At 43.0% G+C, this 72089-nt stretch overlaps 1 long non-coding RNA gene across 3 annotated transcripts; it reads left to right on the forward strand.

The window, feature by feature from the left end:
* Positions 1-1852: 1852 nt before the first annotated feature.
* LOC137332129 (uncharacterized) lies at positions 1853-57982 on the forward strand. 3 transcript variants are annotated; one of them, XR_010965594.1, is made up of 4 exons: positions 1853-2068; positions 43292-43414; positions 54898-54947; positions 57907-57982. It is a non-coding gene; the product is annotated as an uncharacterized lncRNA (long non-coding RNA). The 3 variants fall into 3 exon arrangements; XR_010965596.1 differs by lacking the exon at positions 57907-57982 and adding an exon at positions 56300-56920; XR_010965595.1 differs by lacking the exons at positions 54898-54947; positions 57907-57982 and adding an exon at positions 53217-53669.
* Positions 57983-72089: the final 14107 nt, after the last annotated feature.

Raw genomic sequence — 72089 nt, forward strand, 5'->3', positions numbered from 1 at the left:
TTGTCCAGTTAATATGATAGTTAAAATTCCCCAGAATTATAGCTGTTCCCTTATTACATGCCCCGACTATTTCCTGATTAATACTTCTTCCAGCAGAGTTGCAACTATCAGGAGGCCTATATACTACGCCCACTAGTGTTTTTTCCCCTTATTATTCCTTATCTCTACCCAAACTGTTTCATTATCCTGATCCTTTGTCCCAATATCATTTCTCTGTATTACAGTGATTCCTTCCTTTATTAACATAGCCACCCCATAGCGGTCATGTGACCACACAAGCCTCTACTGCAAACCTACACCTTTATTTCAACAGAAAGGGATTTCATTAGTGTGAGACTACAGGCACAGTTTTCTGAACATCAATGGCAGTATGCAGGGAGCTGCCATAATTCATTCATCCTTTGAAAATCTAGTGTCCTTTGACACTTTCAGAATCAAACGCAATTAGCAGTCTGGCTTCTAAAACTACCGAGATGGATCACCAGCAAAGTGGAGGATTGTTGCAACAAAGCTCACATTCACTATAAAGTAAAATTGAACAGGTTATTGGTGGGGAAGATTGAGGTGCCTAGATAGGTTATGGGCTCCCCTCCCCCCAGTAAGCTCCCAATGTTATCTCACAAATTAAGTTGGCCTGCCTCCTCCACACTAGGCCCCAGAGGCACATCTCCCCAATTACGAGCGACTTTTTTCTGCCCAGCAATATTAAAATGAATTGACTTCATGATCTCTGGTGAGGTCAGCATCAGGGTTATTGGGCTGATGGAAGTTCTGTCCTGCCACACTTTTGGTAGCGGATTCAGGTATCCAAATTTTAGTTTTCAATGCAAAAGTGAACAAAATACAATCTACTAATCATTTAAATTAGTCAAGAGACATGGTATGACTCAATAATTATTTGGTTAGAATGATTCTTCATTTGATTGTAATTCACATACCATGAGTGAAGCAAGCAAGCTGTGCAACTGAGAAACTGTGAAGAAAGTTTGTGGCTTTAAGAGTTTTTTCAGGCAAGGATCCGAGAACCTTCCCTTAATGAGCCCTGTTCAGTTTTTTGCTATCATCAGCACTAACGGTAATGTGAGCTTGTCAATAGCATTTGGAAGGTAGACATTACAAAAACAGAAAGTGTTTGCTTTTGGGAGCTGTTTTCTCCAAGTGTTTATGTTGTTATCTGCTATCAAACTGTGCAGAGACTGCAGATAAGCATGTAGAGGTACCTTTATTGTTTCTTGTTAAGTCCTAATTTTGTGGTCTACAAATTCCAATTGCTTTCGATATGAAAAGCTTCCTCCTGAGATTTAAAATTATAATTCAATTAAACATGCCCAATTGTGCCTGTGAGCAGATGGACCCTCCATAGATAGTGAAATTCTGGAATTCTAAACCCAGATGCTCTGCGCTAGTTCAGAAAGCACAAAGCAACACTGATAACCTAGTATCTGATGAGTACATGAAACACAGTGGCAGACCTCTTAAACAGGATCATCAATCAACAGAACAAGTAAACTCGCCACAGGGCAATGATGTTTGACAAATTGAGCACTCTACGATGTTAGTGATCCCCTTAAGAATACTTGGTTACAGCAGGTATAATTTAGAATCTCAATATCTTAGCAAACAATGGATTGTTCCTTCCAAATTCATGCAGGATATCTGCATCATAGGGCATGATATTAATATGGAGGCAGGAAGGGAGCGGGGGTGGGGGGAGGAAGATAATCGGATGCGAAAACCGGAAGTTAGGTTGGCAGGTCACAATCTGCACTCCCAACCTTAATGAGGGCAATACATTTAACTTCCGGGCTTCGCACGCAGCAGCCACCCTGATTGACAGGCTGGTTGGCTGCCGGGTCGGAAGGCCGGGGATAGGAGAAGAGGGAGGATGGGCTCGTGGGCTGTGGAAGTCTGAGGACTGGAAGAGATTGGCAGTCGGGCCTGGATAAAGCACTCCTGCTTCTCCGGGCCCACAAGCAGTGCAATAAAGGCACTCACCTCATAGATCTAGCCCTTCTCGCCTGCTTTCACCTGATGTGAATCAGAAGTGATGGGAACAGGTACCGGACAGGTAAGGTTAAATTCATTCTATATTTGTAATACACAAAAAATTAAGTGACTCAACTTATTTCAATGAGGTACATTGCCCCTTTAAGTATCGGCCCACTGGCTTTAAATAGGGATGGGACTTCCAGGCATCTGTTGTGTGCTCGCAACCAAACATGCTTGGGTGAAGCCTGGAAGTGGGCCCACCTGTCCCAACCCATCCGTTCTTCGGGGTTAAAATTATCCCCGTAGTATCAGGTAGTGATCTATATCTAACCATAGTTGTGGTATCAATAATATCACACTGTGTACAGTACCAGACTTATTAAATAAAGAATATGAACAGTTTAATTTCAGTCATGCTCTATATATTCCCATTTCAGAGTGCGAGAGCAACATGGATGAGTCCGACAGCTGTTTGTTACACTGGCAGTAGGGATCAGTAAGAAGTAGGCCACAAGTCCCTCTTAAAGAAAGTGTTTGTTCAACCAGACAAAGGGATGTCACTGATTTACTGTGGTGTTTTACCATCTCCAGAATTCATCTTCAACTTAAATCGTATTGCACTTCTTATTCACTAGTAATGCTTTAGAGGTGGTTACTTACAGCCAGAGGCAGGTTGTGGAGACAATAAGCAGAAATTCAAGTTGCACAAATTCAAAATCATGACGACTCCTTACTTTTCCCTGCATTACTTTGACTTTCAGCTGATAATATCCTCTTTTCCTTCAGGACCCTTCAGGTGAGGCATTTAAAAAGTTGCCTGTAACACCAAGGACACAAATTACAGTCACAATAAGAAAACTATAACTAATTTTGTAAAATTCTAAAATAGCTATGAACATAAGCTAATGCCAACTGCAAAAAACAGTTTATGACTATGAAAGTAATTGAGGCATGAACTTAGTCAACCCTACAATCGCAATAAGAAACAACTGTTCAATCCATTTAAAGACACAACCAATTCACAACACAAGATACATTCTTAGCCTGTTACAATATGGCTTTATCAGACTGAATGCACTCACCATTGTGTTTCTTCATGCAACTGCATTTTAGAATTCCTATGGGGAAACCCTTAGGATTTCCAGCTTCATAAAAGGAGTCTGGAAAATGCAACCACCTGCAGCCAAGCAGGTGAATTTAATCTACAGCTACGTTTTACCTCAATACCTCCGACTGAGGCCAGCCTGTCAGGGATTCCAGCCCCCGCCCCCCCCTGATAAAATCTTGCCCCTTATGTTTGTTCTTCACCATTTAGTGTCCCATACAATTTTCCAGCAGCATTTCCTTCTACCATTCAAATGTTGGCAGTCTCAGTATGAGCTGAATGATGTATTAATCCTCTTCATGTAACTTCCCAGTGATCCTGATCCTGCAGACTCTTGCTGATTCATCCACCCAATCTTATAAATAAGGAGTCTAGGATTGCTGGGGCCTGGCCTGTTGACAGAAGTGCTTTTAAAGAGTCCTGTTGAAGTCTACAAGAAGTTGTTACACTACATTTGTAATGGTTTTACCTTTTTTTTCCTCTTATCTGTTGAGATATCTCTCTGGCAACTGTTGTGCCAATATCATTGTTTCATACTCAGCACTTGTGTTCTTTGGAGAAAGAAGAGAAGGACGAAAGCAGGTCAGGCAGCACCACAGGCACTTTACAACCACCAACTGATACTCTCATACCCACATTTACAGATCAAGGCATTACCCCATTATGTTAGAGGAACAATACTTGCAGAGGCTAAGAGTCACAGCTTCCTTTGTGAATGAGTTATATCACAAGGTGAAAAGCGACCTGCTGCCAAACTCATCCACAGGTCAGTGATGACGAAAGTTACAGCAAGCCTTAATTTATTCAAATTTGCTGGTGATATCGGCCACATAAGTCAATCATTTTTAAAAATTATTTCTTGGGATGTGGTCATTGCTGGCAAGGCCAGCATTTATTACTCATCCCTAGTTGCCCTCCATAAGGTGGTGACGAGCCTTTACTTGAACCACCGCAGTCCATGTGGTGAAGGTGCTCCCGCAATACTCTTCGTTAGGGCATTCCAGGAATGTGAACCAGCAACCATTAAGGAACGGCGATATTTTTCCAAGTCAGGATGGCGTATGACTTGGAGGGAAACTTGGAGATGATGGTATTCCCATGCACCTGCTGCCCTTGTCCTTCTAGGTATGACTTGGAGGGAAACTTGGAGATGATGGTATTCCCATGCACCTGCTGCCCTTGTCCTTCTAGGTGTTGGAGGTCGCAGTTTAGAAAATGCTGTTGAAAAAGCCTTGATGAGTTGCTGCAGTGCAGCCTGTGGATAGAACACACTGCAGCCATTGTGTGCCAGCGGTGAAGGGAGTTAATGTTTAAGGTGGTGGGTGGACTGCTGTTCAAGCGAGCTGCTTTGTCTTGGATTATGACGAGCTTCTTGAGTGTTGTTGGAGCTGCCTCCATCCAGGCAAGTAGAGAGTATTCCATCACACTCCTGACTTGTGCCTTGTAGGTGGTGGAGAGGCTTTGGGGAGTCAAGAGGTGAGTCACTCACTGCAGAATACCCAGCCTCTGACTTATTCTAGTAGCCATGGCATTTGTTGGCTGGTCCAGTTGAGTTTCTGGTCAATCGCAACCCCCAGGATGTTGATGGTGGGGGATTCGGCACTGGTAGTTCCATTGAATGTCATAGGGAGGTGGTTGGGCTCTCTTGTTGGAGATGGTCATTGCCTGGCACTTATGTGGTATGAATGTTACTTGCCATTTATCAACCCAAGCCTGGATGTTGTCCAGGGCTTGTTGCAAGCGGGCACGGACTGCTTCATTATCTGAGGAATTGCGAATGGAGCTGAACATTGTGCAATCGTCAGTGAACATCCCCAATTCTGACCTTATGATGGAGAGAAGGTCATTCTTAAAGCAGCTGAAGATAGTTGGGCCTAGGATGCTGCCCTGAGGAATTCCTACAGCGATGTCCTGGGGCTGAGATAATTGCTCTTCATCAACCACTACCATCTTCCTTTGTGCTAGGTATGACTCCAGCCACTGGAGAGTTTTCCCCCTGATTCCCATTGATTTCCATTTTACTAGGGCTCCTTAGTGCCACACTTGGTCAAATGCTGCCTTGACGTTAAGGGCAGTTACTCTGACCTCACCTCTGGAATTCAGCTCTTTTGTCCATGTTTGGACCAAGGCTGTAATGAGGTCTGGAGCCGAGTGGTCCTGGCGGAACCCAAACTGAGCATCGGTGAGCAGGTTATTGGTGAGTAAGTGCTGCTTGATAGCACTGTCGACGACACCTTCCATCACTTTGCTGATGTTTGAGAGTAGACTGACAGGACGGTAATTGGCTGAATTGGATTTATCTGTGATATGTAAATGCATAAAACAAGTGATGGATGCCTTGATTGATCAAGCAAGAATTTCATCTCCTTCTGCATGGTCACCCTACAGCAGAATTAGAGGGTTGTGCCATTCCGGTTTGACAAGTTTGTTGAAAATTCAAGTGGTAATAGATCCATTGGCCCTATGTGCTCCACTGAACAATGCCACTACCTACATGAAATGGAAATAATTCCACCCCCCTGAACGTTCAGCATATTTTCAATCATTGTCATAGGATTATGCAAGTCAATACTCTCTTCGCAGGCAGTTAGGAACATAGGAACTGGAGTAGGCCATTCAGCCCCTCGAGCCTGTTCCGCCATTCAATTAGATCATGTATTTTAAGTCCATCCACCCGCCTTGGTTCTGTAACCTTTAATACACCTGATTATCAAAAATCTTGTCATAATGAGGTAGAATTTAACCCCGAGCAGGTTTCAAGCAGGCTTGTAGTGGGCAAATGCAAAACACACTCATTGGCCTAAGTTTGTGGCCCAGGGTAGCAGGACAGTGATGGAATACTCAACACTCGTCTAGATGGGTGCACCTACAACATTGTAGAGCTAGATACCATCCAGGACAGGGCAGTTCGCCTGATCGGCACCCCAGTTACTGGACTCAATATCTAACCCTTCCATTACCAGTGCATTGTGGCTGCAGTATGTACTGTCTGCAGAATGCACTGCAGTACCTCACCAATGTCACTTTGACAGCACCTTCCAGCCCTGTCACTGAGAAAACAAGAGCTGCAATGTCATAGAAAAAGCAACCTGACTTGGATATATACCGCCATTCCTTCATCATTGCTGAGTCAAAATAATGGAAATCCCTACCAACACCAGAAGGACTTCAGAAGTTCAAGGAGGTTCACCAAAATCTTCTCATGGCAACATGGGATGGGTAGCAAAGGCAACCTTAACAGGATTGCCCACATCCCAAGAATGAAGCTTAAGAGGGTTCTCTTCCCACACCACCTGTTCAAAAAAATCTAGATGAGGAAGAGAGCCAATGATTGAAACCTGAATAACTCTTAAAAGGATAAACATGTCTTTGAGCTTCCCTGCTCCACGTCATAATACGAAAAATGTAAAGTCTAACCTTCATGGAGAGTAATAACCACAACACTAAAAGGTGGATAATTCACTTTCTCAATATTTTATTAAAACGGCAAACGATTTGTTGCAGCAACGGATTCGTTATCACTCAGGTCTGCTCACTGCCTTCAGGACTTTTTATGCAAAATTGCAATAGTCAGGCAGCAAATTGCATTATACATAGTGAGTGTACAAATTTACAGGATATTCTATAGGTTAATGCTCTGCACCAACTCACTGGCCCTATTTATCAGTTAGTACATTTCAAATGATGTACTGATTCTAGATGGTGCAATATCTTGTTTCCGTAAGAAATAACACAAATGATAACTAAGTGATAATTGCATTCTGAACAGCAGGTCTGCTAAATATAGAACTCTGTTAAATCAGTGCCCGTTGAGTCTTTGTTACCCAATATATATGTGTAAATTTGATTTTGATTAGCTGTCCCAAAGATCTAGATCAGCAAATAATAAGCCTGGAATTTATGTTATTAGTTTTGAATGTGGTTTCAAATACCTAGGAAATCCAATGACTATCTTAAGGTGCGAACAATTTAGACATAAGGGGAGTAATTTTAACCCCCAAGAACGGGTGGGTTGGCGGCGGGTGGGAGTTGAAAATAGTTGTTTTTTTGGGTCGCAACTGCAAAATTTTCTGACTTTGCATTCCCAGTGGGAAGTCTGTACATTAAACCCAAAAGTGAAGCCAGGTTGCGGTCGCAACCCAAAAAACAACTATTTTCAACTCCCACCCGCCCTCAGCCCACCCCGTTCTTGGGGGTTAAAATCACTCCCAAGGAACATGTTAAGAAAAAGTAAAAGAATAAAAATATTTTACCTAAACAGAATGTAAAAACCAACTATATTCCAGTTTCTGAGTATAAAAGAAATTCAGAAGTAAAATATAATTACTGAAAAAATACATTGGGACTGTCTTTCCTTGGGTTTCTCCTGCTCCACCGCTGCCACTTTGACAGAAGTTCAGTAGAAACCCCATTTACATGTATAAATGGACTTTCCACTGAACTCAAGGACATTCCCCCCCAATAAGGTCATAATGTAGATATTATTTTCATGCCATTCATGTTTGAAACAAACAACCCTCCTCTTTGCAACTCTGAAATTAGCTTTTCACAGAAAGCTCGTTCTAGGAATTTGTTCATGCATCCCTGCACTTGAACGGGTAGGCCCAAGGCACACCTGATACTGGGCCTTGGGCTTCATATAAATTAGACTGGCCAGCTGCGGAGACATGCTGGGCGTCCCCAGGCAGTTCACCGACAAAGAGGCGTCAATTTACTCTAGTGTTGTATTGATGTTATGCGGTCAGCCCACTACTGAATAATAAAATGAGCTGACATCACAAATTCTGGCAGGGACAGTGGCCCAATTCATTGGCTATTGTAGGTGCTGCCCTGCCGACAGACAGGAGCACAAACTGCAAAGTGGATTTTTGAGCCTGGTTCTTTTTAAGTGGCAGGGAAAGATCAACATTAAGAGATTTCATCCATGGCAGAAAGAACTTTAATTATCAAGGTAATTGTAATCCCTTCGCTACTTTATCTTGATGGCATATTTCCCGCCCACTGCCATTTCTTCTGTCCTAGATCATTCAACAATGCCGGCATTTAATAAGTTGGTTTTATAGTTTCCACAGGGACAGAAAACAGAGCAGTAGGAGCTTAGGGTCCTGGACACATTATTGGTAATAACAGATACATTTTGTTATGAAATTATTAAAAGATGTAAGAAGGTGATCTCTGAAAAGTTTATTTGGTTCAGGCAGATCCTACACTAAGAAGATGGGGTTATCTTTGCATTCCAGGATGATACTGGAGTAGTGAGCAGTTTTGGCAGAGGAGAGCATGGCCCAATAATGCTTGATGTGGCCCAACCAGATCTGGTGATGGATGGCTGAACCATCCATCTATAGAATGGAATTGGATCATCGATGTTTTCCATGCAATTATTTCCACTTCAAAATGCAATTTTATCCTGGGAGGGGTATTCTAACATACTGATTGCATTTTGGGGGTCGTTTCTTTCCACAAAGGGTTTTATAAGAACATAAGAACATAAGAAATAGGAGCAGGAGTAGGCCAATTGGCCCCTCGAGCCTGCTCCGCCATTCAATAAGATCATGGCTGATCTGATCCTAACCTCAAATCGAAATTCATCTCCAATTTCCTGCCCGCTCCCCGTAACCCCTAATTCCCTTTACTTCAAGGAAACTGTCTATTTCTGTTTTAAATTTATTTAATGATGTAGCTTCCACAGCTTCCTGGGGCAGCAAATTCCACAGACCTACTACCTTCTGAGTGAAGAAGTTTCTCCTCATCTCAGTTTTGAAAGAGCAGCCCCTTATTCTAAGATTATGCCCCCTAGTTCTAGTTTCACCCATCCTTGGGAACATCCTTACCGTATCCACCCGATCAAGCCCCTTCACAATCTTATATGTTTCAATAGGATCGCCTCTCATTCTTCTGAACTCCAATGAGTAGAGTCCCAATCTACTCAACCTCTCCTCATACATCCGCCCCCTCATCCCCGGGATTAGCCGAGTGAACCTTCTTTGTACTGCCTCGAGAGCAAGTATGTCTTTTCTTAAGTATGGACACCAAAACTGTATGCAGTATTCCAGGTGCGGTCTCAGCAATACCTCCCTGTTTTTATATTCTATCCCCCCAGCAATAAAAACCTACATTTCGTTAGCCTTCTTGATCACCTGCTGCACCTGCATACTAACTTTTTGATTTGCACAAGGACCCCCAGATCCCTTTGTACTGCAGTACTTTCCAGTTTCTTGACATTAAGATAATAACTTGTCTCTGATTTTTCCTGCCAAAGTGCATAACCTCACATTTTCCAATATTGTATTGCATCTGCCAAATCTCCGCCCACTCACCCAGCCTGTCTATATCCCCCTGTAGGTTTTTTATGTCCTCCTCACTCTCCACTTTCCCTCCCATCTTTGTATCATCTGCAAACTTTGATATGTTACACTCGGTCCCCTCCTCCAAATCGTTAATATAGATTGTAAAGAGTTGGGGACCCAGCACCGACCCCTGCGGAACACCACTGGCTACTGGTTGCCAGTCCGAGAATGAACCATTTATCCCAACTCTCTGCTTCCTGTTAGATAACCAATCCTCCACCCATGCCAGAATATTACCCCCAATCCAGTGATTCTTTATCTTGAGCAATAATCTTTTATGTAGCACCTTGTCGAATGTCTTCTGGAAGTCTAAATACACTACGTCCACTGGTTCCCCTTTATCCACCCTGTACGTTATGTCCTCAAAGAACTCAAGCAAATTTGTCAGACATGACTTCCCCTTCGTAAAGCCATGCTGACTTTGTCCTATTAAATTATGTTTATCCAAATGTTCCGCTACTGTCTCCTTAATAATAGATTCCAAAATTTTACCCACCACAGATGTTAGGCTAACTGTTCTATAATTTCCAGCCTTCTGCCTACTACCCTTTTTAAATAAGGGTGTTACATTAGCAGTTTTCCAATCTGCCGGGACCTTTGCCAAATCCAGAGAATTTTGGAAAATTATTACCAAAGCATCCACAATCCCTACTGCCACTTCCCTCAAGACCCTCGGATGTAAGCCATCAGGTCCAGGGGATTTATTCGCCTTGAGTCCCATTAATTTACTGAGTACCAATTCCTTAGTGATTTTAATTGTATTTAGCTCCTCCCCCCCCCAGAGCCCCCTGTTTGTCCAGTGTTGGGATATTCTAAGTGTCCTCTACCATAAAGACTGAAACAAAATATTTGTTCAGCATTTTTGCCATCTCCATGTTTCCCACCATTAGCCACCCATTTTCTTTTTATTTAACTATAGAAACTCTTGCTATCTGTTTTTATATTTTTTGCAATTCATTTTCATAATCTATCTTCCCTTTCTTAATCAATCCTTTAGTTACTTTTTGCTGTCTTTTGAAGACATCCCAATCTTCTATCCTCCCACTAAGTTTGGCTACCTTATATGTCCTTGTTTTTAGTCGGATACTATCCTTAATTTCTTTACTTAGCCACGGATGGCTGTCATTTCTTTTACACCCTTTTTTCCTCAGTGGAATATATATTTTTTGAAAGTTGTAAAATAACTCCTTGAATGAACACCACTGCTCATGTACCATCTTACCCTTTAATCTATTTTCCCAGTCCACTTTAATCAATTCCGCTCTCATACCATCATAGTCTCCTTTATTCAAGCTCAGTGCGCTTGTTTGAGAACCAACCTTCTCACCCTCTAATTGGATATGGAATGTAACCATGTTATGGTCACTCATTCCAAGGGGATCCTTAACAAGGACATTATTAATTAATCCTGGCTCATTACACAGGACCAGGTCCAAGGTTGCTTGCCCCCTTGTAGGATCAGTTCCATACTGCTCAAGAAATCTATCCCTAATACACTCAATAAACTCTTCCTCAAGGCTGCCCTGCCCAATTTGATTTGTCCAGTTAATATGATAGTTAAAATCCCCCATAATTATAGCTGTTCCCTTATTACATGCCCCGACTATTTCCTGATTAATACTTCTTCCAGCAGAGTTGCAACAATTAGGAGGCATATATACCACGCCCACTAGTGTTTTTTTCCCCTTATTATTCCTTGTCTCTACCCAAATTGTTTCATTATCCTGATCCTTTGTCCCAATATCATTTCTCTGTATTACAGTGATTCCTTCCTTTATTAACATAGCAACCCCACCTCCCCTTCCTTCCTGCCTGTCCTTCCTGATTGTTAAATACCCTGGCATATTTAATTCCCAGTCGTTGTCACCCTGCAGCCATGTTTCTGTAATGGCCACAAGATCATACCCATACGTCGTTATTTGTGCCGTTAACTCGTCCATTTTGTTACGAATGCTTCATGCATTCAGATACAGAACTTTCAAATATGTTTTGTGACACTTAGTTCCTGCTTTTTCCTTTTTTAACACTTTACCTTTTACTTCATACCTTCTGTCCCTTCCTGACACGCTTTCCTCTGTCTCCCTGCTCAGGTTCCCAACCTCCTGCCACAGCTTTGATGCTGGGTTAATCGCCTTATGCCTTCTAGTTTTTATTTTATCTGTCGTGCCTAAAGTACACTTTCTTTCCGCTGCTCTATGCTTTTCCCTTTCACTTGTTCTTGAACAACTGTTTGTACTATTTGTATTGTAAATTTCCCCTGGGTCTTCCCCTCTCTTGCTGCTCTCAACTTTATTCCCGCTCAGGTTCCCATCCCCCTGCCACTCTAGTTTAAACCTTCCCCAACAGCATTAGCAAACACCCCTGCGAGGACATTGGTCCCGGTCCTGCTCGGGTGTAACCCGTCACGCTTGTACAGGTCCCACGTTCCCCTGAACCGGTCCCAATGTTCCAGGAATCTAAATCCCTCCCTCCTACACCATCCCTGCAGCCACGCATTCATCCGGTCTATTCTCCTGTTCCTATACTCAATAGCACGTGGCACCTGTAGTAATCCTGAGATCACTACCTTTGAAGTCCTGCTTTTTAATTTATCTCCTAACTCCTTCAATTCACCTTGCAGGACCTCATCCCTTTTTTTACCTATGTCGTTGGTACCAATATGGACCACGACTACTGGCTGTTCACCCTCCTCCTCCAGAATGCCCTGCAGCCGCTCCGTGACATCCTTGACCCTAGCACCAGGGAGGCAACATACCATCCTGGAGTCACGTTTGCGGCCGCAGAAACGCCTATCTGTTCCCCTTACAATTGAATCCCCTATCACTGTAGCCCTGCCACTCTTCTTCCTCCCCTCCTGTGCAGCAGAGCCACCCGTGGTGCCCCGAACCTGGCTCTTGCTGCATTCCCCTGATAAGCCATCTCCCCCAACAGTATCTAAAGCAGAATATCTGTTTGAGAGGGAGATGGCCCCAGGGGACTCCTGCTCTACCTGCCTGGTCCTTTTACTCTGCCTGGCAGTCACCCATTTCCTTTCTGTCGGTAACTGGTTTTGTCGGTGGTGTCCTTATCTCTAGAAGTTTATGAACTCTCAAAGTATTCCATGGTTTATTTAATGGATTGGGGGAAGACACTGCACAGGAATGACTTATTATCATTGCCTAAAAATGAAGCCCTTTGGTGTAATAAATGTGTTTTTCAGAAACTATTTCTCACTGAAACTTTGATAATTCAATTATCTGTTGAAAATATCCAAGATCATATTTTCAGAAATGGAGTAAGGAAGATCTTACAACTATAGAAATCGCATCGATACATGGTTTGTATTGTGTTTTCTTCTGGAATTGTCTGAAGTGAATTATTGGATGATGATAATTGTGTAATGATTTTCTTTTTGTTATGGAATGATTGACTTTTTTTCTGGTAATTGTTTTTGTTATTGTGGCCAGTGGTGCACGGCTGGTATTCAACATCCTTCTTTGTTCTGATTAACATGTTTGGTGGCATAGATCTCTCCACATTCACTCTGTTTCCGTGAACTAATACATCTCGCGTGAACTGAGAAGCCAGACTGGCAGATGCAGCATGAACACAGGACCTGAAAAAAGTATATCAGTGTTCTTTTAAGTCACAGGCGTCATTGAGCAACAATCAAATTACTGACACAGTAACATGGTGTATATAACATAATAATAGTCAGTTGAGTTGATAGATTGCCAGAATTGCATCCTATACTCCATTTGAACTGGGGGAAAAGCAATTTTGAACATAAAAATATATGGGGAAAATTTTAACCCCGCAGGACAGGTGGGAGATGGGCGGGGAGGGGGGTTAAATTCTTAAAAATGCAAAACCCAACCTCAACCTGCCGCAAACATACCTACTTCTGGTTTAACCGGGGCGGGATGGGGAGTAACCCGCTCGTGAGAGGCGGGTCAGTAATTATAACATGTTAATGAGGCTGCGTGCCTCAGATTTTATCAGCCATTTGGATTTAACAGCTGCGGGCCAGTTCTCCCAGTTCTCAGGAAACCTGGCAGCTAAAGGGAGGTGAGAACTGCCCGATCCAGCAAGTAAGTGCTTTTCCCAGCCCCCCCAAGCTAACCTGCCCCTATCGGACAATCCCCTCCCTGCGATATTCCCCCAGTGATCTCCAGATGCTCCCTGCGATCTCTTTCCCCACCGCAATCTCTCCCCCACTGCGATCTCTTTCCCCTCGCGATCTCTTCCCCCCCCCCCAACTCTGATCTCTCCCCACCCACGCGATCTCCCACTCCCTCTCTCCCTCCTGCCTGGTATGCTGCAGCCTTGTACAGCAGTCTTTCTTGCACGACAGCCAGTCAGCCTCTCAATCTGGCCAGCTGCCATGCGGGAAACCGAGTACAAAAATTCTAATGAGGTCCTGCCGTTAAGTTCGGCAGGCCCTCCACCCTTCCCATGTTTCTAGGTTTCCCGGCCACTTACAGTTGACCCTTTCCCTCCCTGCATCCCCATAAATATCTGGGCCATGTGCAAGACCACCAGAAAAAAAAATGCATTTATGTAGCACCTTATCACATCTTTCAGAGACATTGTGTAGGAATTCACAAATAATGAGCTATGTTGAAGTGTAGTGACTGTAGTTACATAGGCAAATACAGCAGCCATTTTGTGCACAACAAAATCCCACAAATATTACTCCCTCAGTACTCCACCGAAGTGTCAGCCCGGTTTAATAACATTATAGCCCTGAACTACTGACTGACACTCTTTCCCAAGTATAGATAGGAGCACGGAATTTAACCTTATAAATTCAAGTCATGGAGTGGAGCGTGAACTCTTAACCATTCAGCTTAGAAGTGAGAGTGAAACCCAATGAAGCAAGCTGAAAGCCGACAATAGATAAAATATAGATTATATATGAATGTTCTGTATGCCTCTCATTGGAAAAATATAACACTGTTTGTTAATTATCAATGTTCAAATGCAAGAGATTAAACTCAATAATTAACTAGTTATTATCATATTGCCTCTTAAACCACAATATAAATAATAACATTGAGGGCAATAAAAGTCTTTTTCAGCTCTAAATCTATCTATAATATATTACAAATCTTTCTTCTGTATGCATGTCCTATCTACAAAACCTTACTTCTTCTTAACATAAAATTACAAAGCAATATTGATAGATTAGGTGAATGGGCAAAACTGTGGCAAATGGAATTCAATGTAGACAAATGTGAGGTCATCCACTTTGGATCAAAAAAGGATAGAACAGGGTACTTTCTAAATGGTAAAAGGTTAAAAACAATGGATATCCAAAGGGACTTAGGTGTTCAGGTATATAGATCATTGAAGTGTCATGAACAGGTGCAGAAAATAATCAATAAGGCTAATGGAATGCTGGCCTTTATATCTCGAGGACTAGAGTACAAGGGGGCAGAAGTTATGCTGCATCTATACAAAACCCTGGTTAGACCGCACCTGGAGTACTGTAAGCAGTTCTGGGCACCGCACCTTCGGAAGGACATATTGGCCTTGCAGGGAGTGCAGCGTAGGTTTACTAGAATAATACCCGGACTTCAAGGGTTAAGTTATGAGGAGAGATTACACAAATTGGGGTTGTATTCTCTGGAGTTTAGAAGGTTAAGGGGTGATCTGATCGAAGTTTATAAGATATTAAGGGGAATGGATAGGGTGGATAGAGAGAAACTATTTCCACTGGTTGGGGATTCTAGGAGTAGGGGGCACAGTCTAAAAATTAGAGCCAGACCTTTCAGGAGCGAGATTAGAAAACATTTCTACACACAAAGGGTGGTAGAAGTTTGGAACTCTCTTCCGCAAACAGCAATTGATACTAGCTCAATTGCTAAATTTAAATCTGAGATAGATAGCTTTTTGGCAACCAAAGGTATTAAGGGATATGGGCCAAAGGCGGGTATATGGAGTTAGACCACAGATCAGCCATGATCTTATCAACTGGCGGAGCAGGCACCAGGGGCTGAATGGCCTACTCCTGTTCCTATGTTCCTATGTTCCTGTCACACATTTCTCACACTTTTATATGAGCTTGTTCCCATTATAAATTTCTATGTCCATATTTATAATGTAAACTTGTCACACCGTAATTACATCACTCACCAGTGGTGGCACTGTAGCAACTCAAATTTTGCATCTCCTCAGCCTGTACAGCAGGTAACTCCTTTGTTCCAAACAACTTTACTGCTTTGCTTCCCAATTGCAGTAAGTTTTACTATTTAATTATAAATAATATTAAATCAAAATATATAAAAAGAAGAAAATGTACATTTTTAAAATGGGAACTGACTTTACATCAGCACTCTCTGGTTCAATTATCCACCACTCTAACTTTGCTAGCCTATAAGAATGCACATGGTCTTGACTCCCTGCATGCAATGTGATGAGTGATATATTAAAAACCTTACATCTATGCACACTTTCCATTTACAAACCCTTAATTTCTGTTGTCATGTTTTGAATTCTTTTGTTCTAGCGATTAACAGTAGAAATTCTTACATGCCCATTTATAACAGAAACTGCCTATGTAAACGTGTTATACTGTAATTACACCTTCCCGTCTGTAGTGGTATTGTAGCACTTCAAATTTTACATCTCCCAGCTTTTCACCCTGTACTACACAAACTCTTTTGCTGCAACCAAATCTAGTGCCAAATTTCCTCCCAAATTTCCATAACCTTTGCAATATAGTTATAAATAATAATATCAAAATAAAAATATGATATAAAAACATATGACTTTAAGATGGGGACTAAATAACATCTGTGTGCCCTGTACAATTAGCCCCCACCCTCTAATCTTGCTTTACCTGAAGACGACACTCGGTCCTGACTCTTCACGTGCAACATCACTGGAGATAGACTAGTATTTAAATTAATTTACAATTCCTAAAGATGGTATATCATATCTTCATTAACTTATTTGCCAATCCTATTACTTACTAATTAAAAACTATTGGTTGTCTACACAAACGTAGCAGTCACTTTCCACATTCTCTCTATTTCCGTGAACTAATACATCGAGCGTGAACTGAGAAGCCAGACTGGCAGGTGCAGCACGAACACAGGACCTGACAAAAGTATATCAGTATTCTAAATGCAGGAATTTCCTGAGACAGCATAACTGGCAAGTTACGCTAAACATATGGCAAACTTTTCGCAAGCGAGTTACACCGATATTTCCTGGGAATTTCATTATTATATGCCGGAATGTAAAAACCAGTGTAAAACAATGGGAATCAGCACAAGCAATCGGGGTCCAAGGAAACCGCCGGACTTACACTATATTCTTGATTCCAAACCCTCTTTATGCATGAAAATTAGAAGTTTGAAGCCATCAAACCATCATTTATGCACATTATGCACAGAATGGGCTCGATTTTCGCGCCCCGATCGGGTGCGTTCGTGGCGGGGGGGCTGTGAAAATCGGGGATTCCCGGAGCGGGTCTGGAGCCCGGCTCCAACCCGCCCACTTCCGGGTTCCCCAGTGACGCGCTGACATGCGCGCACGGCCCCCGCATGTGGGACTCCCGCCGGCAATTAAAGCCGGTGGGGTGCCACTTAAAGTACTTATTTAGACATTTCAGGTCGTTTAGAGACCTGATTAACATGATATTTTAGGAGAGGTGGGATTTTGCAAACAACTGGGACTGTTTCCCATACTGGGGGAAACACTCCCAGTTCAAATGGACGTGTTGCAGCCATCAGCCTGTGGCAGCTGCAAAGGTCCATTTGACAGGTGTTGGGGGGGGGGTGGGGGGGAGACACTCACTCATTGCAGGAGGCCACTCTGTCACTTTGGACAAAGTTTGGCCTCCACCATCCTCCTCCTAACAATAAAATTCACCAACTTGCACACTTACCCCGGTGTCCAGATACATGTACCTAACTTGCGGACCCCCTCAAATGTGTATCTTCCGGATGGGGGCTGCCATAGCTGCAGTCATGACCTCCTCAGAGGACGAACAGCATCACCAGCCTCGCCGGCCACGCCGTCCACCTCTGACACGTGGAGCCCCACAAAACAGTGCTGTAACACATCCACCTGCACAGCAGGAGGGAGGGCAACGGCAGAGAGAGATGCGTCGCAGAGGGCACTACCCTCGCCACAGGGTCTAGAGACTGAGGCTCAGCTTCCTGGACCTCTCTGAGCAGCAGTGCACATGGAGGCTCAGAATCATTCGACATGTAGTCGTGGACATCTGCAGCCTCCTTCATGCCAAGCTGCTCCCAGCTGGCCCAAGCACCATCTTCTTACCTGTCGCTGTCAAAGTCACCACTGCCCTCAACAACTTCTCCGCATCCTTCCAGGGTGCCACCGGGGACATCGCCGATGTCTCTCAGTCGTCTGCACAAAAGAGCCCTGCAAAAACACCTGCACTCACTCTGCAGTGACATAATGGGTGGCATCAGTTGTGGGTCTTCAGAGTGATCCTCAGGAAAGGGCATTATTGCACAAACCGGACAAGATTCGCAAAGACGTGGCAGTAGTGGTGACAATATAATATGTTATGTGAGTTGATCAGAAATTAAATATAGGGAAAAACCATGACAAACCCTCAAACACCCTTGTGCATCCCCTTCATGCTCACGACATGTTTGCCTTACGCTTCCTACTGCACATATGTGATGCATGCCCTGTGGCTGCAGCACAGGTAGTGGCAGGTTGAGTGAGGCTGACCGTGAAAGAGATGCATGAGAGGGTGAGTATGAGATAGAGCCATGAGATTATATGAGGATTGGGTTGAGTGGTAGTGGCAGGATGAGTACTGGTGAGGTGAGTAAGTGCAGTTAAGATGAGGATGAGCTTTGAGTGGGTGTGAGGAATGATGTGATAGAGTAGTGTTGGCAGTGCAGAAGGAGATGTGGGGTTGGGGTGGTGATGTGGCAGACGGAGTGTAGGGGAATGAGTAAGTGTACTCACTTCGGCTGACCTACTTAGGTCATTGAAACGCCTCCTGCACTGTATGCAGGTGCGCGATATGTTGGTGGTGCAGGTGACCTCCTCTGCCACCTCGAGCCAGGCCTTCTTGGTGGCAGAGGCAGGCCGCTTCCTCTCGCCCGCCAGGGAGAAGATATCTGTCCTCCCCCTCCTCCTCACCCTATCCAATAAGACCTGGAGTGAGGCATCATTAAACCTGGGAGCAGCCTTCCCCCTCGGCTGCTCCATGCTGTATTTTGCCTATTTTCTGCAGCACAGTCATTGGAGGACTGTCCCTTTAAATAGGGCTCCTCCAGCTGACAGCCTGTGCTGCGCATGCGCAGTCCGCCCTCTGCGCAGCTTTCCAGCGCAAAACCCAGAAGCACAGGTAAGTGGCTCCAATTAGCCTGCGATTCCGTGTGGAGCGCCCCGATTTCACTGGGCCCATTACCCACGGGCCCAGTCGACTCCCCGCTGCGAACCCGCCGCCCTGCTAATATCGGTCCCAATTTTTAATAAAATGGTGGAAGATTTTCAATTTTTAATGCCAATCATTCTGATGTCATAACAATAAATTCAAAGATACAGAAAAGTCATTTTACGTCTCAGTGAGGATAAATTTTTTTAAAATACTGAAAAATTGCCATACATTATCAGAAATATGACTGGTGTACTGAAGTACGAATTCAGATGCCTGAACTATTTTGAGGAAGTCCTTGGAGTGCTGTCCTATTAAGGTGAACAACTTGTTGACTGCTGCATGCTCTATAACATTGTAGAGTGAAGAAACCTCGACATACATGTGAATGAAGAGCAGGTGTGGGACACAGCATAAACTGATAATGATGTTGCACAGGACGCACCACCACTTGATCTGGAGCGGCATCATTTTATTGCACGTATGTTGACTAATCTGACCCCATTTCCAACAATACAACACATGCAAATATAGTATGTCTATGTAATGAATACTGGGACAAACCTTTACTCTGGTGTGAACTTTTACCTAAAACTACCTGCTGGTGCCCATCTTCACGTGCTCCCTTAATGCAAGGAGAACTAGTGTGAGCCCACAAGTGCAGCGGCAGAGGACATAGGGGGCAGATTACTTGTATTGTGAAAAAGACTGCGACAGCAACACAATCCCAAAGAAATCCTGTGGTTGCATTTCCTGTGGGCGGGTTTCATGCTACATGCAGAATCCAGGTTCAGAGTCGAGAACAAATATAATATTCCACATAGTGCAAGCAGGATCATCATGAACACAATTGGTGTATGAAAGCAAGAGTTCAGATATCTGAACTACTTTAAGGAGGTTCTTGCAGTATTCTATAAAGGTGAACATAACCCTTGACAGCTGCATGCTCCATAACAGTGCAGAGCAAATAGCCCTCTGCATACATATGAATGAAAAGCACTCGATCTCCAAATAAATCTGTACATAAACTTGTAGAAAGCATGTCTCCCCTGCTGTTTAGAGTTCACAATGTGAGGCAAACCATCAGCAACAGAGAGATCCGTGAATGTTGTCTCAGGTAGTGCCAAGCATGTTAAATCCAGCCTCTATTCTTACAAGGATTTGAGTCCACAAAGCAATTATAACATCATTGGCAGCTGTCCTGAGAGATGGCTTCACAGCAGCTAATGTGTGCGTCACTGAAGTCAACACTTCAAGTGGCACAAGTGCATCAATTTGTCCAGTCAAAATATGATGGACAGGCAACAATTCATCCATGATTCCCTCAAGCCATAGATGCCAGAGGCCGACTGCTTGATGGAACCAAGCAACAGAGTCACATCCCATTGAAATATTCATAGATCCAAGTCACATAAATAATTACCATTCTCAGTGTGGTGTCTAGCTTCTTTTTCAAAGCTGATCCATTGAGGTGTGCATCCTAGACCCCAAGGGCCATAGATGATCTAACGGTTTCCAAGAAAAATGTTTGCTCTCATCAAACCCCATCACTACTGCCTTTTCCTCCCCAGTTCTTGGTGAGTCAGCTCCTCCCCAGTTCTTGGTGCCAGTAGTTCCTCCTAACGCATCCTAAATTATGCTACTTCCCCTTTCCCATCTGCCCTTGAGAATGTGCACCATTAATTAAAAGATGCAGTTTTCCAGGGCCCATTTATCAAGATAGAAGTATTTTGTTAAAGGAACACTACTGAACTGAGATGGTTTTTGGAGATTTTTCATCACATATTGGGACACACTCAATCTTTTCACTGTTATACTGAGGAAGCCTTTCCTTTCATCCTGCTTTGGAAAGCATTGTATAGCATTGTATTTCAGGATGGTTACTGATCTAGTATCTGAGGGCTGCACAGTGGTCTTCCTGATGGGAATCCCACTTTACATCATGTAAAAGATGGAGGAAGAAGAGTAGCATGAGGCAATAAGGGAAGCCAAGTTAAGCAGGTAGCATTAGACAGGCCATGATGGCCCTACTCAGGCACACCTTCCCGACATTTTTTCTGGGAGCTCTGTCTCAGTCAAGAAACGTTATAGGAGTTCTGCTCATTGCTGCAACCAAAATCGGCACCAAATTCCACAGCACGCACAGCTTGACTGCAGCAGAGAAAATGACCATAGCTTTGAACTCTTACACAACAGGCTCATTCCAGGGAACTATTAAGGACTTTTGCCAGATCAGTCAATTTGCTGTGCACTCCTCGACAAGGCAAGTTACCAGTGCCTTCTTTGCCAGGACAGCTCAATTTGTATAATGCAACAGTGCTCCCAGACAGATCACTGAGAATGCCATCATTTTTTCAGAATTGCTGGATTCCCCAGGATTATTGGGGTTATTGATTGCATCTATGTGGCATTGCCTGCACCAAATGTCATCGCTCATATTTATATGAGGCTTCCATTCCCTAAATGTGCAGGTCATTTGTGACGACAGTCACGGCATTGGGGTAGCTGCTTGCAAATATATTCACGATGTGCTGAGTGCTGACAAATACAATTATGCTTTGTAAGTCCATTGTCTCAGCTCTATTTCAACAGCAAGGACATTATCTGTACCCCTTCAAGTGGGTATCTCTGGGCTGTTAAGTGTAAAAGAGAGGGTGAATGATGTGGCGGGGGAGTGGTTGCCAGTGTTAGAGGGGACTGCAACTTTTTGCTCTTCGGCACCCTTTTCAGCTGCATCATGGCTTACAGCCACTGGAGGACAAAGAAACAGAAGCTAGTGGCTTAATGAATCCTGGCACTGTGTGCTTTCTTCTCCTGCAAGAGGAATGTATAATGTTAGTCGGCTGCTGTAGTCTCCAATGCGGCAGTCACAAGGATTCATTTATTTTAAATTAAATTCCACAAGTTTTCGGAGGCTTCCTCCTTCGTCGGGCGGATGGTGGAAATTATATTTTCGAATCCTTCGCATTTGAAAAACATAGAACAATGCCTGGTGATTACTGCCCGTTGCCAAGGCAATCACAGTGAGCAGACAGAAAGGTGTCATCTAAAAGGCCACTGAATATACAACACCCCAAAAAAATTAAGAGAGAGAGAGAGAGAAGGAAGACAGTCAATGACCCGTTATATTAAAAACAGATCACATTTGTTCGCTGGTGGGGTTACGTGTAGTGTGACATGAACCCAAGATCCCGGTTGAGGCCGTCCTCATGGGTGCGGAACTTGGCTATTAATTTCTGCTCGACGATTTTGCGTTGTCGTGTGTCTCGAAGGCCACCTTGGAGTATGCTTACCCGAAGGTCGGTGGCTGAATGTCCATGACTGCTGAAGTGTTCCCCGACTGGGAGGGAACCCTCCTGTTTGGCGATTGTTGCGCGGTGTCCGTTCATCCATTGTCACAGCGTCTGCATGGTCTCGCCAATGTACCATGCTCTGGGGCATCCTTTCCTGCAATGTATGAGGTAGACAACGTTGGCCGAGTCACAGGAGTATGAACCGTGCACCTGGTGGGTGGTGTCCTCTCGTGTGATGGTGGTATCTGTGTCGATGATCTGGCATGTCTTGCAGAGGTTACCGTGGCAGGGTTGTGTGGTGTCGTGGACGCTGTTCTCCTGAAAGCTGGGTAATTTGCTGCGAACGATGGTTTGTTTGAGGTTGGGTGGCTGTTTAAAGGCGAGTAGTGGAGGCGTGGGGATGGCCATGGCGAGGTGTTCGTCATCATTGATGACATGTTGAAGGCTGCGGAGAACATGGCGTAGTTTCTCCGCTCCGGGGAAGTACTGGACGACAAAGGGTACTCTGTTGGTTGCGTCCCGTGTTAGTCTTCTGAGGAGGTCTACGCGATTTTTCGCTGTGGCCCGTCGGAACTGTCGATCGATGAGTCGAGCATCATATCCTGTTCTTACTAGGGCGTCTTTCAGCGTCTGTAGGTGTCCATCGCGTTCCTCCTCGTCTGAGCAGACCCTGTGTATTCGCAGGGCCTGTCCATAGGGGATGGCCTCTTTGACGTGGTTAGGGTGGAAGCTGGAAAAGTGGAGCATCGTGAGGTTGTCCGTGGGCTTGCGGTAGAGTGAGGTGCTGAGGTGCCCGTCTTTGATGGAGATTCGTGTGTCCAAGAAAGAAACTGATTCTGAGGAGTAGTCCATGGTGAGCTTGATGGTGGGATGGAACTTGTTGATGTTATCGTGTAGTCTCTTTAGTGATTCCTCACCGTGCGTCGATGTATCTGGTGTATAGTGTTGGTTGGAGGTCCTGTGCATGAAAATGTTGGCGTATTGGGGTGCGAATTTGGCCCCCATGGCTGTTCCGTGTGTTTGGGTAAAGAACTGGTTATTGAAGGTGAAGACATTGTGATCCAGGATGAAGCGGATGAGTTGTAGGATGGCGTCTGGAGATTGGCTGTTGTTGGTGTTGAGTATTGATGCTGTCGCAGCGATGCCGTCATCGTGGGGGATACTGGTGTAGAGTGCCGAGACGTCCATCGTGGTGAGAAGTGTTCCTGGTTCAACAGGTCCGTGGGTACTGAGTTTTTGTAGAAAGTCTGTAGTGTCGCGACAGAAGCTGGGGGTTCCCTGCACGATGGGTTTCAGGATGCCCTCGATGTATCCAGAGAGGTTCTCACACAGGGTTCCGTTGCCTGATACGATAGGACGTCCGGGTGTGTTGGCTTTGTGTATCTTTGGGAGGCAGTAGAAGTCTCCCACGCGGGGAGTACGTGGGATGAGAGTGCTTAGGATGTTTTGAAGGTCTGGATCGAAGGTCTTGATCAGTTTGTTGAGCTGATGGGTGTGTTCTTTTGTCGGGTCTGTGGGTAACCGTCTGTAGTGTTCCTGGTTGTCCAGTTGTCGGTATGCTTCTTTGCAATAGTCCGTTCTGTTCTGTATGACGATGGCTCCTCCTTTGTCCGCTGGTTTGATGACGATGTTGCGGTTGGTCTTGAGAGCTTTGATGGCGTTGCGTTGTGCTCGGGTGACATTCTGGACTGTCTTCCGAGTGCGGCTGATGAATCTGGCATAGACGCATTTACTGACAGCTTGAGCATACATGTCAAGCTGAGGGCAGCGACCCTCTGGAGGAGTCCAGTGAATAAATTTGTTGGACTACAACTTGGTGTTGTAAAATTGTTTACAATTGTCAACCCCAGTCCATCACCGGCATCTCCACAACAAGGATTCATGGAATAGATGGTACTAATGGAAGTTGGAAGGGTGTAAGGACCTAGGCTGAGAGAATTCAATGTGCTAGCTTGCATTATAGGATATGAGACAATTGGCACAAGAAATATGGTACCATGTGATAGTCAAAAGGACACTGCTTGACCACATGGTTCATGCTGTTGCATGTGATGGATTTTTCTCTGGTACTCTAATAATTACATCCCTCCATTCTCCAAATTTGGGACAGTAACCTTTCCATATTAATCTCTGAGAAGTTATGATGTGGAAATGCAGATGATGCTCATCCTTTCCCTTCTATTGCAGCAGAAATTTCATTTCCTTTCCCAAGAGTCTGCTCATCCCTTTAACTGCATGCAGCCCTTTAAATATGAAAGTTGCACCATTGCTCTTCCTCCTTTTTGAATGTTTCACCTCCACCCCTACCATATCGGACCTTCTGCTAGCAGTGCTCACCTTTGTCCTACCAGCATTATTGAAATGAACTGACTTTGGGATTTCTGATAGGATCACCCTCAGGGGACTCAATTTTGAAATGGTGGTGGGTTTGCAGGGGTGGGGTGGTGAAGATGACAGGCTGGCTGCTGTCAGGAGCTGCAATCTCAAGCAGAAGGGAGAGAAAGAGAGTGAGTCATCATCCGGCACTGGAACAGAAGATCGGGGGGGGTGGGGGGGGGAAGGGGAAGATTGGGGGAGAAAGGGGAAGGTCAGGGGAGGGAGGGAGAGGGGAAGATTGGGGGAGAAAGGGGAAGGTCAGGGGAGGGAGGGAGAGGGGAAGATCGGGGGGGGGAGAGGGGAAGATCGGGGGTGGGAGATGGGAAGATCGGGGGGGGAGAGTGGAAGATCGGGGGGGAGAGTGGAAGATCGGGAGGGGGGGAGTGGGGAAGATAGCGGGGGGAGAGGGGAAGATCGGGGCGGGAGAGTGGAAGATCGGGGGGGGGAGAGGGGAAGATCGGGGGACATCGGGAGGGGGTGAAGAAGGGGAGATTGGAGAGGGAGATTTCGGACATCGGAGCAGGGTGGAAAGGTAGATTGATTTTGTGTTTTAACTTCGTGCAATGGTTTTTTTATGTAATTTATTTTGTTTCTTTTTGCCTGATCCGGCCCTTCACGTTTGATTTCACCAGACATGAAGCTGAAGCCGTGGGTAAGCCACGCAAGTAAGTTAAAAATCGTTCTAACCATGTAATCTGTCACAAGTAAAGTGCCTTAAGTACCTCAATGAGGTACATTTGACTCTTTAACTATCATCCCGCCGGTTTTAATTGCCGGCGGTGGGTTGCAGCCAGGCTCCGAACCTGAACAGGATTTCCCCCGCCCCCAACACACCTGCAATTTCCCGGAAAATCAAGCCTCTGATCTCAGAGGACATAAATCCTGCCCGATTGCACTGATACCACTGCATCAAGGACCCAGGAATTTCCAGGCCTTAGAATTTATTTCAGTGTATATGCAACATTTAAATGATCTATTTCCAAACCCATGCTTCTCCTTGCTGACTGTGTAAGCTGTGCTCGAACTATTTGTTCATCTTACATTGGGTGCACAGGTCCCAGATGTATTTACAACAGTTCGAGCCATGTATGATAATGCAATGGCCACCAGTGTGTGCCCATTCTCAGACACACTCAATGATTTGAGGACTCTGGCTACAATAGAAGGATATGTATGTATCTTGACAGTGGACCCTTCGGAGGCTATGCTACTGGTGCTGGGCACTTTTGTTGGAGTAGCCTGGCGAGCTGCATGGGAGCAGTCCTTAAAGTGTCACCAATGTTGGTGAACTCTACCTTCGCTGCTGCTTCCAAACAATCTGTCATTCTTTCCAATGGAGCAGTGATTCATTCCAGCAACTGAGTGTTCAATGTTTTCATCAGGCCAATCATAATGTTCATGTAACAACGCTGTTCTGTGATTCGTCTTTTGCTGCTTTAGAGCCGCCACTGCAACTGGCTATGAAGATGCCACTCAATCCATGGAACTCTGCATTTATGCAAATAACTCCTGCGGCGATAACTGAGATGTTCTGCTGCATGTTCGCAGACAACTGTTGCATGCTGCTCATGGAATGAAGTGAATGCTTCGATTTGCATCAATTGACTGCATCAATTTGTGTCTGAAGGCAAATTCAGTATAATAACAATCCCTTGTCCTCACACTGTGGCCTGAAAACTTGTGAGCCCTGCTCTGCTGTTGTAACCATGCCAGGCTTCTGTAGGCTGCTCTTAGGTGCTCTTGACCCCTTCCACATTCCCTGGATCATGAGAATTTACATAAAATGGGCACCTGCTAGCGCCAGCATCAGTATGGGGGTGGACAAAGAAGATATAATAACAGTTACACTGAAGGCTGTGCTGTCAAAGAGAGGTAAAATATTTAGTCTGAAAAATAATTACTTAGCAAGTGTAGCCCCAGGGTCAGGAAAACAGAGAGTATGGGAAAAATATCAATAAAAGAATAATTGCTAATTGATGAAATCTTTTGTTGCCTTGAATACTACAATTGCATTGATATGAACTCTTAAGAATTGAAAAAATTTAAGCAAGTAGCAAATCTTCATGCTTTGACTTCTTCCAAGAACTGCTATGTTACAGTAGGGTATTGAAAACGTGTCCTTGTGTTATAAATGTGTATGCCAAGTAAAGTTTCCATAGGATATCTTTGACAAATTATGTTGCAGTGCTGCTTTATGTGTGCTTTACAGTGGGAAACATTCATGACCTTTGATGTTAAATCTCCTGTTGTTTTTCTATCTACTATACTCACTCTGGCTTATTTTATCATTGACGTGCTCATGTTCTGTGTCACTGCCAAGTCCAAAATACATTCAGTGTAAGCATAGATGAATCAATACAGCAGCAAATGGTAGGAGATGAAACTATTGGTCAAAATTTCTCATTGGAAGAGTAGTTAGAAGTTTTTTATCTCTCCCAGAATTCAGTCAACCACTTAGCAGATTTACTGAGATCTGGCAAGCAGTCTAACTGAAGACAGATCAGGCCTGCAATTTCCTCAGAAAAAAAGGAAGCTGTGGCCCTTCATCACCTAGCATCACACATGAGTGGTTCTAAATGTCTTCAGAATCCATAAGAAAGAGATTTCAACATATCCAAGGCTTTAGTTCTTCGAACATTTGCCATGACGACTAATAAAGTGAGGTTCATGAAATCACCCTCTTCTTTCAGTAGTGTCATATTCCTGACAGGATAATGTGACAATTTGAGAGGCTTCTGCATTGTATTTTTATATGACCATAGACATGAATAACTACATTTTAGAAATACTTGGAGTTAAGACAGAGGCTGCTTTTTTCTATAAAACTTTAAAATGGAGCCCTGAACCCTGCTGTCTGTGGATTGTAGACAGGTGCTAATCAAATTTGTGGCCCTTTGAAGAACAATGAATGTATTATTTGCAAATTCCAAATCATAGGAATGGTTCCAATTGCTGGAAAGTGTCAACATATGCAAGCTTACAGATGAATGCCTTGTAGGCTAAATGGCTGAATTATCAAGGGGACTTTGTTTTGGGAGAGGTTCAATGTAGACATTGTTTGAAGCACCAGTAAGGCTAGTGGAAGAGGCAACTTGCTCTGTAGTGTAGGATATAGTATCTCCTACCATTGATTGACTGACCGCTCTTTATTCTAGTCTGGAATATGTACTGCTGATTTTTCTTGATATCTTCAGTTCAATTTCTAGAATTGGTAGTTGGATGCTGGACAGTGGGCATCTCACCTACCTCGAAACATCACATCAGGAAGTCTACAAAAGATACTTTCTTCCAAAAATCAAACTGCATAAGAAATATATTGTAAAGAAGATGAGCCATAAATTCAGTGGCGGAGCGCCCGTTTTTCTAGGCACTACGCGTTCTAAGGCCCCAAAATGCTGTCCGAAATGCGCTTCGAGCGTGAAATGTGCCGGACGCCACCTTGGTAAACGTATTTGCACATGCACAAATAATGAACACCGGTACCATGTAAAGTAAGGAGAATATGCATAAGATCAGTGTGCAATGCTGATTTAAAGGGATAGATACCATTTTGGCATTCAAAGCTCCAGTCAACATACTGTCTTAACCACAACTAGATAAAAATGTCATAGATGACCTGGAGGACCTCCCACCAGCGCTATTTAAAGGGACCATGCAGGATTTACAGGTTAGTTGCTGGATTATTGCTTCTGGCTGCTGATGCATTCATACCTGTGTTTGGAGGTCTCCTATACTTGAATACTAGGACTAGGGGACAAAGCCTAAAATTTAGAGCCAAAAGTTGCAGGAGTGAAGTTAGGAAACGCTTCTACACACAGAGGGTGGTGGAAGTTTGGAATGCTCATCTGCAATCAGCAGTTGATGCTAGCTCAATTGTTAATTTTAAATCTGAGATTGATAGATTTTTGTTAACCAAAGATTTTAAGGGATATGGGGCTAAGGCTATGGAGTTAGGTCGCAGATCAACCATGATCTCATTGAATGGCAGAACAGGCTCGAGGGGCTAAATGCCACTGCCACTTGCTACCTCCTGTTATGTGCCATCTTCTCCTGCAAGAAGGCGGGACGTGTGTCGGTGAGTGTCCTACAGGATGTTTGGGTGATATGCCTGTCATGGTTGAATAGTGTGATCTGTGAGTTGTGGGTGTGTGGCTTGCAACAGTGGTAATGTGTGAGGGAGAGAGGAAGCATCTGACTGGAAGAGTTGAGTATTGAGTGAAAGAGATTGTTGGTATGGGGGTGATGGGACGTGTAGTGCGTGGAGCAGTGGATTCAGCTAGTGGTGCGGTTGGTAGGAGACGCCACTTGACAGTTGACCTCACTCACCTTGACCACTCGTGTCAAACCATTGAACTTCTTCTTGCACTGCATCCATGATCGTGGTGCTATGCGCCTGGCATTGACTGCGTCCCCTACTGCCTCCCGCTGCCTCTAGAGGATGTCTTGCCATCCCCCCCCTCCCCACTGCGGATAAAGGATGCCCCTCCTTCTGTCCACCTCTTGCACCAAGGCCTCTAGTGCATCATCAGAGAACCTTGGTGCACGCTCTCTCGTAGGCCTTGTACAAATTCAGATCGGCAGATTGGTGAGGTCCGGCGTGCCCATTGGAGGATGTGGGATTTAATAACGCGCAACCTTTATTCAATGTTTTAACATAACTCCACAGTTTGTAAACATAGGGATGGGACCTGTACCTGTGTTTTATGTGTGCGATGTCTGATCCCCGTTCAGACTCCGTGCGGACCCGAATCTTATTTTTGCAATTAAATAATTTCCCCTATTGCCTTTCGAGTATGATGCAAAAGTTATGGTGGATATATTGGGTCATTACCTTTGGTTGAATTTATAAATAAAGTGCCTATTTAGGTTATTGCCACTTTCAACTCCAAAGCTGTAATGAAGCTGATGCTCAGTAGCTTACACCTCATCTTTCCACCCAGCTGCTTTGTATTATTAACATTTTTGTTGTTCAAAAAACTTATCTAGAACAAGGTGACATTCTGGACTGGACTTTCCTCTGCTATCCCACCTGAAATCAGCTGGAATAGTGGCAGAAAAGACACAATCAGGCGGTAAGGCCTACTGCTGCATTTCCACCCAGAGCTAAATTTTCCGATTCCCATGCCCGCCCCACAGGGACCGGCATTTAGCAGCCCCATCTCTACGCACCATATGTAATTGCTACTAGGGAAAGCACAGGCCCAGGCCTTCCATCCCATTTCTTGCCCATCTGCTCCTGTTAACATCATTCCCTGCGTCTGCTAGGTGGAAACAAGTGCTGGCCCAGGGTAGTGACAGTAATAGTCCTAATGTCTGTAAGTTTAAAGAGATGATCTTATAAAGGTGCCCTCTCCCTGCAATCTGGCCCTAAGCACTTGCTGAGGCCAACAAAGTCGCAGCCTGTGCCATCTTCACAGCTCTATTTGCCTCTTCAGGGCCCTTCGCCATCTCTTCAGGTGCTACAGTAGTTGTCCGGCTGCGACATCACCCAATACTCCTCGGTGGCATTGGCAGGCTTCCTCTTAGCAAAGGGAATCCCTCCAGGAGCCTGCATACATGGGTAATTAACCCTAACCCAAGATATCGGGTTGGGGCTGCAGCAGTGGATCGGGCAGATGTTTTATATGTAAATATATGTCCAGCCATTATATTTGAAAAGCACTGAAATTTATTGTCAACAGCACAATGCAAGGCAGTACATTTAATCTGCATAGTTATACAAAGATGTTGCTCTGGTATTGCTAGCACAACAATGTATCATTTAAATTTCATGCACTTAATAATAAATTGGATGAATTGAGCATAATTTGCAGAGTTTAATATAATACAGAAGAGTCGGTACATACCTTCCTTAAAATATATTCTTAAAAATTAATTATAAGAGGTGCAATGTCAATATGCATTAAACTAATGATTCAACAAAGGCTCATGAAAGGCTTTAGTAATTCTAATATCCCTGGCTACAGTTCCAAAGATCGTATGCTACACCTCATTAAAGACAGCCATTGATGTAACTATTGTAGGATATGGGAGATACATAACCATTATTACAGCCATCAGGCTATGCCGAATTGTGCAGAACATTTCCATTAGAAATGGAATCACTGACACTGAATCCTGGGTGCAACCTGCTGCATTCCCAGTGCACCGAGTAAATGAGAGGTGTATGACAGATGTTGACATTCTTCAATTTTAAACGTAATGCCTTGCACGTGGCTGGGATTTGAGAGTAGAATCAGATGTACATAAATCATCAACATTCGACTAAACCAGTGAGCAATGAAATCAGAAAACTTTTAATCTAATTAGATCAAACACAAAACTCTCCTATGTGATTCACAGGAGTTTAGCAGTTTAATGTATGAAATGCAGAGAATAGTGGACACTGTTGACAAACTTCCACAATAGTATTACAGTCAAAAGATACTATTAAACACTACAGTGTGAAAATACTCAACTGGATGAGGGCTGATTTCAGTGAGTTGCAAAGGGATCTTGCCCAGGTGGATTGGAATCAAAGATTGGCAGTTAAAACAGTAAATGAGCAATGGGAGGCCTTCAAAGAGGATGTAGTTCGGGTACAGACTAAACACATTCCCATGAGAGGGAAAGGAAGGACATCCAAAGCTAGAGCTCCCTGGATGTCTAAAGATATAGAGATTAAAATGAAACAAAACAATGAGGCTTATGACAAATGTCAGGTTCATAATACAGTAGAGAACCAAGCTGAATGCAGAAAGTACAGAGAGATCTAAAAAAGGGAATAAGAGCGGCAAAGATAGAGTATGAGAATAGATTAGCAGGTAACATAAAAGGGAACCCAAAAGTCTTTTTATAAACATATAAATAGTAAAAGGGTAGTCAAAGGACAGGTAAAGCCGATTAGAGGCCAAAAAAGAGATCTTTTTGTGGAGGTAGAGGGCATGGATGAGGTAATAAATGAATATTTTGCTTCTGTCTTCACTAAAGAAGAGGATGCTGCCAATGTCACAGTAAAGGAGGAGATAGTGGAGAAATTGGATGGGATAAAAATAGATAGAGGAGGTACTAATAAGGTTGGCAGCGCTCAAAGTAAAAAAGTCATCCGGTCCGGATGGGATGCACCCTAGGTTGCTAGGTTATAAGGGTGGAAATCGTGGAGGCTCTGGCCACAATCTTCCAATCCTCCTTAGACATGGAGACGGTGCCAGAGGATTGGAGGATTGCAAATGTTACACCCCTGTTCAAAAAGGAGAGAGAGATAAACCCAGCAATTACAGGCCAGTCAGCCTAACGTCAGTGGTGGGGAAACTTTGAAACACAATAACCTGGGACAAAATTAATTGCCACTTGGAAAAATATAGGTGAATAAATGAAAACCAGCACGGATTGGTTAAAGGCAAATCATGTTTGACTAACTTGATTGAGTTCATTAATGAACGGAGAGGGTTGATGAGGGTAGTGCTGTTGATGTTGTGTAGATGAACTTTCAAAGGGCATTTTATAAAGTGCGACATAAGAGACGTCAGTAAAATTGAAGCCCATTGGACATTGGATTAAAGGGGCAGTTGCTGGATACGAAATTGGCTAAGGGACAGAAAGCAGAGAGTAGTGGTGAACGGTTGTTTTTCAGACTGGAGGGAAGTATACAGTGGTGTTCCCTAGGGATCGGTGTTGGGACCACTGCTCTTTTTGATATATATTAATGACCTGAATGTGGGTATACAGGGCATAATTTCAAAGTTTGCAGATGACATGAAACTCGGAAATGTAAACAATAATGAGAAGGATAGTAATAGATGTCAGGAGGGCATAGACAGATTGGTGAAATGGGCAGACACATGGCAGATGAAATTTAATGCAGAGGAGTGTGAAGTGATACATTTTGGTAGGAAGAATGAGGAGAGAAAATGTTAACTAAATGGTACAATTTTAAAGAGGGTGCAGGAACAGAGAGACCTGGGGGTGTATGTACACAAATTTTTGAAGGTGGCAGGACAAGTTAAAAAAGCATATGGGATCCTGAGTTTTATTAATAGAGGCATTAAGAAAGTTATGCTAAACCTTTATAAAACACTGGTTGGGCCCCAGCTGGAGTATTGTTTCTAATTCTGGGCACCACACTTTAGGAAGGATGTCAAGGCCTTAGAAAGGATGCAAAAGAGATTTACTAGAATGGTACCATGGATGAGGTACTTCAGTTATGTGGAGAGATTGGAGAAGCTGTGGAGCAGAGAAGTTTCAGAGGAGATTTGATAGAGGTGTTCAAAATCATGAAGGGATTTGATAGAGTAAATAAGGAGAGGCTGTTTCCAGTGGCAGAAGGGTCAGAGATTGACAAAAGAACCAGAGGCAACACGGGGAAACATTTTTTTATGCAGCGAGTTATTATGATCTGAAGTACACTGCCTGAAAGGGTGGTGGAAGCAGATTCAATAGTAACTTTCAAAAGAGAATTGGATAAATACTTGAAGGGGAAAAATTTACTGGGCTATCGGGAAAGAGTGGGAGCATGGGACTAATTGGATAGCTCTTTCAAAGAGCTGGCACAAGCTCGATAGGCCAGATGGCCTTCTTCTGTGCTGTATCATTCTATGATTCTATGAACTTATCTCAGTAAACAGAAATAAAACAACTCACTCAACAGAGTCTGGAGAATTGGGCAGAATGTTTCATTTTTGGTCACTGTTACTACTACTTGCATTTGTATAGCATCTTTAATGTAGATAATCATCCCAAGGCACATCCCGAGGCATAAGGAAAAGAAATGGATGGCAGGCCAAAGAAGGAGCTATTAGGGTGGTTGACCAAAAGTTTGGCCAAAGAGATGGATTTTATAGAGCATCTTAAAAGGAGGAAAGGGAAGGGTAGGGAGGGACCTCCAGAACACGGCACCTAGGCAGCTAAAGGCGTGGCCCCAATGACGTGCAAGAGGCCAGCATCAAAGAAATGGAGAGTTTGGGAGGGTGGGGGGAGGTTGTCACATTGGAGTAGATCATGAGGAGTGAAGAATTGGGGGAATTAAAAAACAAAGATTAGAATTTTAAATTTGAGGCGTTGGGGAGCAAGTCCCAGTATAGATCAATGAGGATGGGGGTGCAGCAGAGTTTTGGACAAGCAAGGTTTATAGAGGGTGGAGCTTGGGAGGCTGGTCAGGACAGCGCTGGAACAGTCAAGTCTGGAAGTAGCAAAAGCATGGATGAAGGTTTCAGCAGCAGATGGGCTGAGGTAGAGGTGAGTGACGGTGTGGAGGTAGAAATATGCAGTCTTTGTGATGGAAGGGATATGGGGTAGCTCAGCTCATGGTCGAATAGGATGCTGAAGTTGTGAACAGTCTGGTTCAGCTTGAGTTAGTGGTCCAGGCGGGAGGTGGAGTCAAATGCAAGAATACAGAGTTTGTAGCAGGGGCAGAAGTCTATGGCTTCGACTGTCCTAATATTTAGCAGGAGAAAATTGTGGCTCATCCAAGACTGGGTACCGGACAAGCAATCTGACAGGAGAGAGGCAGTAGAGGCATTGAGAAAGGTGGTGGAGAAGTAGAACTGGGTGTCATCAGTGTACATATAGAAACAGAACCCATATAAATGGATGGTATCACCATGGGGCAACATGCAGCTGAGGAAGAAGAGGAGCCAAGTTGCATTTATATGTGTAACCGTTATTGATGCTGTAACAAAGGCAGATAACTTCTGCGACACTACAGCCAATCTTTGGAAAAAATTATTTAAAATAAGAAACTTTGCAGCAGTATTGGAGTCTGTTGAATAGACATTTTAGGTAGCCTGAATACTTTCTAAAACTGCAGCCTATGTATTAGCTCAACCACATTGGTAAGTATTTAATAGAGACTTGCAAGTGTTAAGGCAAATTTTTTTGGCAGTGACAGTCTGTACCTGAGACAGTGCTTCAAAAATAACATCTTGCAAGCATATTTCAAGCATCTCTCACAATCCAATTACTCTGATTTATTATTTTGGAGTGGTAGGTTATGTTTGTGGTTGGCATACATTAGATATAACTGGTCAAAAAAAAAACATCATTAAAATAGAGAAACTAAGGACAAGATATTTAACTATTTGAGGAGAAAAATTGGACGTTGCTGCACCCATTTTGTCGAAAAAAAAAATGAGCAGTGGGGGAGTGGGGTGAAATTTGAATCACAATCTCTCATGCCTGATCTCCCCTAGAAGTGCGTTGGCTTCTAAATTGAAAGCTGGCTATTTCCAAGTGTACAGGGTGCCCACCTGAACAGGCATTAGGTCCCTTGAGTATGCAAATCGGGGTCCTAATGCCAGTTTTAGAACCCTGATACGAAATTGGTGTGCAAATGGGCAGAGCATGCACCACCTACTTGTTTCAGGTCTTCAACGGCCTAACCAATGTTCCTTAAAAGGGACCACTGGAGGTCGCCTCCAAAAAGGTAAGATAACTATTTTATAGTTTTATTTCTGTGGAGTCAAAAGGAGCACTATTGCACCTCTTGGATCCACAATAATCCTGCATGCCGGTGCCGGCTGGGGCTCGCAAACCCCCCCCCCACCCCTCCCACATCACTGCGCCCCCACCCCCCACCCCAGGACCTATTTGCAGGCCAGTTTAGCGTTGAAGCCAGCCTTAATTTCTAAGGACCTGATCAGCAAGCTGCATTGGGATGCCCGATTGGCATGAATAGCTGGCCATTTTCATACGGCTGAGGCCCAATTTCAAACGGGTCTCGGGCCACGTCTTCGGGCACGTGTTGTGATAGCACCGTCCATTTGGTGCCGGAAACCGGTGCTGCTCAAATTTCTTGCCTGTCCTTTTTTAAGTCAAACCCTACTGGTAAAGTTCATAATAAAATTATTCAAATCCTCCAATTTACCACTAACATGGTAATCTAATTAATAGCTTTACATTTAATCCTCGAGTAAAGTCTAATCATAATTGAAAACATTTTATTGTATTTTAGTTCTGAATAAACAGAATCTGATCTAAATATAAGACCATAAGAGATAGGAGCAGGAGTAGGCCATTCGGCCCTTCAAGCCTGCTCCGCCATTCAATGAGATCATGGCTGATCTGATTTTTACCCTGATTTATATAGAATTATAATGTGGCACGTCATCTATATAAATTCATAATGCATGCATAACACTGAAATCCAAATCCTTAATCCAAGGAGATATTCCTAAATATTCATGCTTTAAAGCTTAGGACATCAATGATAATAAAAATTTGATGCATCACAAGGTTGAAAATGTATTTTAATTGCAAGGTAGGATACACATACCCAGGTAAATTTCTCAGTCTTTGCTTAAATGGATTTCTTGCTTGTTCTCATATTACCACTATCATTCTGGTGGAATGTTTAAGAGGATTGGATGCAAATTGCACTGAGTCAAATGGGCAATTGGCCATTCACTTCTACCCTGCAAATGGGCAGAGATAAGTGTGTTTAAGCAGAAAATAACAGTATATCGATACTGCTATGTTGTCTTTGAAGGTGTATTATTGGCATGAGGCCTGTGCGTCAATGAATAACAATAAAGTAAGCATTGGCAGCACATGCCACACTGTATTAATTGAGATTTTCCTGTGCCCACCTTCTTCACAATAGTACAGCGAGGAAATTCTCCATTAACTAAGTGTCCCCACTTCCGTAGGGAACCCTGGCACTACCCAAACAGGGCAGAAACCTGGCATAGCTGGGTCCTATCCCAAAATCTGCCTTCACCTGGAATCCATCAGAAACATTGCAGTCAGTGACACAGCTAGAATAAGACACTTCGCTCAATGTTTAAAATTTATTGCCTAATTATTATATAAAGATATAGAAGGCCTATTTTTTAATAATTTAGTGCAAATGTCATAATAAAATGTATTTTTTAATTTTGATCTAATTGCTGAATGAAAATGTAAATGAATTGAAATAGAAATAGAAATAAATATGCAGTTAACAGAAGCCTTTTCTTTCTGGAAAGTTATATGCTCATCGGGGTCAAACTTTACTGGAAATCGCTCATTTGCAAATGTTTTGTTCACTGGTTACAGTTTTGCACAAGCCTTTTTTATGCCTCATAGATTGGATAATGAAATCCTGGAATGGCTGCATTATTCAAGTGACCAGTGATGGTTGGGCATTGCCTCATGTATAAAGGTACTAACTTCAGGCCCACACATCATGTGGCTGCTGTGAAGGGACAAGTGCTTAAGTAAGGAGTCTATGAAAATAATGGATCATGTCAGCAAAATGGGGTTGCTGTCTCCAGCTCTCCCTCTAGTGATGTTGACTCAATCTGATTCATCAGATGCTGCAACAGATTCCATTGAGGCAGCATTTCCTGCTAAAAGCAATGTTTACAATATTTTCTACAGACCTTTTTTTTATGCTCCAGGCATCCTTCAGTTTTGATGTATCTTTCTTAGAGCAGCAATGGATTAGTCATTTTACCACCAGTTTTCTCAATGGACAACTTCAATAATTTACCAGGTACTCAAAAAACTTCCACTTTCATCCACTGGTAGCATCAGAATGCAAACGATTATTTGTAGGTAGAATGTGGAATTACAGACTAACATGAAAAAAAGTCCCAACAGAGATGGTGACAAAGATAACATTAGGTAAAAAATTTCCTTTGTTCATTATTTGTAATTAATTCGTTAAAGAACACATTTATGATTTCCTTACAAATAGTGAATGCCAAGCTTTGAACATTGGGCAAGGTGTACACAAGTATGACTGCAATTTTGTTAAAATTTGACGTTCCAAACCAGCCCGTAATGATTTTTAATGGATTTATAAAGGCAAAACTTCTGTATTATCTGACGAAAATTGAGATTCTGAACCAACAGTTTTGGTTGTTTACAGAGGGTGGAGGACGGGAGGTTAGCCAGGAGAGCATTGGAATAGTTGATTTTGGAGGTGACAAAGGCATGGATGAGGGTTTCAGCAGCAGATGGGCTGAGTCAGAGAGGAAGGTGGATGTAGATGGCTTTTGCGATGAAGAGGATATGGGGTCAGAAACTCCGATCACGGTTGATAAAGAAACCAAATTTGTGAAAAGTCTGGTTCAGCCCAAGACAATGGCCAAGGAGGGAGTTTGTGGCAGGAGCCAAAGATGATGGCTTCAGTCTCACCAATGTTTAGCTGGAGAAAAGTGCAGCATATCTAAGACTGAATGTTGCCTAACAACACAGAGGCAGTAGTGGGGTCAAGAGAGGTGGTGGAGAGGTAAAGCTGGATGTCGTCAGCATACACATGGAAGCTGACCCTATGTTTTTAGATGTTGCCTCCAAGGCACAGCATGTAGATGTGGAAGAGAAGACCAAGGATACATTCTTGAGGGTTTACAAAGATGGTGCAGGGGTAGGAAGTGAAGACCTGGTTAAAGATACTCTGGCTACGGATAGGTAAGAGTGGAAACAAGCTAGGATAGTCCCACTCAGTTGGACTTAGGAAGAAAGGTGTTCGAAGAGGATGGTATGGTCGACCATGTCAAAGACCGCAGAGAGCTCGAGGAGGAGAAGGAATAATGCACCACAGAGGATGACTGGATTGTGACTTTGGATAGAACTATTTCAGTGCTGTTGCAGGGACAGAAGCCTGATTGGAGAGATTCAAAGAGAGAGTTGCGGAAAAGGTGGACATGCATTTGGGAGGTAACAACATGTTCAAGGAAAGGGAGGTTCAAGATGGAATGGTGGTTTATAAATACAGAGGGCTAAAGGGTGGGTTGACTGTTACCTCCTTGAACTCCAGGATTCCTTTGCAGTGCAGGAAGAAGTTTAACAACCCCATCAGAGCAACCAAGGTAAGCTATCTGTTCCCCTTAAGCCTTTCTTGCAGACTCTTCATATGTCTGGCACTGCTTTAATCATTACCCAAAAGTGGGTATGCGATGGCAATTCACGTGCCTGTTTGCGTGGACCCAGCCAGCAGGTGAAATTGGTGCTGGGGCCTCTATAATGTGGCAGGCGTGCAGCCAGCACTACCTGCACTATTCAGTGGCTGCACATCTATTTGCAGTGGGGGGGTGGGTAGGAAATCGGGCTTGACTGGTGTCATTTAAAAGGGAGCCAACACCTCTTCAAGAGGAGGTGCACACTAGCTGCAGACAGCAGGGAAACAGCCCAAATTGAAGAAGTGTAGCACCAGCAAATCCTTCTTCTCAGAAATCAGAATTAAGTCTTATAAGTCAGCAAATAGGCCAAAGAACTCCTAGAAGTTAACCAGCAGCCTAAAAGGAAAAACTAGCAACTAAACTTTTCGAAAAGACAGGCAAATGGAAAAGGAGGGGGAGTAGTCCTGATAATAAAGGATGACATAAAGACAGCAGTGAGAAAGGATCTTGGCTCGGAAGATCAGGAAGTGGAATCAGTATGGGTGGAGATAAGACATAAGAAGGGGCAGAAAACTCTGGTGGGAGTAGTTTATAGGCCTCCTAACAGTAGTTATACTGATGGACAGAGTATTAATCAAGAAATATGAGAAGCTTGTAATAAAGGTAATGCAATAATCATGGGGGACTTTAATCTTCATATAGACTGGACAAATCAAATTGGCAAAGATAGTTTGGAGGCCGAGTTCATGGAATGCATTCGAGACAGTTTCCTAGAATACATTGTAGAACCAGCAAAGGAACAGGCCATTTTAGATCTTGTCTTGTGTAATGAGACAGGGTTAATTAGTAATCTCATAGTAAGGGATCCTCTGGTGAAGAGTGGTCAAAATATGATATTTCAGAATGAGGTCGAGAGTGATGTACTTAAGTCCGAAACTAGAGTCTTAAACTTAACCAAAGCCAATTACATAGGTATGAGGGACGAGTTGGCTAAGGTTGATTGGGAAATTAAATTAAAAGATATGACGGTAGATAAGCAATGGTGAAAATTTAAAGAAATATTTTATAATTCTCAACAAATATACATTCCATTAAGGAATAAAACCCCACGGGAAAAGTGATCCATCTGTGTCTAACTAAAGAAGTAAGATTAAAAGAAGAGGCTTATAATGTTGCCAACAAGAATAGTAAGCGTAAGGATTGGGAGAGTTTTAGAAACCAGCAAATGATGACCAAAAAATTGATGAAGGTGGAGAAAATAGAATATGAGAGTAAACTAGCAAGAAATTGTAGGAGCTTCTACTAGTATGTAAAAAAGAAGAGAGTAGCAAAAGTAAACATGAGTCCTTTAGAGGCTGAGACAGGAGAAATTATAATGGGGAAATAACGAACTGGCAGTGACGTTAAACAAATATTTTGTATCTCTCTTCAAAGTAGAAGACATAAAAAAATACCAGAAATAATGGGGAACCAAAGGTCTAATGAGAATGAGGAACTTAAAGTAGCTAATATTAGTAAAGAGAAAGTACTGGAGAAATTAATGGGACTAAAAGCCGACAAATCTCCTGGACCTGATGGCCTACATCCTAGAGTTCTAAAATAGATGGCTGCAGAGATTGTGGATTCTTTGGTTGTGATCTTCCAAAATTTGCTAGATTCTAAAATGGTTCCCATGGATTGAAAGGTAGCAAATATGACCCCACTATTCAAGAAAGGAGGGGGCGAGAAAACAGGGAACTACAGGCCAATTAGCCTGTCATCAATAGTCGGGAAAATACTGGAATTTATTATTAAGGATGTGGTAACGGGACACTTAGAAAATCACAATATTATTGGGCAGAGTCAACATGGTTTTCTAAAAAGGGAGATCGTGTTTGACAAATCTATTGGAGTTTTTTGAGGATGTAACTAGCAAGGTAGATAAAGGGGAACCAGTGGATGTAATATATTTGAATTTTCAAATGGCATTTGATAAGGTGCCACACAAAAGGATGTTACACAAGATAAGGGCTCATGGGGTTGGGGGTAATATATTAGCATGGATAGAGGATTGGTTAACGGACAGAAAATGGAGAATAGGAATAAACAGGTCATTCTCAGGTTAGCATGCTGTAACTATTGGGGTGCCACAAGGATCGGTGCTTGGGCCTCAGCAATTTACAATCTATATTAATGACATAGATGAAGGGACCAAGTGTAATGTATCCAAGTTTGCTGACGATACAAAGCTAGGTGGGAAAGTAAGCTGTGAGGAGGACAGAAAGAGTCTGCAAAGGGATATAGACAGGTTAAGTGAAGGTGGCAGATGGAGTATAATGTGTGGAAATGTGAGGCTATTCACTTTGGAAGAATAGAAAAGCAGAATATTTTTTAAATCGTGAGAAACTATTAAATGTGGGTGCTCAAAGGGATTTGGATGTCCTTGTACATGAAACACAGAAAGTTAACATGCAGGTACAGAAAGCAATTAGGAAGGCAAATGGTATGTTAGCCTTTATTGCAAGGGGATTGGAATACAAGAGTAAGGAAGTCTTGTTGCAATTGTACTGGGTGTTGGTGAGACCACACCTGGAGTACTGTGTACAGTTTTGGTCTCTTTACTTAAGGAAGAATATACTTGCCTTAAAGGTGGTGCAACAAAGTTCACTAGATTGATTCCTGGGATGAGAGAGTTGTCCGATGCGGAGATATTGAGTAGAACGGGCCTATACTCTCTGGTGATCTCAGAATGTTATATGTTTCAATGAGAGGGTTTGACAGGGTAGATGCTGAGAATCTGTTTCCCTGGCTGGAGAGTCTAGAACTAGGTGGCATAGTCTCAGGATTGTAATAAATTGGATAGCCAAGTGATGAAAGATCAAATACTAGAGCCTGATCTTCAGTTGCTTCCAAGTCTTTATTCACAGAGATCCACATTACCCACTCCACATCCTAGATAAGCTCTCATATAAATGGATACAAGAGAATCCCCAATTGATACGCATCACCTGAATACAATTAACACTAATTGACATAAATCATATAGATTGACAAGGATAAGGGGTCAAACATTTAGGACTGAGATGAGGAGGAATTTCTTCACTCAGAGGGTTATGAATCTTTGGAATTCTCTACCCGATGGCTGAGGATGCTCAGTCATTAAGTATATTCAAGAATGAGATCGATAGATTTTTGGATTCTAAGGGAATCAAGAGAATATGTGGATTGGGCGGAAAAGTGGAGTTGAGGTCGAAGATCAGCCATGATCTTACTGAACGACAGAGCAGGCTCGAGGAGCCGTATGTCCTAATCCTACTTCTATTTTTTATATTCTTATGTTCTTAACCTGTATGTAGTGGATGAGCCCTTTAAATAGTGCTGCTAAAGGGTCCCCGCTGCCTGTTGGTGTCATGATTTGCTGAGCGAGTTTATCACATGGCGAGTCAGGCATAGAGGCAGACCAATTTCACAAAAAGGTCCTACAACAAGTGTAGGACACTTATTTAAATATTTTAACCAGCATTTAAAATAATTCTGGTGAGTATGATGGATACCTAAGGAGCATCCCGATCCAAAATGGAAGGTGGCGTACTTCCGGCTCATAATGAGCACGTGCGCCTCGCCCACCATATTGGAGGCTGAGGTGCCCGTTTTGTGCATGAGAAACAGGCACGTGCCATTGAATTTCTCGGCCATTAACTCTGTAGTGTTAGCTTTGCTACAGCTTTTCCTACAATTTAAACAGTTCAATCTCCACATAGGAAAATTAGATACAGAACTTTCTTTTTTAAGAGCAAAGCTTGGTTTGCTTAAAATAATTATCACTAAAGTCAGGTGTTTCACTCCCAAAAGATTAGATGATTGAGCATTAATTACAAATGGTATCATGAAATGGAGAAAGCAGCAAGTTTCAGTTACAGTAAATTATCAAATAACCTCAATAGTTCTGCAGTCTTCACATCGATATAAATAACGATTCAGCAACTATAATCTAATAAGGTGCTACATTTCTATTGCTTCAGGTTGTGAGCTTTATATAAATCTCATATTTCGTAAAAACAAATTGCAGTCCTGAATCTGACATTTGCCTGTAGCTGAACTGAAATAAATACATTTAAACAGTTAGTGCACAAACAATGATTAAATATGATAACCCGAAGGTGCCAGTTCCAATTGGTCTGTAAGGTGCATTCCAATGCTGTTCACCAGCTAAATAGAGACAGAACAACACTAAAACCCTGATTTTAACTCAGGGCAGGAATCGTGCAGGTGCGGAGGCGGGTGGGGGGTGGTGGTGGTGGTACGGGCCAGGCATCAAGCCCCCATGTGACGTTGTCAGCGTGAGGTCTGGGCCATTTTAACTCCAGGGCTTCATTAGCATTTGAAGGGCAGGCTGCCCTCCCAATCACCTGCAGAAGCGGGCAGCCCGCCCACATGACCCACGCAATTTTGGTGGGGTTCTCCACTGTACTTAAAGTGGGGATGCACCTCTTAATGCGAGGTTGCATCCCCTGCTTGTATTTTTAATTGAACAACTGTGGAAGACTCATTGGCTGCAGTGATGAGTCAAGGGGCTGTCCCCCTCCCCCTCCCCCCACCCACACCACCGCTTTCCTGGTGCCTCCCTCGAGGTCCTAGTGGAGGAAGTGAGGATCAGGAGGGAGATACTCTTCCCTAGCACCTGCAGGAGCATCCCCAAGGTCTCTGTCAGGCAGGCCTGGACAGAGTTAGCTGACAGGGTCAGTGCCAGCACCATCACACCCAGGATCTAGGTTCAATGTGGAAAGAGGTTTGATGACCTCAATTTTTCTTTTCCTCTCCACACCACACACTAGCACTTTTCTCTTCTCACATACAATGACTTGCACAACCACTAACTACTCCCACTCCTTCCTCACATCACTTCACACACACTTTCCTTTACATTCATCAACTCCCCAGTATCATTCCAACAACACCTCTCACCATATCCACTATATGCACAAGCCTCACACATCTCCACTCACCTTCTTAGCACACTCAGTAACTTTCACCATCTCTTTCTGCAGGACAAGACCACACCTAATGCCAGGGAACAAGATGGGTGGACGAGTCCCGAACAACATTTCCCTCACACAGGCAGAGCAAGTAGCCCTGGAGGTCACTAGCCCAGGCAAGGGCATGAGCATCAGGTAAGGAGAGACTGGTGGCGTACCCAAGCAAGGTGTCTGCATATGACTTGTATCCCTTCTAAATTTGGTCAAGTATATTAAATTACTATCCAAATGATGAAAATATGTCATCTGACTTATTTGCCATCATTTATGCATAGCAATGCTGGATAGAAGGGATGCCAGCTAGTCCTTAGCATAATATGTAACAATGGACAGCAGAGGGGCCCTTTGGGATTTAAACGATAGGCTTAACTACTACTTTTCAAAATATAGAAGGCAAATTTCCACTTTAATCAGCTGTACAGAGGCCTCTGACCACGCGGCCATTCTTCCCCCAGCCTCCCTCCTGAAATAGTGACTAGGGGAGTGGTTGTTGAATAGACTTCTAGAAGGCATTTGATAGCGTTCCACACAAGAGATTAGTAACAAAAATAGAGAGTGCACAGAATTCCTAAAAGGTAACCTCGTGACATTGGTCGGTAATTAGTTGGGAGGTAGAAGACAGAGAGTAGGGATATAGGGTGGGCTCTCTCATTAGAGGGATGTGACAGGTGGTGTTTCCCAGGGATCCATACTGGAGCCTCAGCGACCAATCCTATGCTGCCTGTTGTCCTCTACTGCCGATAGTCAAAATCAACCCTCTGGTCTCTGTCCCAAAGGTGTCACTTGGGGCCTCTTAAAGCTCTCAGCGGGTGTGATCTATCTCTTATGGTCTTATGGAGCTCTGCCGAGGCCCACGTAGGGCTTAAAGGGAAGAATTTCCAGGGTTACACAGGAACTCCACCAGACGCAACATGGAAGACGGAAGATCCTTTTATGCCCACCCCCCACCACCAGAATTTAAAAGGCCAGTGCAAATGGGGCAGCATCCCAGCATAACCAGGTTCTGTCCCAAATTCCTGGCCCTGCCCCTGGATGAAAATCAAGCCTTTCAACCTCTCCAGTCCCAGGAATTTTGAGGCACAAATACTTTAAGTATATAAGCATTAGTGTGCATTGGTCTGGACCTTTTTGGAGGAATTCATAGTATCATAGTAGGTACAGCACAGAAGGAGGACATTCGGCCCATCGTGCCTGTGCCAGCTCTTTGAAAGAGTTATCCAATTAATCTCATTCCTCTGCTTTTTCCCATAGCCCTGTCATTTTGTCCCTTAAAGTATTTATCCACTTCCTTTTTGAAAGTTACAATTGAATCTGCTTCCACCACCCATTCAGGTAGTGCATTCCAGATCATTACAACTTGCTGCGTAAAAAAATGTTTCCTCATGTCGCCTCTGGCATTTTTGCCAATCATCTTAAATCTGTGTCCTCTGGTTACCAACCCTCTGTCACTGGAAACGGTTTCTCCTTATTTACTCCAAAACCGTTCATGATTTGAACACCTCTATCAAACTTCCTCTTAACCTTCTCAGCTCTAAGGAAAACAACCCCAGCTTCTCCAGTCTCTCCACATCCCTAGTACCATTCTACTAAATCTCTTCTGCACCCTCTCTAAGGCCTTGACATCCTTCCTAAAGTGTGGTGCCCAAAATTGAACACAATACTCCAGCTGAGGCCTAACTAGTGTTTTATAAAAGTTTGGCATAACTTCCTTGCTTTTGTACTCTACGCCTTTATTAATAAAGCCCGGAATCCAATATGCTTTTTTAACAGCCTTCTCAACTTGTCCTGCCAACTTCAAAGATTTGTATAAGTGCACTCCAGGACTCTCTGTTCCAGCACCCCCTTTAAAATTGTGCCATTTAGTTTATATTGCCTCTCCTCATTATTCCTACCAAAATGAATCACTTCACACTTGTCTGCATTAAACTTCATCTGCCATGTATCTGCCCATTTCTCCAGTCTGTCTATGTCCTGAAGTCTGTTACTATCCTCCACATTGTTTACTACATTTCCGAGTTTGGTGTCATCTGCAAACTTTGAAATTATGCTCTCTATACCCAAGTCCAGGTCATTAATATATATCAAAAAGAGCAGTGGTCCTAATACTGACGCCTCAAGGACGTGGATGTTAAGACTGGAAATTGGAACATTTTCCCATTTAAGATGTTCAGTGTCAGTATCAAGAACTCCCAAATCAGATACTGCATGGTTAGATTCAAATTAAAACTCTTAATTTGTCCACCTTCAAAGTGTGTCCATTACTGACACTAATGTCATTTTCTATTTCCCACCTCAGTTACCCTGTGACCTTGCTGTTTGTGGGACCTTTCTTTGCACCAATTGGCTGCCATATTTTCGCACATAGTAACAGTGACTATACTTTAAAATACTTAATTGGCTGTGAAGCACTTTGGAATGTCCTGAGGTTGTGAAAGATGCCATATAAATGCAAATTTGTTTTATCTTTCTCTTTTGAGTGAAATTGCCAATTAATGCTACTGCCCTAAGTTCATTGAGAACTTGGTGAGCGTGCCTAAGCTTATTTCACATGAACCCTTATAGCCAATAGGCAGAGCAAACTTTAATTTCATCAATCTGGACTATATCTGAACCCAGGTCCTAGAGGTTAAAGGCCAGGTTAGTTACCACTGCACCACCCAATCTTTCAGTTCCAGCCAGTTTTTAACAATTTCAAACAGATCAGTCCATAATAAGGGCTGTTGCTGTGAGACCTATTTATAATGCTCCCTCAGCATTTCTCACTCTATAATTTCATAGCATTACAGTTCGATGCTCTCACTTGCTTCCACATAAAATTTACAATTACACCTCTTTGCCAAAAAAGCCAAAAGCAAAAAACAAGCCAACTAGCCCCATACTATCAGATTATGTGCATTACATCAACTGCTGCAAAATATTTCATCAGAAATAAACAACAATAATGAATTCTGGCAAGTTCACCACTGCATTGCCTCTCCTGCTGCAATACAGGACATTTGGTTGAGGGAAATGTTTAAAGCAATGCTACCGTCAAAGCAAATTGTTTTCAATGAATCAGGGTTAATCATATTAAAGAAAAATCTAAACAAGTTCATAAATTGACAGCTTTGTAATACATCTTCTGAAACGTTACTGTTTCATTATTTTGTAATAACATTATTCTCTATCTAAATATTCCACAATACCTATGTTAAAAATTTTACATGTGTGTGTATTTTCCATCTACAAAACCTTACTTCATGTTGTCACATTTTTATCACACTTTTGTTTCAACCTTTCCCATTAAAAATTCCAGTGTCCACATTTATAATGGTTACTTCCTCTTGCTATTTCATCATGTTGTAATTACATCCTCCCACTAGTAGCATGATAACTCCTCAGTCTTGCATCTCCCAGCTCTTCAACCTGTACTGCAGAGAAACTACCATACTTCAATCAACTCCATTTTTCTGCTTCCCAAAATGCTGTAAGTTTTTGCTATTTAACTATAAATGATATCAAATCAAAGTATTATATAAACATAAAGACAGAATGTATGACTTTAAAATGGGTACTGAATTACATCTGTGCTCACTGATTCAATTATCCCACGCCCTATAAACCTGCTTCAACTGAAGGCTATACTTGGTTTTAACTCCGTGTGTAACGCCACAGGAGACTGACTAGCAATTAATAAAAGTTGAGGAATCCAATTGGTTACAAAGTGGTCACTAACCCATTTTCTTAACATCTATTTTCAATGACAAAGCAGTACTGTTTTAATGGAGCTTGTTCCAAACTATCTAGGAATAGCTTGCTATTAGCATCTTCCATGCTGCAAATATGGAGCTTTAAGCTAACTGAAGCACTTTGTTATTGCATTGTGCTTTATTCATTCTCTGTTCCATCTGTACGTGCCGACACTACATCTATAAAAAGGCCTCACCTCAAAATTTAATAATAGAGAATGTATTTCATCATATTATTGTGTGAAGTTCCTTCTCCACTCTAAGTATCTGTGTCATCTACTTTGTTACTTGTGTCCCTGTGTGTTTTCTCATACTTACAGGAATGAGATCATAACAAGAAAAACTATAGAAACAATTAAACTGTCAAAACATTTTGTTTCAAGGTTAAATTATTCTGTAACTTGCTGATTTTCCAAGGTTCCCTGTTTCTGCCTCAAACTATCACACTTCCCTTCTCAGCTGGGACAACGTAAGCTATGAATCTCACTACGGCCACTGTCAATGCTACTTTGGAGGTTTTTTTTAACCAGCCAACAGCAAACGGATATTTTTGGTCTTTGCGTTTCTCATTTTCTTTTTTGTTTCTCCCTATTTCTCAGTCTCTTTTTTTTTGCACTGTTCCTATATTTTTTCCTCTCTTTTCTTCTGCTAATCCCTCAATAACTTGGTCTCATTTTGATTTTTTCTGTTTCTCAATCATGTTTTCCTTCCCATTGTACTTCTTGTTTTTTTTTTAAATTTCTCTCTCCCAAATACGAATTCAAAATAAAATTCAAGACGCAATTTACTCTCCTACTGTTTGGTAAACATGGCAGTGGTTGAGTATGCGAGAGCAGGCATATTGTACCAACTTCGAAAGCTAGCTGACACTGGCCAACAGCTTCAAAAATGCTGATACAGATTCCAAAAAGCTGACAATGCAAAATCAGCTCTGAATATAAATCTATGACTTGTGAAAACATTGCAAGTGCAGTGTGGTGCAGGCTTGTATCTTAATCTGTAAGTATACCCAGCATTCCTTCAGTCGCATAGGAGGAATAAAACCACAAGTTCATGAAAGCCTGATGTGCTAGTTCTCGTTTCTATTTTTCAGTCTCCTCTAAAGTGCTGTTCCAAGATTCTAGTCCCCCTCCTCCCCATACAAGCACTGCTCCCTGCTCCTCCCTCCCCACCCCTCAAACTGCTGCTCTCTCACACTCTTCCCCCCCCCCCACCCCCCAACAAAAAGCGCAGGACCTACTCCCAGTTTCTTCTTCTCAAAGCATTGCTCTTGGCTTCTCCTAATTCTCCCTCCTCCCAAAGCTCTAGTCCTACCTTCTCCCCTCTCTTTCCCCCAAAACTCCTCTCCGCTTTCCTCTCCTCCCCACAAGTGCTGTTGCCAGCTTTTCCCCTCTCTTGCCTTCCTCCGAGCAATTCTTCTGGTCCCTTCCTCCCCCAAAGTGCTGCTCCAGGATTCTCCCCGTCTTCCTCAAAATGCTGCTCTTCGTCACATTGTCAAATCACTATTCCAAGCTCTTCTCATCTGTCGCCCCTCCCTAGTACTGCTTTCAGCTTCACCCCCCCTCCCGCCCCTCGCCCTAGCACTGCTCCCAGCTTCTGCCCTCTTTTGCTCTCCTGCAAGATTGCTCCCAACTTCTCTCCGTTCTCCTCCCCTCCAGCACAACTCCCAAGCTCCTACCTCCTGGTGCCCCGGCTGTAAGTGATTGACATTGCTGTACATTGTGGGTGGGAGTTCCCAATCGGATAAGAATTACTTGCAGTAGGAGTGATAGGAGGTAGGAGCTCAGGAGAGGCAGGGTTCCTAGACACCATTGATTTTCACCCGAGAACACAGACACATGGACAGTGCCCCCAAATCACTGATTGCCTGCATCAAATGTGGATGATGCATTTAAAAAGAGACCGACTGAGTTGCACTACCTTCTACATATCTGTTGGATAGAGGATAGCCACACAATTCTCTGTGAAAATATGCAAAGTTGAGAATTTGATCGTCATTTAAGACTTTTAGTTTCCAGAGACTATGGGCTTGGCAAACCTCTCTGTGCTTGGGGGACAAAGGTGCTCGAAGAATTGAGCATGCTTTCTGCTATGTGATGTCACATGTATGTGATGTAATGATAAGTTTCAATACAATTTAATACATTGGATTTCCTATTTGTAAAGACGGCAAAAAAAGATTTTTCATCAAGATGGCACCATTTAAAAATAAACAAGGAAAATAGTAAAACAAGAGCCAGTGGGTTACCATGATGTGCTAATGGATACGGTAGCTACCCAATAATTACTTATTTTGACCATGTGGAGATCTTTACTGTGACATTGAATGTCTGCTACAGTTCTGACTTTGTAACAACATTCCAAAAGCAATTTGCTGTGTGAGACACAGATATTTCAACAACATTATAAGGTGCTATGTAAATGCAAGTATTTCTTTCTTCTTTATATGATTTGATAGAGAAAAATGGCAAAGCTATGAAAACCGACACTTCAAGCAGACCAATCTTATAAACCGTTGTTTTTCTGAGACACATCGTGAAGATTCACCCTTGTAGGCTGCACCCCGCCATCTATCCTCTACCAAAATAGAGGACATTACAGTTTGGACTGGGTCTACCATATAGGGTGATGCCACCAGGAATTGTGGTTCAAATCAATCAAGCTAGATAATGTCATTATCTCCTTCCACCTCCAAGGAGGTGGAAGGAGATAATGACATGTAATGGGCTAGTTAAGGACCAATGAAACTCACCCAAACAAATTCACAGGCAGCTTTGAAACTTGGACTTTTCTGGTCAGAATGGAAATTGCTGTTAGGCCAGCTGTAATATTTATTTATTTAATAATTAGAGATTCTTCATAACATCAGGAAGCTCCAAGATTGTGATCTTTGGTCTGTGCTGAGCCAGCCTGTGTGGTGGTATGGGAGTAACCTGCTGCAACCTGTTGACTAGGGACAGAAAAAGAAAATCAGTCAGGGCCCCAGCGTGAACACTGGGTAAGGACAGAATAGGGCTTAACTGTAATAAAAGAAAAATATTGCAGATGCTGGAAATCTGAAATAAAAACAGAAAATGCCAGAAACACTCAGCAGGTCAGGCAGCATCTGCGGAAAGAGAAAGACAGTTAACGTTTCACGTCAATGACCCTTCGTCAGAACTGGAAGAAGTTAAAGATTTAACAGGTTTTAAGCAAGTAGAGCCAGGAAAAGGAGAGGGGGGGAAATTGGAGGGGAGGAAAGAACAAAAGGGAAGGTCTGTGATAGGGTGGAGGGCAGGAGCGATTAAATGACAAAACGGATAATGGTGCAAGGCAAGAAGGGTGGTAATGGGACAAAGAAACTCCTGCCCGACAGGGTGATAGAGGCAGATTCAATCATGGCTTTCAAAAGGGAACTGGATAAGTACTTGAAAGGAAAAAAATTGCAGGGTTACGGGGAAAGGGCAGGGGAGTGGGACTAGCTGGATTGCTCTTGCATAGAGCCGGCGCTAACTCGATGGGCCGAATGGCCTCCTTCCGTGCTGTAACCTTTCCATGATTCTATAAAAGATGGATCTAGAGGAGCTGAAAAATGGCAACAACAGAACCATTACCAGCACCTGCTGTTCGAAAAAATAGGAGCAGTGGTTATGATCTGAAGTTATTGAAATCAGTGTTGAGTCCAGAAGGTTGTAAAGTGCGTAATCGAAAGATGAGGTGCTGTTCCTCAAGCTTCCATTGAGCTTCATTGGAACAGTGTAGGAGGCCGAGGACAGAGAGGTCAGAGTGGGAATGGGATGGAGAATTAAAATGGTAAGCGGCCGGAAGCTCAGGGTCATGCTTGTGGACTGAATGGAAGTTTTCAGCAAAGCGATCACCCAATTTGCGTTTAGTCTTCCTATTGTAGAGGAAACTGCATCGTGAGCAGCGAATACAGTATACTGCATTGAAAGAAGTACAAGTAAATCGCTGTTTCACCTGGAAGGAGTGTTTGGGGCCCTGGACAGTGGAAAGGGAGGAGGTGAAAGGGCAGGTGTTGCAACTCCTGCGCTTACACGAGAACAGCCATGTGAAGCGGAGCGGGCGTTGGGGGTGATGGAAGAGTGGACCAGGGTGTTGCGAAGGTGAACGATCCCCTCGAAATGCTGAAAGGGGAGGGGAAGAGAAGATGTGTTTGGTGGTGGCATTGCGCTGGATGTGGCGGAAAATGATCCGTTGAATGTGGAGGCTGGTGGGGCGGAAGGTGAGGACAAGGGGACTTCTATCGTGGTTCTGGGAGGAAGGGGAAGGGGTGAGGGCAGAAGTGCGGGAAATGGGACGGACAAGGTCGAGGGCCCCGTCAACCACAGTGGAGGGGAATCCTCAATTGAGGAAATGGAAGACACATCAGAAGCGTTGGTATGGAAGGTGGCATCGTCGGAACAGATGCGACGGAGATGGAGAAACTGGGAGAAGGGAATAGAGTCCTTACAGGAAGCAGGGGTGGGTGGAAGTGTAATCAAGGTAGCCGAGGGAGTCAGTGGGTTTATAATAGATATTGGTTGACAGCCTATCCCCAGAAATGGAGATGGAGAAATTGAGGAAGGGAAGGGAAGAGTCGGAGGTGGACCACGTGAAGGCAAGGGAAGGGTGGAAATTGGAAGCAAAGTTGACAAAATTTTCCAGTTCATGGTGAGAGGAGGAAACGGCACCGATACAGTCATCAATGCACTGGAAAAAAGAGGTGAGGGAGGGGACCTGAGTGGGACTGGAACAAAGAATGTTCCACGTAACATATGAAAAGACAGGCATAGCTAGGACCCATACGGGTTCCCATAGTGACACCTTTTATTTAGAGGAAGTGAGTGGAGTCAAAGAGGAAGTGAGTGGAGTCAAAGAAGAAGTTGTTCAATGCAAGAACAAGTTCAGCCAGGCAGCGAAGTTTGGATGGGGACTGGTTGCACCTCCATTTAAGGAAGAAGCAGCGGGCCCACCTGATGTGGATTGAGGTGTTGAGGGACGAGATGTCCATGGTGAAAAGGAGACGGTTAGGGTCAGGAAACTGGAAACTGTTAAAGTGGCAGAGGACGTCAGAAGAGTCACGGATGTAGGTAGGAAGGGACTGGACAAGGGGAGAAAAAATTAAAGTCACGTTAGGAAGAAATAAGTTCCATGGGGCAAGAACAGGCTGAAACAATGGGTCTACTGGAGCAGTCCTGTTTGTGGACCCTGGGAAGGAGGGAGAAGCGGGCTGTGCAGAATTGGGGGACTATGAGGTTGGAGGCCATAGGGGCAAGATCTCTAGAGGAGGTGAGGTCAGTGACGGTCTGGGAAACGATGGCTTGATGTTCGGTGGTGGGTCATGGTCCAGGGGGAGGTCAGAAGAGGTGTCAGAGAGTTGGCATTCAGCCTCCGCAAGGTAATGGTCTGTTCACCAAACGACAACAGCACCACCCTCGTCAGCAGGTTTAATGAGGGAGGTTACAGTGAGGAGGGGAGTAGAGGAATTGAGACGGCAGTTCCCAATGAAAAGATCAAGAGAGGGCAAGAGGCCAGAGGAAGGGGTCCAGATGGAATGAGAATTATGAAGAAGGGAGAATGGGTCCGCTGTTTGGAGGGGATGACTCCTGGCCAAAGAAATGGACATGGCAACGAAGGAAGAAGAACTCACAATTGTGTCGAGCTCGAAATTCATTGAGTTGGGGGAGTAAGGGGATGAAGCTGAGGCCTTTGCTGAGGACTGATCATTTGGGGTCAAAGAGGGAAAGGTCAGAGGGGACAGTGAAAACATGACACAGGGTGAGAATGGAAGGAGGGATGGCGTCAGAGGAAAGTGAAGGGGAGGAAGGATCAGGCAGAGCGTTAGTATCTAAGAATTGTTGAAGCTTGTGGTCCCTTCTGTAATGTGCCCATGATAAAATAGCCTGTCCAAGCTCACAGATGAAGAATGATCATTTGTGCAAGGTGTAGAGATTGAATGAATAAAAAAACTGAAGCGAAATGTTGAACAACAATGTACTGGTGCATCAAGGGATATTTGATTATGTTGCACTCAACCTGTTTAAGCAAGAGACATTCTTTATAAATTTGTTAAGGGCAATGAATGTAGCAAAGGACTGAGACCAGAACACAAAGTATATTGGGCCTGCAGATCATCAAAGAGCAGACGGACACAAAATATGCTGCTTTGTTCTGTAAAGAAGTGCTGAACCAGCAGGGTGGACTGATAAGGAAAAATGTGTTTACCCTAGGAACAGATTTAATGACGTTGAGTGTAGAAACAAAAGATTGCGATCATAAGACCCCCGAAGCACCACTCGCTGAGTGTGTCACCAATGACAAGAGAACACATACCCAGAGACAGGATGGGATTGGTGAGTTTCGAACAACACAGGAAAACCAAGAAACAAGCAGTGAGAAAGTGGATTTAAGGAGACCCTTGCGCCCACCTAGGTTGCTAGCTGGCGGTGGAGATGAAGAAACTGTCTATGAGGGAGAAGAGTGCAGACATGCACGATGGAACCTCCAGAGATAGAAGGAGCTGATCACTTCTGGATTCTGGGTGCAGTACAGTCCAAACAAACGTTGTACAAATTTGGTTACTGAATTTTATAGTCAATTTAGTTACTAAGTCTTGATAAACTCTGTAGTAAAAATTGGGATTGTGTAATGATTATTCATTTTTGTTTTAATAAAGTGAACAAAAAGGGAACTACTCTTTGTGCCTTTGGCTAAGTTTATCATTCCGCTCAGTAGCTTGTTTAAGCTGAGCCTCACAGGGTTAACAAGAAAACCCTACAAAGGTCCTGAAGGGTAGTAAGCCCCTGTGGAACTGCAACCTGGCAGGAAGCAGCATCTTCAGGTGAAGAAAGAATAAAGAGAAAAATAATAAACTCTAGCTAGTTCCTTTACCCAAAACAATAAATACATCTTTGTGAACTTTCATTTTAAGTCTTGTATATCCCTTAGAATATCTACTTAAAAACTGTGAAACCCATATAAGGATTTTAAACAGAAATTCTTTAATGATATTTTGGTCAGAGTTTAGAAGAATAAAATTTATTCTCAGAATTCCCACCCTTGCATCTGACATGTCCCCAGTGATACTGCTTTTATGTTCTCCGAAGCAAGCTAAATTCACCACAGAATGCCACAATGCACTTAATGATGCTGCGCTAATGGCATTCTGTACGGCAATTGGTTCTGTGACCTTACTTGGGAAAGGTTAGTTTCAAATGTCACTCCCTGATTGATGGAACTTTTCCATTGTTTCTTCAGGTTGTCTTGAAGTAGTAAGGCTCCTCTGAATACTGTTTTGACAATCAGTCCACAGAATGATTGTTCATTGCAAGAGGCAAGATTATAGAAAAAATACAAACCTAATATTGTATTTTTTTTCTGGGAAGATATATTGCCCCGTCTTAAGTATTGATTTCAAGGCTGAAACAATATGAAAGCAAAACAAGCAGCACTTTTTCATATTGATTTTTCTTCTATATCATTTTTTGTTCTGAGGCAACACAGAAACACTGTGAATGTGGGGAGGGCTGAGAAGTTTTTTTTACAATTTACTCTGAATGGTGGTGATGAACCTTTTACCTTCAAAGTTGAAACAAATCAGTCTAAATGTGAACAGCTATTTGTATTGGCAGCTTTAGGCAACCTAAAGATAAAGCCTTGAAAGCAAATAGATTTTCAGTTGAAATAAAAGATTTTGTCAGTGATAGAAGGCAGCAGAGCTTTTTCCGTGCATGGTGCTTTAGCTGTGCTTTCTCAAAGGACAGCAGGACATTGAGAGATTTATAACAGCACTGGGTGCAATAAGGAGCAGGTGTAAAATGTAATCAATGATGTCGGGAAATGTTAATAGCAAGACTTTCTATCTCAAAGTGCCTTTGTTCATTTATTTTTAATTAATGTGTTTTTCCCAAGACTAGAAGAGAGAGAACATGGTGGGGTTGCCAGTGAAAATAACTTAAAAGGTAAGCAGGGATCATTCATTAATTTAAAGTTGCAGTGGGTTCCTAATTGAGAAGTAAAGATGGTCATAATGTTGATAGGATAAAGAATTGACAATTAACCAACAAATATTGTTCAAAAATAAAAGACTTGCGCATACTATATTATATCAAATTGCAATTATTTTTTTAAAAATATATTAGATAAATACATAGGCAGCCCAGCAGTCCAAACATCAGAGGTAATTGAGTCCTAAACAAAACCCTGCAAGTTTGAATCTCAGAACTGCTGGTTAGCCACAGAGCAACATTGACAGTTACTAGAGAATGTCCTGTTCCAGCCTTGGACTGAGGAAGCACCTGATGGCACTGAAAGAGAGAGCGAGGTTTTGTTGTTGTGGTTTTGGATGGAACTCCAGGACTGATGAAAGATGGGGTTGTGGCAAGGGATATAATTCAAGGGCTAAGATATCCCACAAACGGAATGCTCAAACTGAAATACGTCTGTCAGAATTTTTGAGATTTCAGATATTTTATAATTAGGATCCTGCAAGTGGTAGGACTCAGGTACTGGAATCGGTAGCAGTTAGAACTTGGGGGGAGAAAAGTCAAATTGTCTGAAACAAGGCTACGCAATCAGAATTGAACCATGGAATATAGGAATCTGGAAACAGGAGGAGGCCATTCAGCCACTTGAGTCTCTTCTGCCATTCTATTGGATTGTGTCTGACCTGTACCTCAACTCCATTTACCCACATTTACTCCATATCCCATAATACCCTTATCTAACAAAAATCTATTGATCCAAAATTATTTCCCCCACAAGACTGAGATTTCCACTACCCTTTGTGTGAAAAGGTGCTTCCTGATTTCGCTCCTAAATGGCCCAGTTCTGATTTTAAGTTTGTACTTCCTTGTTCCGGATTCCTCCCACCAGAATAGTTTCTCTGTATATACCCTATCAAATCTCTCTATCATTTTAAAGACCCTCGATTAGATCATCCCTCAACCTTCGAAACTCAAGGGAATAAAAACCAAGTTTATGCAAACGTTCTCATAATAAAATGGGCCCTGGCTCCTTAAGAAATGCAGTAAGGATGTTCAATGGGATTGGGGTTTGGGTAGACACTTGATGAATTGCATAAAGGATATCATGGGGAAGTGAGGACTGTCAGATTTGTTTTGTAACAGTACATCTGAAGCCATAGACACCATTTTTATGACAAGAACATTCAGAGAATATTAGAAAAGGTTAAAAAAATGGAAAAGGTTTAAAAAAAAAAAATCCATCAGTAAATTTAATTCAGAACACTGTAGTAGCTTGTGATGTTACATGAACAGTGATCTGTGCATTTTAAATTTGCTTTCGGTTTCAGCTGGTGCCAGAGCAATCAAGAGGGATTCTACTTAGGTGGCCAACTGGAAAAAGACAGGTTTGGAATGTTTCTGTGGCAGGTGGATGTGATGAGACAGAAACTGGAAGACATTATGGTGCAAATGAAATTAGTGACATGACAATACCTATTCATGTGCCTTATCATAGAATTCATTAAGGTTTGAAGACAAGAGAAAATACTGCCACCATTTTTACTTTCATAATGTAATTTTAACTACAGTACAAGTAATAGTGAAACACTGAGACTGCAGAAAAGCCAACAGAGTGAAAGGCAAGCTGGAATGGTGCAAACTGACAGAGCGAGTAGGCAGCTGGGTTAGCAATACATCAGTAACAAAAGAAAGAAAAGCCAGGGCAGTGTGACAGGAGCTTGTTTGTATCAAAGTTAGAAGACAAATTGTATGCAACTGTGATTTACATACATTCAAGATGCATTCATACCATTTCTTTTGCATTGTAATCAGGACATGACAATATCTTTCATACATCCAAGACTTTTATATATGCATATTGCTTTCAAGTGGGATTGGATGTAGTTAATATGCAATCTGTCACCCTTCTCTTCTCTGGAGCTACTACTGCATTTGACAGATGGCATTGTGTACCCATGCATCAATATATGTTGATGTCCAGAATGGAAGCTTGCTACCTGTCACAGACAAAGAATCGATTAACGAGAAGTAGCTGTTATGTTTATGCTTCATTAAATTCCATAATTTACATGTTTTTATTTTTATGTCCTTTTATTATAATAGACAGTAAACTAACAAATTATAGTGCTGCTAAAAATAAAACTAGCACAAATGTATTGTGAAGACAGTTGAACGGTGCCCAGATTTATTTAGGGGGGGTGGGGTGGGGGGTGGGGGGGGAAGAAAAAGTACTAACAAAACCGTAATTATGGCCTCGATTTTAATGATTAAAATGAAGCGGGGGACTTAGCCACTCCTGTCCCGCAATCTGACCGACTTGCAATTTTAAATTGCAGGAAGCTAGTACACCCATCCCAAGCCATCAGGGTCCTCTTCGAATATGCAGGTCGGGCTTCAGTTAAGTCATTGGGGCCTGGTCTGCGATTTCAATATGAGGCTTCAGCGGGGGAGCAGCGATGGCTTCCCCGCCAGGCCATACCTGCCAGGAGCTGCATCGAGGGCCAGAGGAGGCCAGCAAGGCAAGTTTACTTTTTTTTTTTAAGTTTCCTTGTGGGGCCCACAAGGAAACCTTGGACTTCCCTTGCCCCAGGCTTCTCCCCCTCTCCGCCCACCCCGGATATTGCTATGTTTATGGTCTTATGTTAGCATTGCTAATCTTTAATTCTCTGCTGGGTCAATATGAAGGCATGTTTGCTTTTCGTATCTCTTCAATCCAGTATCTTTGAACCTTGCCTAGTTACAAGCACTCAGGATAGGAATGATTTGGCCACATGACTCTGACAAATATAAGAGAAATATCCTTTCTGCACTATATATTAACAGTGGAGTCGAAATCACTCAATGCACTACTCATTACTCCACTTTCTTTTCCAGAATCTAAAACCAGTGCAGCTTTTCACTTCCCCCAATCTTCTCTTTCTCTTACAAACTGCAGGTTATTAAAACCCAAGCTTGCTGTCATCTCATACTGCTTCTTGATTTATCTCATCTTCCATCCTACAGTTTTCAACCTTGGAGGCGTTCTGCATTAAGGGCACTGGCCCTTCAATTAGGCTTCTCAAAAATCGTCTGCTTGTATTTTAAAGGACAGGCTGACTAAAACAAAATGAGAAAGGAATTCCAAAAGCTGGAAACGGAGAGAAAAATAACGACAAATAAAACATAGGTGCGGAAAAAGGTAAGATTTAAAAAGAGGAAAACGCTAAATAGAATAAATCAGTAAACAAAATGAAAACAGAAATAAAACTACGTCAAAAGAAACAGTCATTTTGAGAGTGAAAAATTAGAAATCAGTGTTCAGTGTTCAGTCAGGGGTAAATTAATTACATTGAAACCTAACAGCAAAGCGATAAAATGAACTGAAGCCGGGAGGACATTTAGAGGTCTCATTGTCAGGATTTTGTAGAAGTATTTAAAATAATCTGCATGACATTTTTATGCAAGATGTCTGCTTGCATCAAGCCAATATCAAAATTAATTTAGGTGAGGACTGTCTCAGGGATTTAGAGCAACTGAGTTCTAATTAGCATCACTGTAGGTGATAATAATGAAAAGATCATTAGGTACAGTTTTGTCGTGAATGCTGAAGTGTTAATTTTGATTTTTTTTTAATCGTGTTGTTATCATCCAACATGCATTTCATCCAGAGGCTCATGCCATTGAAGGTGAAGAGAATCAAACTCCAGGCTCTCAGCTGCTCCACCAAAACTTCCACTGCTGCATCACTGAAGCTTGGAGCTCGAGAATGAGACTTCCCTCACACCAAATTGCAAAATCACATCAACAATTTGAACAGAGTTAAAGAACATTATTGACAGATTCCCAAGAGTAAGATTCTTACCGCTGATGACATTGAGCATCAATGGGCCTTAGTATTACAAATAGATCAACAGTAATGGACGCATACCGCTATTCTGTATGTTCCCTATCTCTAGCAGCTTCATCTGAATAAATAACATGGCCTAGAAGCTCCTCAGAGCTGCTCAGTCTCCGGTGGCTGTAACTTCATCGTAAGTACTCGTATAGGATTTCCACTGCACCTCTGGCCAAATTACAGCAGCAGAGCTGAAGCAGATCTGAAAACAGTTTCAGCCTTGGTTATTTTAAATTCTGTGGGCTGATTTTCCTGTCATTATTCGGGTCTGCCAGAGATAGCTTCCCAGGTTTAGTGGCATCAGTCATTCTTATAAACGGACCCCACTTCCCTTGCATTCCAGAGCTGACTTACAGTGGTTAATATTTACTTATATGACAGCACGATGTAACAATGCATTCCTTTTTGCCATACAGATTGCATATCATATCTTTCGCATATAACGTCTGACCACTCTCCTGCATTCTAACCTTCTGAGTCTGGGTAAAATTCTGCCCTTGCTGCTTTCTGTTTAAAAACTTGGCAGTGTATGGTTGTTCCTATTTATAATTCATTGTGCTCACAAGCAGTGGGGACTGCCTATGTCCAACCTGCCAAGTGCCCGGGACTAAGGACATCCCGAATCAATGGGTGTGAGATGTTTATCACTTACTAGGATAGGCTAATGAATTGCTTATTGTTTTCAGTCTTTAGGGAAAGAAATTCAATGCCCAATGTTTTTTTTAAACTTGTATGAATAGACATTGGTTTAAAATCCCAACATTTAAATTTAACTCTTTTCCAAATCCTTTCTGTGGAAAAATGGTTTTAAAACAAAATCAGAAACATGAGAGCAGTGTTTCACAGCGCATTAATGAAAGCAAAATCATCCCCTCAAAAAAGGGGGACACCAGGGGGTAAAATTTAACAATGAGGCCGGATTTCAGCAGGAGGGTCAATAAGCAGGTGGGAAACTAGGAAAAAATTTTTGTATGTGTTCTTGAGTGACCGTGAATCAATTGAAGGCACTTAATTCTACTTCCAGGTTTCGCGTCTCCAAGCTGTGCAGTGGGCTTTAAATCGCGTCATGCACCCGCATGACGCGATTTAAAGCCCACTATTTAAAGGGCCAATGCAACAATGGATTTTGAAGGAGAAAGGAGCAAAAAAAAGCAGAACGGACGGACATAAAGGAAAGGCAGCACCCAGGTTCTCAGACGCCTTACTTGAGATGCTACTGGCTGCTGTGAGAAGCAGAAGGAAGTTGTTATCTTCATCTTCTTTGGCAGTCCCTCAGGGTCGAGGATGACTTTCTTCCACTCCGGGAGGTTGGGTTCTGTGGTGGCTGAATAGGCCAATCCTGGAGCCGCAGACTCTGCCACAGGTAGTGTTTAATAAGGTGGGTGGGTGAGACGCTCTGGATCCTGCGCGCTCTTTCCGCTGCTTACGCTTGGCCTCCACATGCTCCACTCGGTGACGCTCGAGGTGATTGGCGCCTTCGCGGATGCTTCTTCTCCAGTTTAGGCATTCTAGGGCAAATGACTCCCACGTGTCGGTGGGGATTTTGCATTTTTTTCGGGAGGCTTTGAGTGTGTCCTTATAGCATTTCCTCTGCCCTCCTAGTGATCGCCTGCCATTGCGGAGCTCGGAGTAGAGTACTTGTTTAGGGAATCTTGTGTCAGGCATGCGGACAATGTGGCCCACAGCTGGTTGAGTGTGACCAGTGCCTCGATACTGGGGATGTTAGTCTGGGAGAGAACGCTCACGTTGGTACGCCTATCCTGCCAATGGCTTTGCAGGATTTTGCGGAGGCAATGTTGGTGATATCTCTCCAGGGATTTGAGGTGTCTGCTGTACATTGTCCATGTTTCTGATGCATACAGGAGGGCGGGTACCACGGCTGCTCTGTAGACCATGAGCTTGGTGCTGGAGTTGAGGTCTCGATCTTCAAACACTCTGTTCCTCAGGCGTCCGAAGGCTACACTGGCGCATTGGAGTCGATGTTGAATTTCATCGTCGATGTCTGCTCACGCCGAGAGGAGGCTCCCGAAGTATGGGAAATGATCCACACTGTCCAGAGGCTCACTGTTGATCTTGATGGTCGGGGGGCAGTGTTGTGTAGCAGGAGCGGGCTGGTAGAGGACCTTTGTTTTCCGGATGTTTAGCCTGAGGCCCATTCTCTCATACGCCTCGGTGAATGCGTCGACAATGGTTTGTAGCTCAGCCTCTAAGCGTGCGCACACGCAGGCATCGTCTGCGTACTGCAGCTCGATGACAGAAGTTGGGGTGGTCTTGGTTCTGGCCTGGAGGTGTCGAAGGCTGAACAGTTTCCTGCTTGTCCTGTAGGTTAGCTCCACTCCGGCAGGGAGCTTCATGTTAATCGAGTGGAGTGTTGCAGCGAGGAAGATGGAGAAGATCGTTGGTGTGATGACGCAGCCCTGCTCGACCCCAATTTGCACTCGTATTTGGTCAGTGGTGGATCCGTTGGTGAGGATCACGGCTTGCATGTCATCGTGGAACAGGCGGAGAATGGTGACGAATTTCTGCAGGCAGCCGAATTTGAGGAGGATACTCCACAATCCCTCACGGTTGATAGAGACGAAGGCCTTTGCGAGATCGAAGAAGGCCATGTACAGAGGGTGATGCTGCTCCCTGCACTTATCCTGGACTTGTCACGTGCTAAAGATCATGTCCATTGTGCCTCTTGATGGGCGGAAGCCGCATTGAGACTCGGAGGATATACCCAGGTGACAGGAGGAAGAAACCTACTTCTGCCACCAAGAAGGCATGGCTGGAGGTGGCAGAACAGGTCAGAGCAGGAGCACGGTGCCCAGGCCTTGGGTGCAGTGCAGGAAGCGATTTAATGACCCAACCAGGTCAGGAAAAGTGAGTACAGTTACTGATTCACCTACATCCTGCGGTGCACATCACTCCCCTCCCACTCTGTCTTGCCAAGCCTACTCCATCACATCACTCCTCACACCCACTTAAGTCTCAATCAACTTACCTTCACTTTCTGTGCACTTCCTCACCTCCCCATTTGTGAACCCACCACTCCCACTCACCCCAATCCTGATGCAATGTCATGAATCTGTCTAAGAACATAAGAAACAGGAGCAGGAGTAGGCCATATGACCCTTCGAGCCTGCTCCGCCATTCACTAAGATCATGGGTGATCTTCGCCCAATCCCAATATCCCTGGATTCCTCTAGGATCCAAAAATCTATCTAGCTCAGCCTTGACTATACTCAACGACATAGCATTTACAGCCCTCTGGGGTAGAGAATTCCAAAGATTCACAACCCTCTGAGTGAAGAAATTCCTCCTCATTACAGTCTTAAATGGCCAACCCCTTATCCTGCGACTATGCCCCCATGACTCTCCAGCCAGAGGAAAACAACCTCTCAGCATCTATCCTGTCAAGCCCCCTCAGAATCTTATGTTTCAATGCGATCACCTCTCATTCTTCTAAACTCCAGAGAGAGTATAGGCCCATTCTACTCAATCTTTCCTCATAGGACAACCCTCTCATCCCAGGAATCAATCTAGTGAACCTTTGTTGCACTGCCTCAAAGGCAAGTATGTCTTTCCTTAGGTAAGGAGGCCAAAACTGTACAGTATTCCAGGTGTGGTCTCACAAAGCCCTGTACAATTGCAGCAAGACTTCCTTACTCTTGTACCCAAACCCCTTGCAATAAAGATCAACATGCCATTTGTTCTCTTAATTGCTTGCTGTACCTTGATGCTAACTTTTTGTGTTTCTTGTACAAGTTCACCCAAATCTCTCTGACTACCATTTAATTCTTCTCACCATTTAAAAAAAATTCTGTTTTTCTATTCTTCTTACCAAAATGAATAACCTCACATTTCCCTACAATATACACCATCTGCCACCTTCTTGCCCACTCACTTAACCTGTCTATATTCCTTTGCGGACTCTTTGTGTCCTTCTCACAGCTTACTTTCCCACCTGGCTTTGTATAGTCAGCAAACTTGGATACATTACACTCAGTCCCTTCATCGAAGTCATTAATATAGATTGTAAATAGCTGAGGCCCAAGCACTGATCCTTGCGGCACCCCACTAGTTACAGCCTGCCAACCTGAAAATGACCCGTTTATCCCTATTCAGTTTTCTGTCCGTTAACCAATCCTCTATCTATGCTAATATATTACCCCTAACCTCATGAGCCCTCATCTTGCATAACAACCTTTTATGTGACACCTTATCAAATACCTTTTGAAAATCCAAATATACTACACCCACTGGTTCCCCATTATCTACCCTGCTAGTTACAACCTCACAAAACTCTAATAGATTTGTCAAGCACGATTTCCCTTTCATAAAACCACGTTGACTCTGCTTAATCATATTATGATTTTCTAAGTTCCCTGTTACCACTTCCTTAATAACGGATAGTCACCCTCTGATGCGTCACTTTCATGAGCAGCCTCGCCCAAAGCAATGCATCCATCGGGTGACCCCATCATCCTCACTCACTCACGTCTGTTCTTTGTAGACTTGTAGTAGAAGAGAGCACAAAATGCACGGGAGAGGAGTGTGACTAGAGAGGGGCCACCACAAATAGTGCCCCTGACAGAGGCGGAGGAGGAGGCGTTGGAACTAAGTCAGATGCAGGAATACCTGGCTATCGGAGATGCCAAGACTGGCAACCCGCAAATGTCTGGTGACAGAACTTTAACATCCTTCACACACATGATTTTTGACATTATCAATGATTGGCTCTTGCACACCTCAGGACGCTCATCGCAACATCACTTCTGTCATGATTCTTAATTTTGCTGCATGTTCTCTTCCAGGGCCTTCAAGGAGTGCTGAACCGGCCGACGACGTGGACAAGGGTGATTCCTCAGAGGAGCTCCATGCCTCGGAGGGCGCACTGCCACATTATATCGAGCCATGCTCCAGCGCAGATACTCACACCTTGGTGGGTCCTATTAGAGACTTGGTTGGGTTGTCACCTGGTAAGTCACCACACACAAGTGAGCACGAGTTGACAATGGTGGCCGGGGCACCTGTGGAGAGTCCGCATCAGTGGGTGCGCTCCTCGCCAAGCTCTGCTCAACTGGACACAGTTGCTGAACCCCGGGGGCCATCCTTGAAAAGGAGAATGATCGAGGTACAGGAGCACCTTTGCGACGTACTGGAAGACTTGCCACGCTCAGTCTCCACATTAGGAGAGAGGATGGAGGAGTCCACATCCAGCATTAGTGGACTGGTGGCACAGATAAAAGTGGGAATGTCTGTGACGGAGAGAATGGCAGCCTTCATTGAGCTTCAAGCACAGCTCACAAATGAATCCATTCAGGCCCTGACAAAGGCTGTGCAGACTCAGGGTGAACAACATTCTGCCGCCTTAAACAGGCAGACATTAGCAGTGGCCTCACAAGACATCACACATGTCCTCCAAGCTGTTGTCCAGCACAGTGGTAGGAGTGATGTGGCCATGGCCCTGAAGAGGGATGATGGCAAAAGGGGACATGGAAGTGAAGACTCCACTCAAATCACTCCCACGTCTCACCCATTGTCCCCCCCACCCTCAACCAGTATCCACAATGCTGCCTTCTCTACAGATGGTTGTGTCTGCCCCTGCACAGGTGTAGGTGGAGCAGTCTTCGCCGGGGCCCTCATGGGCTCCAAAACCCAGATGGCATAGGCCGAGAGCATCTCAGCAGTCAGGACAGTGACCTGAGCAACCTGCAACTACCCCTGCTGAAGCCACAAGGGATGCACCACGTAGTAGTAGTAGTAGTAGGAAGAGGAAGGCGAACGTTTCGTGATCACCAAGGGATGCACAAAGATGTCTGATGCAATGTCATGCTTTTCATTTATATATTTTTTTCTTACCTGCATGTTAAATGTTATAATTTTCACCACCACTGCCACATCTTGACCATTCTTGAGCCCCGTTCGTGAAATCGCCCTTCCATGTCCCTCATCACGAACATCAAGACTTGATGCCCTGGAAGGATCCGGAGGTGAAGAAATTGAGGGCAGTCGTGACTTTAACCGCAACAAGCAATGTGTGGCCATTAGGCCCAGCTGGGAGCAGCTCTGCATGAAGGAGCCTGCAGATATCTGCGACCACCTGGCGACTCAATCTGAGCCTTCGTAGGCCTTCCTCCTTAGAGAGGTCCAGGAAGCTCAGCCTCTGTCTGTAGACCCTCTCACAAGGGTAGTGCCTCCTGCGACCTCGGCCGCTCCATTGGTCCCCTCTCTGCTCTTTTGCAGGTCCTTGTGGCGCACCTCTGTCTTGCGGAGCTGCAACTCCCAGAACTGCACGCTGTGCCTGCTGCAGATGGTGATGTGCCTCCTGCTCAGATGTACTACTGAATAAATCCATTGCACCCCCCTTCCTGATGGTGTCAGTTTGAGGGGGTCCAAAATGTAGGTCAATGTGTGAACACAAGAATTCTGAGTGTGAACAAAGAAATCTCAGTCTAAACACACAGAACTCCCAGCCAAAGGTTTGTCTGAGAGAACTGATTGCCCTGCTTCAAAAACTCACCTTTTCTTCACGTGTCAATCATTGGTTTAAAGGTCGCCTGCTGTGACTCGCCTCCGTTTCCATGACATCTTTCAGAGGCCACGGGAGACACATTAAGGGAAAGTTAAAATCATTTGTCAGGCTGAATACACAAAAATTTAATCTCCTGAACTACTTCAACACCATTAATTGGACTTTAAGTATCGGCCCACCGGCTTTATGTGCTGGCAGGACTTCCGGGTTTCAGAAGCTCGTGCACACCCAGATGCGTCTGGGTCAAACCCGGAAGTTGGCGGGTTGAAGCCAGGATTCAGTCCTGCTCCCAAAACAAACAATTTTCATGCCTACCCATCCCCAGCCCACCCATTCATGGGGGTTAATATTTACTCTCAGGTCTCCACCCCTTTTGCTCATTATATACACATTTCTAGCAGGCTGAGAATGGGCTCAAGAAGATCCCACCTAAAGCAGGTGGAAGCTTGACAATATTGTGTGGAAGTGACTTCTTCCACTTTATTTTTTGGCCATCATTCTACTGCAAATTCTGCACATTTATAATGGAGCGTCCATGGTTGCTTGGCCCTGAGCTGTATAGGGCAATAGGTTTAAAAGGCCTACCAAGAAGATATATTCAACAGCATTTGGTCCTGGCAGCAGAAATGCACCATTTTTCTTCATTTTTGTTTTGTATTTTTTGTGCTGACATTTAGGTTCTCATACACTTTGTGCCAATTGGTGTAATCCTCCCCCCCACCACCACCCCAATTACTGGAACCAATGGGGTTTCAATGGGAATCCTTTGATCTGACATGTCTGGAAGAAGAGGAAGACTGTACAAGACGGCCTATGTGTCTACCTATTAGTACCTGCACAAATGCATCTGCAGACAGAAGAGTCCTGACCCTACTTTGGCAGATGATTAGTGCATGTGGAGGCTCCTTTTCACAAAAGTAGCTGGGATAGTAGATAGCACCACTGCTGCTTGACTAACCATTATGTTGAATGATTCTTTAGCTGCACCTCAATCACAGTATATCATGCTTTCAGTGGTTCTGCATGAAAGAAGGCATACCAGTGTAATCAGTCAACAAAGCCTGATTGGCCACACGCAAGACCCCACCGATCATATTTGTAAGCATTGTTGTACCTATCTGACAACAACTGTGGGCAGTTGTCTTCCCAGGGTCTGGACCAGCAGAGAGCCAGATGCTGAGACGTGCCTCTGCTACCAGGACACCTGCAGCATTAGCTTGGCACAGTCCATTACCATGCTGGTCAGACTTAAGACTGCCTCAGGCATACTTCAATACAAACTTATGGGGATGGTGCTGTGGAGTGGTACAGAGGACAACTCTCCTCACAACCATCTCATGCAGCACTGCTTCCACTCCAGCAAACATTAAACAGGGAATTGGGTGCTGGGCTCCTTCACTACTTGCTTGTAGACTCTTGCCTGCTCATGAGATTCCCTTTCCTGTCATTTTTGACTTCTTAGCCTTCTCCCCCTTCAGCCATGGCAAAGACTATCAATCAATTGAGATCCCATCTGAACCTTCCTAAAGGCTGTAAAGACTTTGGTTCCCCCTATTCTGCTATTTCTCTTCCCATTCTGATGAGATTTGTACCAGTTATTAACCACTTAAAACCAACTTACATCAGTAGATAAAAATCAGTCTCCGTGCATTAAGTGAGAAAATAGGCATTATAAGGTTGCTAAGCACAAGTGTGATTGCATTGGCATGGCCATGCTATCGACCACATATATGCTTACTTTCTAGTTTTGCATGTGATATCACTGCCTTACACTAGGCTTGATGTGGAGATGCCGGTGATGGACTGGGGTTGACAAATGTAAGGAATCTTACAACACCAGGTTATAGTCCAACTGTTTTATTTGAAAATCACAAGCTTTCGGAGGCTTTCACCTTCGTCAGGTGAGCGAGTGTGGGATTCCATGGAAGGTTACCGCATTTATATTCAGAGAACAATGCCTGGTGATTACAGATAATCTTTCCAACTGCCCGTTGTCAAGGCAATCAAAGTGTTCAGACAGAGTGATGTTACCTACAGGACCACCGAATACACAAACGGCCAGAACACAAAACAGAGTGAGAGAGGGGGGGAGAAACATCCGAAAGGAAGAGAAAGACAGACAATGACCCGTTGTGTTAAAAACAGATAACTTTTTTCGCTGGTGGGGTTACGTGTAGCGTGACATGAACCAAAGATCCCGGTTGAGGCCGTCCTCATGGGTGCGGAACTTAGCTATCAATTTCTGTTCGACGATTTTGCGTTGTCGTGTGTCTCAAAGGCCGCCTTGGAGAACGTTCTCTAAAAAGTTATCTGTTTTTAAACACAACGGGTCATTGTCTGACTTTCTCTTCCTTTCGGATGTTTCTCCCCCTCTCTCACTCTGTTTTGTGTTCTGGCCGTTTGTGTATTCGGTGGTCCTGTAGGTAACATCACTCTGTCTGAACACTTTGATTGCCTTGACAACAGGCAGTTGGAAAGATTATCTGTAATCACCAGGTATTGTTCTCTGAATATAAATGCGGTAACCTTCCATGGAATCCCACATTCACTCACCTGACGAAGGAGAAAGCCTCCGAAAGCTTGTGATTTTCAAATAAAACAGTTGGACTATAACCTGGTGTTGTAAGATTCCTTACATTACACTAGGCTGTTTCAACAGCACTGTCAATGTGCTCGACAACCTGAATGATGACACATGGCTGTTAACCTGAATAAAATATTTGCAAAGTAGGTTAGTGCTATACTGCTTCCAGGTGCATAAGATTTTATAATATAAAAATGTCTGGTCTTAAATCACACCAGGCAACCTATTTAAACCACATTTGTCCAGATGAAAGCCACAAAACAGAACCAAGATCATAGAACAAAAATGCTCAGTATTATAAAGTCTTTTCTTCAGCCTCCTCTACATATCATTGCTATGCATCGACCACTCCTAATTAACCTTACAGAAATACTTGGCAGTGCCATACCTACAGGGATAGCACCTTATCTTTTTTGCATGCTCCCTCTTTCAGTCATTGCTTCACTTCCTGTCAAAGCACTAATTTAATGAAAGTACAGCATTTACATTCCTGTCCAAGAATGTGACATTAAACTGAAACAACTTCTGACTCACTTACACCAATATTATTAACAAAGGAAATAATTTAAACTAAACAGTTGATTTAAAATAGTTCTGTTAAAAGCTTTCAGTGAAAACTTTGTTGTCACAATTCTAAGCTAATTCGTAATACATGTTAGACAAGATTTAGCAAGAATAAAAAGTTAATTAAGTCAGTTGAATTGTATTAATTATAACATGTTTATGTTAATATAATTAAATATGCAATGCAGATTTAGATTACACTGGAAATCTAATTTTAAATAAGTTTACAAAACTCCACTACCATAGTAGATATTTACTTTCCTTATATTGCAAATTATATTATCTTCATATAAATGATCCTATTTAAATAGTAATGGATCTAAAATTACATGTTAACGTATCTGACCACAAGGAGTACAATATAAATACAAAATATATTTCCATTTATTACTATTCTAGATATGTTCCATGGACTGTTAGAACTTAATTTTATTGAGACATCCAAACACTTTTAATTTGAAACTTCTGCAGCATAGAAGCTTCTCAAATTTGTACAGGTGTGCAAAACAAAATTGATAGGATCCTATGTGATTTATCTCTGTAAATATTCTTAGCTTATATAGGTCATTGAAGCAGGATACACTGTGGGATTTTATTTTCGAGGACTGGAGGACTGAAGATTCTAAAGCAGATAATTAACTTCAAGCAGTGTCTAATTATCAGAAACCAATAATCATGGTCATAACAAAGGTCACAAATAAATTCTTTACTGGAAACAACTACAACAAGTAATTAATAAAAGTTTTAAGGGTACATTAAAAGGGTACAACAAGTAATTAATAAAAGTTTTAAGGGTACAACATGGGACTAGCTGTGGTAATAAACCACAACTAGTCCCATGTTCTGCCTGTAGCTGCAAATTCAGGAGAAAAGAGAAAATGAAAAAGGAAATGCTAAAAATTAGCACACAGTAATAATACCTTTTAAGAAAGTGAAGAAAAGCAATAGCTTATAATAAGTGAGGGATAAACAATATCCATCACCATAGAAACATGCCACCGACCTCCTCCACATTCGACATGTGAGCAAATCTGGTGACAAACATGGGAATTGAAGTTGTTGTTGTTTTCGTATCTTACACTATTCTCCATGGGAAAAGTGTGAAAGTAGGGGAAGGATTTGCAAGCTGATTAACAATCTGCAACGTGAATGCTTCTTCCATCTTTATACCAGTCGGTATGGTGGTTAGCCCTATACAGCAGGAGGGTTTTAAGGACTCCCACAATCAATATGATGAGGAGAGGGAGGGAAATGACCCACACCCACCAAACGTTAGTATCCCTGCTGGATGTCAACCCAGAATTCAGAGCCGAAGCTCCAGTTTTCACTCATTGGACTGTCTGGTGCGGGGTTCGAACTCAACACTTTCTGACTCAGAAGTGGGAATGTTTTCATAAGCCAAAGGCTCGCTCTGAGAATTGAAGTGATTTTCAAAGAATACTAAATGCAATCACATTTCTAACAATAATGAAATACACACCATGAGCCACATCCAGGAGTCCAAGCTAAACCTTGTCACATTTAATTCATTTGTAGACTTGATAGTTAATTATTATTAGGGTTTGAACCGATAACCTCAGTAAACTGAAGAAACTACCAAGTGAATGTAGTGGAATTTTGAAAACTGAAGATCATGTAATATTGGCTCAGGTATCAACACAGAAACATTGAAAGCTTGTCAGTTAATTTAGATTATTAATCTTTGTCCAAAGGCGTTTCTTTATTTGAACCAGCAGAAAGATGGGAACAATTTTTTTAAAATACAAATATAGGGGTGAGGAATTTACTTTCCAAGTTTTTCAGGCTTAATACTTACTGTAAACACAGATGATAATTTTCTGAATTATACGGATATATCTGAAAATTGAATATTCTTGCCCTCTACTCTCAGATTTGGACAGTTCTGTGTATGTTAGAAATCTTGAACAACTAAGATCAGCTGTCCTTTTCACATGACATGCCTCACAATTCAGTAAATATTCAAAACATTTTGAGGTTATGAGCTGCATGTCCCTGGTACAGTTTAATTTCTATAAATATTGGTAAGTTTCTCAAATGGTCTAATTAAAGATTTTGTGACAATTTGAACCAGGAATGCCCATTACAATTTTGCAGACCATGAATAATCACTTGATTTTTAAAAAAATAAACCACCTGAGTCCAGATTTAACAATATTAGTGTTTACTGAAAATCTGCTAAATGAAAAGTAAATTAAGTTTTAGTAATTTAGTCGAATGACACAATTCATAAAACTTGAACTATTTTATACTTTATGTATTTGGTATGAAGCAAAAATTTTTGTACCCCATCAATTTAATATCAGCACTGTGATACCAGCTTGCAGTAAAGTCAAGTGTTGCTCAGCACAGGACATGATTAAGAATGTGGCTAGATGGCAAATGGGCAATAGATGTCATCTGGGCAAAACGTATTCAATTAATAGAATTTACAGACAAACACCAAGTTAAAAAAGCAATGGGCGGCAATAGAAATTAGTTTAGTTTTTTTCAATTACTATTTCTTATCAATGACATACTTTGGAGCAATTAGCTGTGTTGAGCTTTAACAATGTGAAGATAGGAGAATGTTCTTCGGTTGTGACAAGCAATTAACCATGATTTATGGGTTTCTGAGGCTCATATTCACAACACTTCACAATATGTGTGCAAAAGAAGTCTCGGTGAATCTCAGACTGTTATGCACAATAAAGTCCCGAATGCCTTTTGTGAATATGTTCCAGTCTTTCCTACATGCTGTTTCTTGGGTAATGCTATTACTCAGAAAAAATGTTATTTCAGCTGCAGTTAAACTAAAAACAAGCTTCAATTTTTTCCCCATAATTAAACTTTAACTAAGCTTCAATCTTTGATGCAATTGTTGACATTGAATTTGATCTGAATACTTCCTTGCTGAAGATTATAACTTTTGTTACAGACCCTTATTTCAAGTGGTGCATTTACTTTTCTATTTAAGGTGAAAAAGTAGTTCAAATTGAAGCATTACAGCTACCCTGGGACTGTAAATATATTACTTGCAGGATGAAAAAGGTCATAAGGGAACAAAAGTTTCAGTATGAAATGACAGACTGGGCACTTAGGTAGCTATTTTCATAATATTTTTAACATGTTATGAAGGACAGGCAATGCTTATGAAGGCAAACTAATGGTCAGGCAGTTAAATGCAACAAAATACCCTCTAGTCTGCTAACTGTCAGTTCAGGGACAGCAAGTAAAATGACTTTGACTTCATGCAACTGCCTGTAGGTCAGGCTGCTTCATAATGACAGAAAAGAATCGATAACAAATTATTACAAAAGCAAATTATGTCAATGCTGCAGGTGATATTCAAAAAATGTAATTAACTTTTTTTATTTTTGTAAAAGAGGATCAAATCAGCATGGTTTCAATTAGTCAGATACACTTTGTGAATAAAAGAATTTTGCTTTACACAGTGTAATCTCAATAACATCTAAATTGCTCCTGTTTGTCAAATTTAAATTGAGAAACCAAGGTGAAGGGTCAAGGCCAATGGTGCAGAGCACACCAAGGTTGAAAAGAACAAGAGCATTGAGGACT

The sequence above is a fragment of the Heptranchias perlo genome, chromosome 14 (genome assembly GCF_035084215.1).
Source record: "Heptranchias perlo isolate sHepPer1 chromosome 14, sHepPer1.hap1, whole genome shotgun sequence".
Lineage (NCBI taxonomy): Eukaryota > Metazoa > Chordata > Chondrichthyes > Hexanchiformes > Hexanchidae > Heptranchias > Heptranchias perlo.